General features: G+C 44.4%; 1 pseudogene; it reads left to right on the forward strand.

The window, feature by feature from the left end:
* The first annotated feature begins 31,921 nt into the window (after positions 1-31,921).
* Positions 31,922-57,463, forward strand: LOC132836657 (beta-1,3-galactosyl-O-glycosyl-glycoprotein beta-1,6-N-acetylglucosaminyltransferase-like; annotated as a pseudogene).
* The last annotated feature ends 14,626 nt before the right edge of the window (positions 57,464-72,089 follow it).

Consider the following 72,089-nt stretch of genomic DNA (forward strand, 5'->3'; position numbering starts at 1 on the left):
CTGATGATAACACTTGCACGTTTCAAATTCCCATGAGCCTCTGTCGACCCTTCTCCCTGACCATCAAGAACACCCAAAGCTTCACACCCAGCTCCCCAGCCTGTGATATCCTACCTTGGTTTATTTAGACATTTCAAAGCAATCCTCTGCCTTCTGCAGTGAGTTTCAGTCACAGACTTTGCAACGTTCTCGTTAGTTTCCTGGTAGCTGTTAGCTAAATCTAGGCTTCAACCACCTCTTGGGTAACTAAACTCCTGGTAGCACCATCACATGCACTGAGTCCCCTTTCCCATCTATCATTCTGTTCCTTTGTCCATGTGATTACTATCCAAACCCACACATTACCTTCTGAATACCCAGTGACCGAGTGAATGAGCTAACCTCCAGATCCAGCCCCACAAACCTCCAGACCCTCTGAACCCTGTCAGTTGAAATTATAAACATACATCATGGATCATCCGATTTCAGCCCCAACCCCTACCCTCCCTACAGGGCGGCACGGTGGCACAGTGGTTAGCACTGCTGCCTCACAGCGCCTGTAGACCTGGGTTCAATTCCCGACTCAGGCGACTGACTGTGTGGAGTTTGCACGTTCTCCCCGTGTCTGCGTGGGTTTCCTCCGGGTGCTCCGGTTTCCTCCCACAGTCCAAAGATGTGCGGGTCAGGTGAATTGGCCAAGCTAAATTGCCCGTAGTGTTAGGTAAGGGGTAAATGTAGGGGTATGGGTGGGTTGCGCTTCGGCGGGTCGGTGTGGACTTGTTGGGCCGAAGGGCCTGTTTCCACACTGTAAGTCTAATCTAATCTAATCTAATCTCCCCTCATCTGTCCTTGACTGTTAGAACCATCCTCCAAACCAGAACTGACCAGAAAACACCATCACCCACACATTCTAATTACTCCCACCAGCTGGACTCTGCAATTCAACCCCAACTATCCAGCTTTTGCCCCCAAACAGACACAATTATCCCCATTGAAATGCATTGACACAATAGAGTCAGGCCTGAGTATACAGCCCCTTTTCCCAATGATCTGGATACAGTCAAGGCAGAACGACCGGCTCATCCTTGTACTAGCTCTGCAATCTGCATTATCCAAGCTTTGTTTGTTTAACCATTTCAAAGCCATCCTCTGAAACGTGAAGGAAGGATGTGACTCTGGAAACACATAGATGTGACAAAGATCTGTGAAGATTGCAACTCTGTATAAGCTAAGCGACAGAGTTCCATGATTATGTGCGATGAATCTGTCACAGTCACATTCCATTAAGTTGCTGTGGAGAGTTTCAGAGATCAGAACTCCAGGTCGGGGACAGAATTGTCACATTCAATGGATTTCCAACTAGAATTCTTGAGACCAAAGTTTGGTTTCTGGTCACTGGATTCGAAACACTAACTCTGATTTCTCTTCACAGATGCTGCCAGACCTGCTGAGCTTTTCCAGCAATTTCTGTTTTTGTTTCTGATTTGCAGTATCTGCAGTTCCTTCCCTTTTATTTGATTATCAAGGACCTGAATGTTCAGCATTTGTCCAATATAAAATGTTCAAATAGCCAATCACTACGAGACAGAGACTAACAGTTAATAAGTCTGTTGTCCACCTGTAAACTTGTGAAATATTGACTCTTTGACCCTGTGCTGCGTAACTGACTTACTCAAGGGCTAATGCAACAGGCCAGACAGACAGTAAGTCAGGTGGCATGTGAGACAGTATTGAATGCCCATTGAATGTGCATTGGCATTCGGTGCTAAAAGTTTGGATTATGATGCAGTCTGGATAAATTAGATATTGCAAACAGGAGATAATCAAATGGACAGTCACTACTTTCAATAACATAAAAGAAAAAACTGTGGATGTTGGAAATCTGAAACACAAAGAGAAATTGCTGGATATTTCTCTCTGCATTCTCTGTACCGATGCTGCCAGACCCATGGAGTTAACATTTTGACCCTTTTGCAGAATTGGACTTGAAATGTTAACTCTACTTTCTCTCCACTGGCTTCAATAAGCAGCTCTGCCGCCCCCATTTTGGAGCAGATATTTTAATCTTCATTTGCTGAGTAACATCAACTCAGACAGCTCAGTTTCCAGACATGAAAGTTAGTGTTTTGGAAATGTGCATGCAATTTAAATCCCTCTGACTTGCCCTGTTGAAAAGGCTTTGGCTTCTTTTGATGGGCAACATAAAGACAGACCATTTTCCGAAGATACAAATGTAATGGTTTCTGTTCATATGAGCCTGTCCAATATGTTTTTATTTAAACAAATCAAAATAATAGCTCTGTATCTGAATGTGGGCAGCTTTTATGTCAACTTAAACAAATCCATAGCACACATTGATGTGAATAAATACAGCATGAGGACAGTTAGGGGAAAGCAGCCACTCAAGGGGCTGATCGATAGGCCCCCTGATGTTAGACATGAAGAGATATTGGCTGCTTGTGATAGTGAGATGGCAATCATCATTGCTGACTTGAATCTACACAAAGACTGTGTAAATCAGGTTGGCAGCAGTAACGTGGATGAGAGGTTATTGATGACCTTCGAGAAAGTATCTTAGAGCTGCGTGTTCTGAAGCAACCAGACAAAAGGTTATGTTACTATCATCTTATTGTTACTGTGTAATGTGACAGGATTTATGAAACAATCTCAGTGTAAAGGCTCTCCTACGTAGCAGCCATCACAATATGATTCAATTCTACATCCAATTTGAATAGAAGAAGATTGACTCTGAGGTAAGTATTTCAAACTTAAACAAGATCCACTCTGCGGGCTTGTAAACTAAGCCAGCTGAGGTGAATGGCATAACTGGCTCGGAGAGAGATCAGTAGAGACAGTGATAGCAGAGATTTAAGAGGATACCTCAGAATATTCAGGATAAGTATATTCTGACTGAAACAAGAGACTTTAAAGGGAGGACTCGCTTTCTGTGGTTGATTGGAAAAGTTGAAGAAACTGTCCAACTTGAGGATATTGCAAAGATGGGTGGCAGGTCAGATGATTGATTAGAAAATAAAGAAGTGCAGAGAAAAAGGTTAATTAGAAGGAGGAAATTGAAATCTCAGAACCCAACTCAAAATCTTAAAAACAACAAAGCAAGAGTTTCCATGGGTATTTAAAAACAAAACATGTATGTAATGTGAGTATCACTCCTCTGGGGAGTGAGAGTATGGAGTTATTGGTAGGTGATAGGGGGCAAAAAGTGCAGAGCTGGAAAAGCACATCAGGTCAGACAGTATCCAAGGAGCTGGAGAATCGATGTTTCAGGCATAAACCCTTCATCCATAGATGTTAGGGAAATGGTGAATTAAACGAATAAGTACTTTGCTTCTATCTTCACTATAGAAGATACAAAAAGCATTTCAGTAATAGTGGTAAGACACTGTTTTGCTGACATTGAAACTTCAGGCCAACTGTGTCTGCATGCTGACTCAGAACTGAGCACATGCACAGTTCCAGATTGTCTGCATCATCATCCCAATCTCCCTCACCCTCTCCCCTCCTCTCTGAATCTGAACATCACCACCATTCTCTGCACCACCTCCACCAGCCCCAACCACCATCAGACTGGACATCAATCTCTCTCCTCTCTAGGTCACAATCTCTCTCTCACCCTCAGACTTTCTCTCCCACCCCCACTCTATCCCTCCAAATCTCAACATCCAGTGAAATTGAGCAGACATGGAAAGAAGATGCATGATTGAAACACTTCAACCAATCATATTCACCCATTCTTGAGCAAGCATCTCCCTAGAGAATACTGCATGTGCTCCTAAGTGTCAATCCAACTGTAAGTCAGGAAGTTTGAGGGAGGGATGAACACAATGTAATTACAATCACTAAGGAAGCTGGATTCAGCAAACTGATAATAGGTCTCATCACCTTCTTCTTCATCCCAGAGTCTAAAAAGAGGTTGCTAATTTGGTTGTCGATGCATTAATGCAAATTCTTTGAATTTCCCAAGATTCATTAGACTTCACTCAGTCAGAGATCATTTAGTCTGTCAAGGTTTTGCCCCATCCCTTGTCAGTGACCATCACCTCCCTGCCTCTAAACCTCTTCTGGCCCCAAGGTCTATCTGGAATGACTTGATGGCACTAACTGCTGTTTGTAGACTCCTGCTGACACTAACCTCGAGGATGCATAAGGTTGACTTGGTACAAGATTCATTAATTGAAACCTGCTGTTTTTCTATTACTACGGTATAATAATGTCTATTAACCCTGACCGTAAAATTCATTTCAACAGTTCCTTATTTTGAAAGAGGATGTAAATGCATTGAAGACAGTTCAGAGGAGGTTTACTCGATGAATATTTTGAATGAGTGGCTTGTGCAATCGGGATAGGGGCTCAGACTGGGTTTGTTTCTGCTGGAGTTTAGATGGGTTAAGACTGATCTGATCAAACTGTATAAAGGCTCTTAATGATCTTGACACAGTGAATGTGGAATGGATGTTTCTTCTTGTGAGTGAGTTCAGAAGTAGGGACCATGTTTATAACATTAGTGAGGTGTGAGATTTAGATTTGCTTTATCATACAACAAGAAGCTATTAAGATGTGCATGGTACCCTAGACATTTAATATATAACCAAACTAAATATGTGGTATGTCTTGCTACTTTATTTTATATATACTGGCTGTTTTATTTTAAGGAAATGTTAACGTTTGGGCTAATTTACGTAAAGATTGATCTTCTAACGATCAGTATTGCAATGTAAGCAGTTAGTAAGAAAAACAAGCTAGCTGGGGGCAAGGGGTCAGCTTTGAAAAATAACGAAACCTTGAGCGAGACAATACTTCTGCTAATATGGTGCAAAAACAACCAGCTAAGAGTACAGAGTGCGAGACGGTTGCTAAGTTCAAGGGCTGAAAATATCATTAGACAGGGAAGTGGGTTATGCAGCTGGAGTTCGAGACAATGAGGACATGATCATATGCTTTCTCTGTAAGAAATGAGATCATTGTAAAGCAATGACCCTCGTGACCTCTAGGGGCCATAGGGGAGGCTCTAAATTGCTATATAAGAAAGATCGCTGTAATGCTTGGGTACGCTTTTCTTTGGGAAGGCGTCCAATTCTGCAGAATTTGTTAATAAAATCTTTGTTCTCTTGAATTTGTCCAGAGCGATTATTTAGAAGTGAATTTTCATTTCTAACAACTTGGGGGCTCGTCCGGCTCCACACTCCGGCTGCGGTGGGCTCGAGGAAGGACATCGGAGACGGTGCACCCTACCGAGTTCGGTAGTCCCCGATTCCTTACTCGCCGTCCCACTTCGTGGCTTGAGCGAGTGGTATCCGGGAGGCTCAGGAGAACAAAGAGGGAGGAGACTGGCCAGTCATAAAGGGAAAAACGGGCAGGGGATCGAGTAATTTTGGTGCACTGAAGCCAGGTAGGCACAGATTTCTTCTGTTGCGTTCGGACAGGTTTGGTCTCTGATTGATGCGCGAAACTCAAGGACACCTTGTCTTGTCAGGTGTTGTTTATGTACCGGAGTCTCTGCGCTCAATCGGTTACCAGGGTTTGGTCTCTGCTTGATGCACAGGACTCAAGGACACCTTGTCTTGTCAGGTGTTGTTTACGTACCGGAGTCTCTGCGCTCAATCAGTTACCAGGGTTTGGTCTCTGACTGATGCGAAACTCAAGGACACCTTGCCTTGTTTGGTGTTGTTTACGTACCGGAGACTCTGCGTTCAGTCAGTTACCAAGGGTTGATTACCTGTTGCCGCTACCCGGTCGATCATAAGGAAATCCGGTGAGTGTGGGATATTCTTGTTTCTCGCACAGGCGGTTTATTTGCTTGTACTTATCTTCGGTATGGGAAACGGGGGCACAAGAATGCCTGAACCGTTGCCTGATGAAGAATACAAGGGGGTACCGGATGATAGCCCGTTAGGACGAATGTTACGTAACTGGGGTCATGGAAAAAGAAAGGGGAAGTCTAGACGAAAAATGGTTAAATTTTGCGAACAATGGTCACAACAACCTATTCAAGGGGGTTCTGTTTGGTGGCCCAAATTTGGATCCGATGAGGACTGGGTGCAACAAGCCCTAGTCTTATATGTAAATTCTAAACCACATGTCACAGAGGAAGAGAAGGACTATGCCCTCTGTTGGTTACCTGTCATAAATTCCTGTAAGATGAATTTACAACAACGAGGGGCAGAGACTACGTCTCGTGATAAATGGGAGCCTTTAGATAATTTGCCCCCTCCCTATGTGCCACCTCCCGCCACGGCTCCGCTAACCGGTCCGGACGGCGATGCGGGTCAGTCGTTGGCGGTGGGTGCCACTGGGTCTTTGGGTACGGAGTCGTCGGACGTTGACGACGGCGTCCCCAGTAAGACACCCTCCACACGGAGGCATAAAAAACATATTAAGAAAACATCCAAACGGTCAAGACAACTTGTTTTTGAAGCCCATACAGAAGAGACCGCTTTGGCGGACCCTTCGGTTGGACACCCTTCTAACCCTGTAAATAAACTCAACACGGCTGTTTCTAACCCGTTACGGGAGGTTCCTATGGGCGGACCTAATGGAGGGACGGGGTACGTTGACGTGCCTCTATCAAGTATTGAAGTCCGCAATTTTAAGGACAGGATGAAGCGGTTACTTGAAGACCCACTTGGGGTCGCTGAACAATTAGACCAGTTTCTGGGCCCGAACATTTACACTTGGGAGGAGTTTAACTCAATAATGGGAATTTTATTTTCTAGCCAGGAATGCCAAATGATCAGGCAGGCGGCCTTTTTGGCCTTTCAGGCTGAGGTCGTCCACCCAGGTAATGAAAGTATTGACCAAAAGTTTCCTCTTTCCTGCCCAGACTGGGACAAACAAACAGTAGAAGGTCGGTTTAAATTAAATGACATGAGAAAATATTGGATAAAAGGAATTCGACAGTCAGTCCCAAAGGGAAATAATTTTTCCAAAGCTTTTGGAAATCACCAAAATCCGGAGGAAACTCCTTCGGAGTTTCTAGATAGACTGAGGAGGTGTATCCAGCAGTATGCTGGCGTAGACCCCGATTCAGTTGTGGGCCAACAGTTGTTGCGTACGGAATTTATCTCTAAGGCCTGGCCAGATATTAGGAAGAAACTGGAAAAACTAGAAGATTGGGACAGTAAATCCTTAAGCGACTTGCTACGAGAGGCTCAAAAGGTTTTTGTCCGCAGGGATGATGAAAAACAGAAAAAGTCTGCTAAGACTATGTTACAGACTATTCAGGGATTGCATGCGAACTTTAAGGATAAAAATGATCATCTGTCTAAACCCCATCCCAACCGTTCATGGAATGGTAGGCGAGATAGAGAGCCCCAGCAGATGCCCAGGGGGGACACTAGATACCGTCCTCATTCCAGAGACCACGCCCCCACTCGCAAATGTTATTATTGCGATGCGGCTGGTCATTACAAACGCGAGTGTCCTTTTTATCAGCGGGATGTGCATTCCTTCGCCCTCTTAGAAGAAGACTAGGGGGGTCGGGGGTTCCTACCCTTGGGGCATAAGGGTTATAGACAGGAACCCCTGGTAAATGTGAAAATCGGGCCCCAAGGGACAGAAATCACCTTTATGGTAGACTCTGGAGCTGAACGTTCTAGTTTTATGGAAATGCCCCTGGGTGTACGGATTGGAAACTCGACACTTAACGTTTCCGGAGTGGGGGGGACCGTCATGCAAGCCCCCATAGTCCCGAACATTCTGGTGGAGTATGAAGACACCAGTATAATGCATGATTTCCTTCTACTGCCTTCGGCAGGGTTCAATTTGCTTGGGAGGGACTTGCAGACAAAATTAGGAATGGGAGTAATACCAGTGAACGGGGAAATGGTTGTAAAACTCTTCGTCCTCACTCCCGAGGATGACAAGGAGATAGACCCCGCTGTCTGGTACAAGGAAGGAAATAGGGGTGGTCTAAACATCCCGCCTCTAAAAGTTTCCCTCTTGCCCAAATCAGGGCCCATCCGACGGAAACAATATCCCATTTCCAAGGAAGGTAGAGAAGGATTGCAACCTGTAGTGACGCGTCTGATCTCAGATGGCATTCTGGAAGAATGCATGTCTCCTTTTAATACACCAATACTACCAGTTAGAAAACCAGATGGGACCTATAGATTAGTCCAAGACTTGCGGGGATTGAACGAAGTGGTTCAGACTAGATATCCTGTAGTTCTCAACCCTTATACACTGATGAGTAGAATCCCGCCAGATCATGATTGGTTTAGCGTTATTGATCTGAAAGATGCATTTTGGAGTTGTCCTCTTGATGCACAGAGTAGGGACCTCTTTGCTTTCGAATGGGAGGACCCTTATTCAGGCAGAAAACGACAATACCGGTGGACCGTTTTACCGCAAGGCTTTACAGAGTCCCCAAATTTATTTGGCCAAATTCTTGAACAAGTCTTGGAAAATTTTCATTGTCATTCAGGAAGCAGTCTGCTCCAGTATGTGGATGATCTATTACTATCCAGCCCTAGTAAAGACACTCTAAGACATGACACGATCGCTCTACTAAACTTTCTGGGTAAACAAGGCTTACGGGTCTCGAAGTCTAAATTGCAATTTGCAGAACAAGAAGTCCGTTACTTAGGACACCAAGTCAGCAAAGGCAGCCGACGAATAACTCCTGAAAGAATATCTGGGATAGTGAGTATGCCCCTACCAAAAACAAAGAGACAGATAAGACAATTCCTTGGTCTGGTAGGGTATTGCAGGATTTGGATTGAGGATTATACCACTCTTACAAAATTTCTGCTTGCTAAACTAAGTCAGGATAGCCAGTCTATTCAATGGACAGCCAGTGAGAAACAACAATTTCAACTTCTTAAGGACAAATTGATCCGGGCTCCGGTTTTAGCCCTGCCAAATTTAAATGAGCCTTTCCAGCTCTTTGTTACCAGTGCTGCCGGTACTGCACAAGGGGTTCTAACACAAATTCGAGGGGGGGTTAGGCAACCGATTGCCTTCCTTTCTAAATTACTGGACCCTGTTTCGTCAGGCTGGCTGACATGCGTACAGGCCATTGCCGCGACTGCAATGTTGGTGGAGGAAGCCCGTAAGCTGACCTTTGGTGGTAAGATGACTGTTCACTCCCCCCACTCAGTCAGTACAATCCTAGCGCAAAAAGCGAATAAGTGGCTTACTGATACCCGCATCCTGAAATATGAAACAATCTTGATGAGCGGGGAAGACCTCAAGTTTGTCAGAGATACAAGTAGTAACCCCGCCCACTTTCTCTACGGGAGTCCGTCGTCCAACCCGCTTGAACATGATTGTGTGGAATTAGTGGATCTCCAAACTAAAGTTAGGGAGGATTTACAGGAAACTCCACTAGATTTGGGAAAGAACCTGTACATTGATGGTTCGTCCCGATACCTAGACGGCACCCGATACAGCGGCTACGCAGTGGTAGATGGGGATTTAGAACAGGTTATTGAATCTGGCCGTCTCCCAGGGAGGTGGTCTGCGCAGTCTTGTGAACTGTATGCTCTACTTAGGGGCTTGACCCTACTTGAGAAGCAGATCGGAACTATTTATATTGACTCCAAGTACGCCTATGGGGTTGTACACACTTTTGGAAAAATTTGGAAAGAACGGGGACTGATAACTTCTCGGGGTAAGGAGCTGGCTCATGAACAAATGATCAGCTTAGTTCTGGATGCTTTGCTCCTCCCGGCCGAGATTGCAATAGTTCATGTCCCAGGCCATCAAAAGGGGTCAACCCAGTCTGCCCTAGGCAATAGGCTAGCTGATGAGGAAGCACGCAGAGCTGCCACAGAGGAACCGATTAAGCTACTAACATTGATCCCTTTGCGGGAGGGTCTTGTCATACACCCTGCCTTTACACAGGCTGAGATTGATAAGATGGAACAGTTAGGGGCACGACAGGAGGCTGACGGGCGTTGGCTCCTGCCAGACGGCAGGCAGGTCCTAAACAAACAAGTGACCCGTGGGGTCCTCCATCAGTTACATCATCAAACCCATTGGGGTGCGCAGGCCATGTGTGACACAGTCCTTCGCGACTATGTCTGCCAAGGAATACATACCTTAGCACAGCAGGAAGTTACGGGTTGTCCCACGTGTCAAAAGATCAATAAGAAAGTTATGCGCTCCCCTCCCACGGGAGGCCAGCCACCTGCACTACGTCCCTTCCAAAGAATACAGATAGACTTCACAGACCTACCTCAAGTGCAGCGCTTCAAATACCTGCTGGTCGTAGTAGACCATTTCACCCATTGGGTGGAGGCGTTCCCTACCTTAAAAGCTGATGCACCAACTGTTGCTAAACTGCTTTTGGAGAACATTATTCCTCGTTATGGGATGATGGAATCCATTGACTCAGACTGTGGCACCCATTTCTCCTCAAAATTACATCGACTCATCTGTTCTGCTTTACAAATACAGTGGAAATTCCATTCCCCGTGGCATCCCCAAAGTTCTGGGCGTGTAGAACGCATGAACAGTACTCTTAAGACCCAGCTCACTAAATTGATGATGGAAACTAATCTACCCTGGACAAAGTGCCTACCGATTGCACTACTGAGAGTTCGTACTGCTCCCAGAAAGGACATTGGCATTTCCCCCTACGAAATGTTGTTTGGTCTCCCCTTCTGGAGTAAAATTGATGAGTGCCCGTCCTTGCAGACGGGCGACGTGATGATCAGGGACTATTTACTTGGCCTTTCCCGATCTTTTGCAGAACTCAGGCAGAAGGGGCTCCTTGCCCAAACCCCTCCATTGGACGTCTACCTCCACAAGGTGGAACCTGGCAACTGGGTCCTGGTGAAGACTTGGAAGCCAGGGAACCTCCAGCTGCATTGGGAAGGGCCGTTCCAAGTCTTATTGACTACGGAAGCAGCTGTACGCACAAAAGAAAAAGGGTGGACTCACGCAGCCAGACTAAAGGGCCCGGTGTCGCCGCCCAAAGAGGAGTCGTGGTCGTGTGAGGTTGGAGACAGACCGTTGGTGGTGAAGTTAAAGAAGCATCAAAAATGAACTCTCTGGGGACTCTTTTGTTACATATTGTATTATTTGCCGTCCTTTTAGTGGGGGAATTGACTGGTACCTGTGATAAGTGCCGCTCTAGGGTTCGGGTGGGGGACACTGAGTTAGACTTACGCGGATCTTTTGTATCCTACTCTTCTTATGCTAATCATACTCGCTGTTATGATATAAACTCACACCAAAAGTGCTGGGAAAAAGGGAAACTATATTATCAAGTGAAAAACAGGGGATATATTGGTCTATCTAATACTAGGGTCTATCGTTGCCCCTTTATAAATTACGAATGGTTGTGTATGTCAGCAGACAGTTTACAGGGACATGCTGCATTGCTGGGGAGAGATAACAGGAAAAGGGAATGTGCCAAATGCGGCGCCATAGTTCAACTGGGAGATCCTAACTTCTTCTCCCTTTGCCATGCTGAGGAATCACGGGAGGAATGTTGGGAGGATGGGAAATTGTATTATCAAATGTTAAATAAGGGATATATTGGATGGCCTGAGGGGAGGGTCCATGAATGTATTTGGGAAGAACATGAATGGGTCTGCAGAAAAAAAGACAGCTGGGATATGGCTATCAGGCCGTGCGACAAATGCTGCCAAATTGTGAAATGGGAAGGCCATGTCTTTCCAGGGCCTTTTGCGTTTCACACTAAAATAAGTGATGCCTGTTACAACCGGGAGAAAATGATACCATGTTGGGAGGATGGGGAATGTTACTACCAGGTATTCAGCCTGGGTAATTATACGAGTGGAAATATAAATTGTCCACTTGTGGCACAATGGCTTTGTATCAGTTTTATTAGCTCGGCAACGGACCACTTTGACCGGGTTAAGGAAATATATCCCGGTTTAGAGAAATCTGTTCCAAATTACGATGCCAAAATAGCCGCCTCAGCCAAGGTTTCCTCCCTCTATGAGGACATTAAGAGTCGGCTTACTCTTCCTGATGTTGCTAAAAATCTCTTTATTGACTTCACGTCTCAGATTGCCAAAATTTTAAATGTGACGAGCTGTTGGGTTTGTGGCGGTCCGCATATGACCGAGCAATGGCCGTGGACAGGGGAGAGTTTGGACGTTCAGGAAATCCTTGAATACAATTGGACTTACTCCACGAACAGAATTTATCAAGTCTGGAAATTGCAGAATACCCCGGCAGGCCACTTCTGCGTTGGGAAACAAGGGTCCCGCCCAGTTGGTGACAGCCCCTGTCGGCGGGTCTTGAATCTCACCACGGACACTTGGTGGCCCCGACCCTTGGGTTGGTTTCTCACCAAACAACCCCTTGGGTTGTCTATCACCCAACAAGGGGATCTCACCTGCAGGCGGTTGCATCCCACCTCTGATTCCTGGAATTGCAGTGGTTCTGGCCCTTATGCGGGAATGCCGGGAATTAGGGAGGCCTGGGACGGTGTTGCCAGGGACAGTGGAGGGGGTCCGGCTCCCGATGGTTTATTTTGGATTTGTGGGGATCTGGCGTATTCCAGGTTGCCCGAGAAATGGGGTGGCTTATGCTTCCTCGGTATAGTCAGACCGGAGTTCTTTCTCCTCTCACGTGATCAAGGGGCTGACCTGGGGGTTAAGTTGTTCGACTCCCTGCAACGGAGGTCCGGAAAGCTAGCACGGAAGCGTAGGAGTGCTAGTCAGTGGAATGTCCACCAGTACGGAGACATCCACTTGGCCAAGTGGGGCGCAGATTGGCCACCGTCCCGTATCATTGAGTATTATGGGCCGGCAAGTTGGGCTCAGGATGGCTCTTGGGGTTACAGAACTCCAATTTATATGCTTAATCGCATCATTCGCTTGCAGGCGGTGATGGAAATAATCACCAACAAAACCGCCTTCGCATTGGAATTACTGGCTAGACAGCAGTCTCAAATGAGGGCTGCAATATATCAGAATCGTCTTGCTTTAGACTACCTGCTTGCCTCTGAAGGGGGTGTCTGCGGGAAGTTTAACACGACAAATTGTTGTCTGGAGATAGACGATAACTACGAGGCTGTCCTAAAAATCACCCGGGACATCCGTAAAATAGCCCATGTACCTGTCCAGACGTGGCGACCTATAGGGGACGCTAGTTGGTGGAACACGCTTTTTGGGGGTGGCTGGTGGCGCATGGCATTAATAATGATGGTGGGTGTCGGGGCCCTGTTCCTCGTTATTCCCTGTCTGGTTCCTTGTGTTAGGGTATTGATCCAACGCCATATCGCCCAGATGCAAGCCATTGCCATACCCCAACATGGTACTCATGAACTTAAAGTTTTACTATTGAAAAGACAGAAGGACCTCCCTGAGCCGTAATTCAGCCTATTCTGTTACGCATGCACATCTTAAAAAGAAAAAGGGTGGAGTTGTGAGATTTAGATTTGCTTTATTATACAACAAGAAGCTATTAAGATGTGCATGGTACCCTAGACATTTAATATATAACCAAACTAAATATGTGGTATGTCTTGCTACTTTATTTTATATATACTGGCTGTTTTATTTTAAGGAAATGTTAACGTTTGGGCTAATTTACGTAAAGATTGATCCTCTAACGATCAGTATTGCAATGTAAGCAGTTAGTAAGAAAAACAAGCTAGCTGGGGGCAAGGGGTCAGCTTTGAAAAATAACGAAACCTTGAGCGAGACAATACTTCTGCTAATATGGTGCAAAAACAACCAGCTAAGAGTACAAGGTGCGAGACGGTTGCTAAGTTCAAGGGCTGAAAATATCATTAGACAGGGAAGTGGGTTATGCAGCTGGAGTTCGAGACAATGAGGACATGATCATATGCTTTCTCTGTAAGAAATGAGATCATTGTAAAGCAATGACCCTCGTGACCTCTAGGGGCCATAGGGGAGGCTCTAAATTGCTATATAAGAAAGATCGCTGTAATGCTTGGGTACGCTTTTCTTTGGGAAGGCGTCCAATTCTGCAGAATTTGTTAATAAAATCTTTGTTCTCTTGAATTTGTCCAGAGCGATTATTTAGAAGTGAATTTTCATTTCTAACATGAGGGATCACACTTTTTGGACAGAGATGAAGAGAATTCTTTTTTCAGGTGTGTAACTTTGGAATTGTCTGTCCTAGGAAGTGGGAGAGGTGAGGACAATGGATATTTTTAAGTCACAGTTGCATAACAAGAATCTAAGGTTACACTGGGTAGATGGGAACTCAAAACATAGACTTATCAGCCATAAACTTATGAAAGAGTGGAATAGGTTCAAGCGAGCAAATGAATTTGTTAGATGCATTCATGAAAGTTTCCTCAAGTAGTATATAGAGGATCCTACTCAGGAAGGGACAAAACTTGGTCTACTCATGGGGAATAGGGCAGGACCGGTGATGGAGGTGATAGTGAGGGAGCAGTTTGGGACCAGTCCTATTAATTTTAAAGTAGTTATGGAGAGGAACTGGTCCACAGGTTCAAGTTCTAAATTGGAGAAAGGTGAATTTTGATAGAATTCGACAGGAGCTTGCAGGGGTTGATTGGAATATTTTGTTTGCAGGCAAAGGGACCTCCAGCAAGTAGGAGGCCTTTAAAAGTGAGATCACTGGAGTTCAAGGTCTATATGTTCCTATGAAGGTGAAAGGCAAGGTTGACAGGAATAGGGAACCCTGAATGACGAGAGATATTGAGGCTTTGACCAGAAAACGAATGAAGCATGGCTGAGGTACTGGCAGCTGGAACCAAGGGAATCCCTGGATGTATACAGGGGATGCAGGGTTTTACTGAAGAAGAAATCAGGAAAGCAAAAAAGGGGCATGGGATGGCCTTGGCTGAGAAGGTTAGGATGCATCCAAAGAGGTTCTTTAAGTAAAAAGGAGTAAGAATAATTAGCGAAAGAATAGTTATTTCTTATTTTCTAAAGGCAAGTGTAAGTCATTCTGTTCCAGAGGCAATTCAATTGGACAAATTGATAGGCTTGAAGCAAAGCGTACTTTATTCTTACACTGCAGTCATAATAGTGATTTTAAAATAGCGACAATTCCAAGATGGAGGTGGAGTAGGACATCTGAGATCGGGTTTGTCCACTCCACCCATTTGGAGTCATCGGGTCATAGAGATTTACAGCACAGAAACAGACCCTTCGGTCCAACTCATCCAGATATCCCAACCCAATCTAGCCCCATCTGCCAGCACCTGGCCCATCTTCCTCCAAACCTTTCCTGTTCATATACCCATTCAGATGCTTTTTCAATGTTGCAATTGTATCAGCCTCCACCACACCCGGTGGCAGCTCATTCCATACATGTACCACCCTCTGTGTGAAAAAGTTGTCACTTAGGTCTCTTTTATATCTTTCCCCTCTTAGCCTAAACCTATGCCCTCTAATTCTGGACTCCCCCACCCCATTTGTCTATTTATCCTATCCATGCCCCTCATGACTTTATAAACCTCTATACAGTCACCCCTCAGCCTACGAAGTTCCAGGGAAAACAGCCCCAGCCTGTTCAACCTCTCCCTACAGCTCAAATCCTCCAACCCTGGGAACATTCTTGTGAATCTTTTCTGAACCCTTTCAAGTCTCACAACATCCTTTTAAAAGGAAGGAGACCAGAATTGCACACAATATTCCAAAAGTGGCCTTACCAATGTCCTGTACAGCTGCAACTAACTCCTGTATTCAATACTGTGACAAATAAAGGAAAGCATACCAAACACCTTCTTCACTATCGCGTCCTACCTGCAACTCTATGTTCAAGGTGCAAGAACCTGCACCCCAAGGTCTCTTTGTTCAGCAACACTCCCTAGGACCTTACCTTTAAGGGTATAATTCCTGCTAATATTTGCTTTCCCAAAATGGCTCCTACCATCACTACTTTACAGTTGATAAACTTTTGCACAAACTCCCTGAAAATTTATTTTTATGTAGCTTTGCCATGAGTTCTTGGCCTATAGAATACAGGCCTCATGCACTTTATGGTGTCTTAAGAATATCAATCCCTGTGTGGCAAATTCCTAACTGCAGCATTGCCATGTGCCCTTGCAGATTAGAGGGATATTTAGTGGGATTTGTTCAGCCTTGTTCAAAAGAGGAGAATTACTTGAATATCGAAGTAGTACATACTATTCAAGCTCAATGAAGGAGGAACAGAATATTGGTTTGCTTCAGCATTGTCTCAGATGCTGCAGATGGGAGCTCTGTGAGTATTCCTTCATTTGAAAAAGCGATTTTCAAACTAAATGAGAGAATAATTGTATTAGATGAAATCAATCAAGTCCCATTTGCCAGCATCTGGCCCACACCCCTTCAAACCTCTCCCACTCAAATACCCATCCAGATCCCCCTGAAATGTTGCAATTGTACCAGCCTCCACCACCTCCCCTGGCAGCCCAGTCCACTCACAAGTACCTTTCCTTCTCATTTTTCTCTTTTTCTTCTTCGCTTTTCCGTTTTTGTTCTTTCTCCTCTCTTCTTTCTTCTCCTGGCCATGGGACTCCTGGCCTCAGACTGTGTACAAACCCAGCCTGACAGTCTCTCGGCCCAGCTGAGCAATCTCTCAGTGACCCAAGGTGCCGCTCTCTCAATGGCTGAGCATGTGCAGTCTCTTGACCAGCTATGTTGTTCTCTCTGCCTGACGTGGTGATCTCTCGGCTGGCTGTGGTGATCTCTCGGCCGGGTGTGGGAATCTCGCAGCCCACCATGGTAGTTTCTCAGCCCAGCGTGATGATTTCTCAGCCCAGTTTGGAGATCTCTCAGCCTGGCATGGTCAACTCTCAGCTGGGGGGATGTTGATTTTTCAGCCTGGCATGGTGATCTCTCAGCCTGGCATGGTGATCTCCCTGCCTGGTATGGTGATCTCTCGGTCTGGCATGGTGATCTCTCAGTCTGGCATGTTGATCTCTCAGCCTGGTATGGTGATCTCTTGGTCTGGCATGGTGATCTCTCGGCCTGGTGTGGCGATCTCTTAACCCAGCGTGATAATCTCTCAGCCCGGTGTGGTGATCTCTCAGCCTGGCATGGTGATCTCTCAGCTCAGCGTGATGATCTCTCAGCTCAGCATGGTGATCTCTCGGCTCAGTGTGATGATCTCTCAGCCCGGTGTGGTGATCTCTCAGCCCAGTGTGGTGATCTCTCGGCTCAGCTTGATGATCTCTCAGCCCGGCGTGGGGATCTCTCAGCCCAGTGTGGTGATCTCCCATCCCGGTGTGGTGATCTCTCAGCCTGGTGTGGTGATCTCTTGGCTCAGCGTGATGATTTCTCAGCCCAGTGTGGTGATCTCCCATCCCAGTGTGGTGATCTCTCAGCCTGGTGTGGTGATCTCTCAGCTCGGTGTGGTGATCTCTCGGCTCAGCGTGATGATCTCTCAGCCCGATGTGGTGATCTCCCATCCCGGTGTGGTGATCTCTCAGCCCGGTGTGGTGATCTCTCAGCTCGGTGTGGTGATCTCTCGGCTCAGCATGGTGAATTCTCAGCCAGGTGTGGTGATCTCTTGGCCCAGTGTGGTGATCTCTCAGCCCGGTGTGGTGATCTCCCAGTGTGGTGTGGTGATCTCTTGGCCCAACCTGATGATCTCTCAGCCCAGTCTGATGATCTCTCGGCCAAGCCTGATGATCTCTCGGCCTGGTGTGGTGATCTCTCAGCTCAGCATGTGCAATCACTTGGCCGGCTGTCACCTTAGCACGGACCTCTGATCTCAAGGTGATTCTTCGAAGTGCAGTCCAACTGAGATTAAACACTTAACACTTAGGGGCGGCACGGTGGCACAAGGGGCGGCACGGTGGCACGAGGGGCGGCACGGTGGCACAGTGGTTAGCACTGCTGCCTCACAGCGCCTGAGACCCGGGTTCAGTTCCCGACTCAGGCGACTGACTGTGTGGAGTTTGCACGTTCTCCCCGTGTCTGCGTGGGTTTCCTCCGGGTGCTCCGGTTTCCTCCCACAGTCCAAAGATGTGCGGGTCAGGTGAATTGGCCATGCTAAATTGTCCGTAGTGTTAGGTAAGGGGTAAATGTAGGGGTATGGGTGGGTTGCGCTTCGGCGGGTCGGTGTGGACTTGTTGGGCCGAAGGGCCTGTTTCCACACTGTAAGTAATCTAATCTAAAAGACTGTAATGTTTGAACCTGCATCTTTATTCCTTTATTTTCCACTTAAAAGTAAGAATGTCTGCAACGTGTAACTTTTAACCTTACATCGTGTGTTTTATGTTATACTATATTTACTTTAAAAATAAGAAGTGTTGAATTTTTAATATTGTTCTTTCTTCATTCCTTCTTCTTAAGATTTTGTGCCTAGGTCTTTGTCCCTAAAATGGTGCATTGTGTGGTGTCATTATACACTTCTCACTGTATTCCTGGACCTTTGTACTGAGTACACATGACAATAAAATCAAAATCAAATTACAGACAAAAGAAAGAAGAGTTGGAATAACAATTGGAAAACTTAGCAGGATAATGGGTTATTTATCTCATAAACAGCAACTGCTCCAATAGAGTAACATCCCATAAACACGTCCTTGGCACAGGCAAATTCAGTAAAATAGGTTGTCTCACATGTAATTCTGGACAAGGATTGTAATAGAGTTGTTCAAGATTACATTTACTTTCAGTGTTCTGGAAACAGTACAATATTTATTTATCCCTTTAAATCTTTCCTATTCATGTCCCTGTCCAAATGTCTCCAAAATGTTGTAATTGTACCTGCCTGGACCACTTTCTCTGGCAGCCCATTCCATACACACACCCCCTCTGCATGAAAATGTTACCCCTCAGCTCCCTTTTAAATCTTTCCCCTCTCACCTTAAACCTGTGCCATCTGGTTTTGGACTCCCCTGCTCTGGGGAAAAGGCCTTGGCTGTTCATCTTGTCTGTGCCCCCCTCATGATTTTATAAATTTTGCCAGCGATGATGGAGAAGCAGGGTAGAAGATGAAAGGCTGAATGTCAGGAAACACAGAGTCAGAATAAAGGCTTCAGTTTCAAACTGGTCACTAATGGAGTGTCGCAGGAATCAATGCTGAGACCTCAACTATTATAATCACATTAAACTACTGGGTTCGGTTGAGTAAATGGGAAGGAAAAGGAGCCTGGAGTATAATGTGGCTGTGGCATGAGGTTGTTTGATTGACAGGAATAACAGAGAGCAGAACATTATTTAAAAGGAGAGAGATGACAGAATTCTGGAGGAGGAGGATCTGCCTTTTCTTGTACAGGAATCACAAAAGAGTAACATACAGGTACATCAAAGAAGTAAGTAGATGGGAGGTCTTGTTACAACTGCACGGTCACTGTTTAGACCACACATCGAGTATTGCGTTCAGTTTTGGTTTCCTTTATGAAAATGATATACTTGCATTGGAAGGAGTTCAGAGAAGTCTCAGTTCCTGAGAGGAAGGGATCCTTGTTTCAAAAATACAATTAACCTGGATTAGAAACATTAACTCTCTTATCCCTCCACAGATGCTGCCAGACCTGCTGCGGTTCTCCAGTGATTTCTTTTTAGCGTGTTCCAAGACGTTTATATCGAGAGTAATCAATACCCCGGAGTGAGTTACAGACTGGAATCTAATCAAGGGATTCGAAGAAGTGATCTGACTGGAAAGCCACTGGAATTCTGAAAATGTGATTGCACTGGTATTTTTGTCTCAATAGTACTTTTAAAAAGACGGAGGCGTCTTTTTAAAAGTAAAAACTCAATATTCAAACTTCCATGTTCACTAGTCTGGGCAAGCCACATCTGGGACTGTAACCTCCAAGGTGGGTCTGTATCTCAGTGACCTGGAGTTGTTTCATAGCATCCCTGTTGCAGTGTTTTAAATACAGGAAGACCTCACTGAACAGAGAAGAACAAAGAACAATGCAGCACAGGAACAGGCCCTTCGGCCCTGCAAACCTGTGCTGGCAAATTTTACCCTTCCATACTAAAACCGTCTTCATTTCCAGGATCCGTATCCCTCTATTCCCTTCCTATTTGTGTATTTGTCCAGGTATTCCCTTGAATGCTGCTGATGTGTCTGCTTCTATCACCTCCTCTGGCAGTACATTCCAGGCACTCACCGCCCTTTGTGGGAAAAACGGGCCTTGCACATCTCTTTTAAACTTCCCTCCTTGTGGTTTGAACCTGTGTCCCTCGTAATTGATGCCCTCCACCAATCTGTGAAATAGCCTCATGTTTCCATTTAATCTAATGCCATTCACAATCTTATAAACTTCTACATTCCAATGTAAACAAATCCAGTCTATCCAAACTTTCTTCATAGCTAAAACCACTCATACTAAGGCAACACCCTGGCAAACCTTTTCTGTACCCTGTCTAAAGCATCAATGTACTTCGAGTAGTGTGGTGATCAGAACTAGACACAATATTCCAAGTGCAGTCTAACTAAAGTTCTACAAAGCTGAGGCATAACTTGCCTATCATAGAAATCATAGAATCCCTACAGTGTGGAAACAGGCCATTTAGCCCAACAAGTCCAGACCGACCCTCTGAAGATATCCCACGCCGACCAATTCCCTTTCCCTATTATTCCACATTTCCCTATTATTCCACATTTCACCTAACCCACACATCTTTGGACTACTGTTATCCTCGATGCCCATTCCAATGAAGGCAAGAATGCCATAGGCCTTTTTACTCCCTTATCCACCAGCAAGAAAGGAAGCATCTATGACAGAATAGATGGAGTGCACATGTCAGGTATAGACAGGATAGATGGAGTGCACATGTCAGGTATAGACAGGATAGATCGAGTGCACATGTCAGGTATAGACAGGATAGATGGAGTGCACATGTCAGGTATAGACAGGATAGATGGAGTGCACATGTCAGGTATAGACAGGATAGATGGAGTGCACATGTCAGGTATAGACAGGATAGATGGAGTGCACATGTCAGGTATAGACAGGATAGATGGAGTGCACATGTCAGGTATAGACAGGATAGATGGAGTGCACATGTCAGGTATAGACAGGATAGATCGAGTGCACATGTCAGATATAGACAGGATAGATCGAGTGAATCCTCAGAAGAGTATACATAAGAGAGAAATCAGGAGGGCAGAAAGGGGACATGAGATAGCTTTGGCAAATAGAGTTAAGGAGAATCCAAAGGATTTTTACAAGTACATAAAGGACAAAGGGTAACTGGGGAGAGAAGAGGGCCCCTCAAAGATCAGCAAGGCAGCCTTTGTGTGGAGCTGCAGGAGATGGGGCAGATACTAAACAAGTACTTTGCATCGGTAATTACTATGGAAAAGGACATGGAAGATATAGAATGTAGGGAAATAAATGGTGACATCTTGAAAGATTACAGAGGAGGAAGTGCTGGATGTCTTGAAATGCATAAAAGTGGATAAATCCCTGGGGCCTGATCAGGTGTACCCGAGAACTCTGTGGGAAGCTAGAGAACTGATTGCTGGGCCTCTTACTGAGATATTTGTATCAGCGATAGTCACAGGTGAAGTGCCAGAAGACTGGAGGTTGGCAAACGTGGTACCACTGTTTAAGAAGGGTAGTAAGGACAAGCCAGTGAACTATAGACCAGTAAGCCTGACATCGGTGGTGGGCAAGTTGTTGGAGGGAATCCTGATGGACAGGATGTACGTGTATTTGGAAAGGCAAGGACTGATTAAGGATAGTCAATATGGTTTTGTGCATGGGAAATCATGTCTTACAAACTTGATTGACATTTTTGAAGAAGTAACAGAGGATTGATGAGGGCAGAGCAGTAGATGTGATCTATATGGACTTCAGTAAGGTGTTCGACAAGGTTCCCCATGGGAGATTGGTGAGCAAGGTTATATCTCATGGAAAGCAGGGAGAACGGCACGGTGGCACAGTGGTTAGCACTGCTGTCTCGCAGCACCTGAGACCCGTGTTCAATTCCCGACTCAGGCGACTGACTGTGTGGAGTTTGCACGTTCTCCCCGTGTCCACGTGGGTTTCCTCCGGGTGCTCCGGTTTCCTCCCACAGTCCAAAGATGTGCGGGTCAGGTGGCTTGGCCATGCTAAATTGCCTGTAGTGTTAGGTAAGAGGTAAATGAAGGGGTATGGGTGGGTTGCGCTTCGGCAGGTTGATGTGGACTTGTTGGGCCAAAGGGCCTGTTTCCACACTGTAAGTAATCTAATCTAAACTAGCCATTTGGATATAGAACTGGCTCAAACGTGGAAAACAGAGTATGGTGGTGGAGGTTGTTTTTCAGCCTGGAGGCCTGTGACCAGTGGAATGCCACAAGGATCGGTGCTGGGTCCACTACTTTTCAACATTTATATAAATGATTTGGATGTGAGCATAAGAGGTTAGTTAGTAAATTTGCTGAAGACACCAAAATTGGAGGTGTAGTGGACAGCAAAGATTACAATGGGATCTTGATCAGATAGGCAAATGGCCCGAGGAGTGGCAGATGAAGTTTAATTTAAATAAATACGAGGTGCTGCATTTTGGGAAAACAAATTTTAGCAGGACACACACATTCATGGTAAGGTCCTAGGGAGTGTTGTTGAACAAAGAGACCTTGGAGTGCAGGTTCATATTCTATGAAAGCGTAATCTCAAGTAGTTTTGTTAGTGAAGAAGGCATTTGTTATGCTTTCCTTTATTGGTCAGAGTATTGAGTATAGGAGTTGGGAGGTCATGTTGTGGCAGTACAGGACATTGGTTAAGGCGCTGTTGGAATATTGCATGCAATTCCAGTCTCCTTCCTATTGGAAAGATGTTGTGAAACTTGAAAGGGTTAAGTAAAGATTTGAAGGGATGTTGCCAAGGTTGGAGAATTTGAGCTACAGGGAAAGGTTGGGTAGGCTGGGACTTCTTTCCCTGGAGCATCGGAGGCTGAGGGGTGATCTTATGGAGGCTTATAAAATCATGAGGGGCATGGATAGGATAAATAAAGTCTTTTCCCTGGGGTGTTGGAGTACAGAACTAGAGGGCAGAGGTTTAGGGTGAGAGGGGAAAGATATAAAAGAGACCTGGGGGCACCTTTTTCATTCAGAGGGTTTTACGTAAATGGAATGAGCTGCCAGAGGAAGCGGTGGAGGCTAGTACAATTGCAACATTGAAAAGGCATCTGGATGGGTATGTGAATAGGAAGGGTTTGGAGGTATATGGGCGAGGTGCTGGCAGGTGGGACTAGATTGTGTTGGGATGGCATGGACAAGTTGGATGGAAGGGTCTATTTCCATGCTGCATATCTCTATGACACTGTGACACTGCAACCTTTAGTAATCTGCGAATGTGCACACCAAGATCCCACTATATATTAATGCTCCGAAGGGTTCTGCCATTCACTATATAATTGCCAGCTGTATTTGACCTTTCAAAATGCATCACCTCACATTTTTGAGATTAAACTCCATCTGCCATTTTTCTGCCCATGCCTTCAAACTGATCTATGTTCTGTTGTATCCTCTGACAATCCTCCTCATTATCCGCAACTCCACCAATCTCTGTATTGTCCCAATCTTTGTATCATCCACAAACGTACTAATTAGACTTGTCACGTTTTCCTCCAAATTATTTATAAAGGCCATGAACAGTAGAGGTCCCAGCTCTGATCCCTGCAAACACCACTAGTCACAGCCCTCCATTCTGTAAAGCATCCTCCACTACACCCCTCTGTCTCCTATGATTGAGTCAGTTCTAAATAGGAAACTCCATCTTGCCAGCTCACCCCCGATACCATGTGACTTCACCTTTTGTACCAGTCTGCCATGAGGGACCTTGTCAGAGGTTTTACTGAAGTCCATGTGGACAACAATCAACTGGTTTTCCCTCATTAATCATCATCATCTCCTTAAAAAACTTGGTCAAGTTAGTAAGGCACGACCTCTCCCGCACAAAACCATGCTGTCTGTCACTAATAAATTCATTTTCTTTGAAATGCGGATAGATCTTGTCTGGGTGAATATTTTCCAATCATTTCCCTAACACTGACATAAGGCTCACAGGTCTGTAATTCCCAGGATTATCCCTGCTACCCTTCTTAAACAATGGGACAACATCAGCTATTCTCCTGTCCTCTGGGACCTCACCTGTGGCCAGAGAGAATACAAAGATGCCTGTCAATGCTGCAGCGATTTGTTCTCTTGTCTCCCTCAATATTCTGGGATCGATCCCATCAGGACCCAGGGACTTACTTACCTTCATACTTTTTAAGACACACAGAATGTTTCCGAGTCCGTGTTTAACATGATGTCATGAGGCTTCATGGGATCTGGCATCAGTGCTGAGACTTCCAGAGCACAGCCCTCTTGACTGTATCCCACGGAGCTGTTCCCTCTGCTGGCTCTGTCCTGCCAGTGGGACAGGACCTGCCCTGAGATGGTCATTGTGTTGTCTGGGACATTGTCTGTAAAGTGGGATTCTGTGAGTGTGGCTATGTTCGATTGTTGCTGGATTAGTCTGTGAGGAATATACTGCAGGGCAGTTTTATGTTTTCTATAATAAAGAGTTAACACCTCTTGATTTCTTTCAATTTTAAAATCAAGCACAACTAAATTTAGTTTAGATTACTTACAGTGTGGAAACAGGCCCTTCGGCCCAACAAGTCCACACCGACCCGCCGAAGCGCAACCCACCCACACATATACCCCTTACCTAACACTACGGGCAATTTAGCACGGCCAATTCACCTGACCCACACATCTTTGGACTGTGGGAGGAAACCGGAGGAAACCCACGCAGACACGGGGAGAACGTGCAAACTCCACACAGTCAGTCGCCTGAGGAGGGAATCGAACCCAGGTCCCTGGCGCTGTGAGGTAGCTGTGCTAACCACTGTGCCACCGTGCTGCCCCTAACGTTCTCGTTTGCTTCAATAATCAGAGTACACACCCGATTATTTCCCAATTCAGTAACTGCAGTAACCAGCTGGGTCACCTTCCCAACACACTGCCCGACCAAATACATTGAAAATTGGTTTCGGAAAGGCCTGAATTCAAATAGAGTGCTGCTGCACCTCACTGTCCCTCCAATAAAGAGTGAGTCAATGATGGGATCTGAAATCTGTCCAGAGAGCTTCTAAACTGGGTCCAGGCAGTTATTCAAATATCCCCTCACTACAGACAATTCCGAACTATCTCAGAGAGGGTGCAGAATATTCCCAAAGGGGAGAGGGACCAGCAGGATGTTGCTGTACACATTGGAACCCATGATACAGGATGGGAAAAGGACCAGGTTCTGAGGAGAGAAAATAGGAATTTAGGCAGGAACTTAAAAAGTCGATCCCTGAGGGTAGTTGTAGGAGGGGGATGAGGGTGTGAGACCTTTTAGGGTAGAGAGTACGAGAAAGATTATCAGGCTGATATGATTTAACCAAATCAGAAATTCTAGATGTACTTAATAAAAGCAGAGGGCTCAGTAAACGGATTCCCGCGGCTGGGTTTTGAGATTTCACTCCCTATTACCGGTTTCCTCCCTCATTCATTCCATTTCACGGAAACGCGATTTGACAGTAACTTTCTTAAAGGGGACAGAGACCCCACCCCATTCAATCTGTATCTAACAGGTCCGTGCTGATGGAGACAACTTGTTTGATGTCCTGCAAACTGTTCAAGTCCTGGTAGATGGTTCTGAGGGGGATTAGTATTCTCATCTTTTCATAGTTTCGGGTGAGATAGTGCGCTGGGGAGTGGGGAGACCACAGTTTGATGAATGACTGAATGAAATGCGGAAGGAGTAAGTATCGAGCGATTGTGAGTGGGTTGGCAAATAAAGGACCTTAATATAAAAATAAAGAAACATATAGTACAATATCTCACGAACCCATAGAATAAGATGTTTGAAGGTGATTGTCTCTCTGCATCTGTAAAGACACGCCAGCTCGCCCACAGAGACATTGTTAATGATGAACTGGTATGGGTGAGCAGGGCAGAACCTCAGCAGATCACAGGGTATTCAGGGACAAAGGTTACAAGATAAACAAGTGACCACATCAGCGAACAGGCACCGTGTGTTTGAATCTGACTGGTAGGTATGTAATACACAGTGTCCTGATGTGATCAAAATGCCGGGTTAATTGAATTATTAATTTGATGTAATTAATTTGCTGACCTGATGGAATCATCACCCAGTTGGTTGACTTGTGGACTTGATATGATCAACTGCACAATGACAGTTAGTTTGTAGACTGACATAACTTTGGTGTCAGAAAGTGTAAGAATGGTATTGTGCGGGTGTCTGACAGAGAGAGCTGGATTGTCCTGTGTGACGGTCTTGAGTTCCTCTCCTGGCTGTCATCGATTCCCGCTGGAATAAACTGCTGTTCCTGCTGAATTACCCAGGCCTTCAGAGTCTTCCTGCCTCAGAGACAGCGGTCACTCCTACAGCAGTAATATCTGGATTACTCCCAGTGCCGTGTCCCAGTGGGAATAGGAATAGGAGGGGAGAGCAGATGAATGCGCGGCTGAGGAGCTGGTGGAGGGGAGAAGGATTCACATTTTTGAATCATTGGAATCTCTTCTGGGGTGGAAGAGACCTGTATAAGAAGGGACAGTTGCACCTGAATTGTAAGGGGACTGATATCCTGATAGAGAAATTTGCTCGAGCTGCTTGGGTTGGAGGCGGAGGGGTTTGGAATTGATACCCAGGGAGATAGTGGGGAAAGAGATCAGTCTGAGACTGGTATAGTTGGGAAGACGAGCTTGTCAATTACACCAGGGCAGGCAGGAACACAACAGAGAACAAGGTAGGACTGAGAAATTAAACTGCATTTATTTCAATGCAAGTAGCCTAACAGGTAAGGCATTACAAATCAGGGCATTGTTAGGAACATGGGACTAGGATACCATTGCAATTCCAGAGATGTGGCTCAGGGATAGACAGGACTGGCAGCTTAATGTTCCAGGGTAATATATGCGAGAGGAAGGATTGAAAGGGGACAAGAAAGGAGAGGGAGAAGTGTTTTTTGATTAGGGATAATATTACAGCTGTACTTATGGTGATTATCCCTTTCTTCTTTCTCGGTTCCACCCAAATTGCTTCTTTTTTATTCATTTATGGGACATGGGTGTCTCTGGCTGGCCAGCACTGATAGCCCATCCCTATTTGACCCTGAGAAGGTGGTGGGGAGCTGCCTTCCTGAATCACTGCAGTCCACTTGCTGTGGGTTGACCCACAATGTGGTAGGGAGAGATTAATTTTGTGAAATGGAATGAATGAGTGAGTAAGCCGGCAATAGGGAGTGAAATCTCAAAACCCAGCCGCGGGAATCCGTTTACTAAGCCCTCTGCTTTTATTAAGTACATCTAGAATTTCTGATTTGGTTAAATCATATCAGCCTGATATTCCTTCTCATACTCCCTACCCTAAAAGGTCTCACACCCTCATCCCCCTCCTACAACTACCCTCAGGGATCGACTTTTTAAGTTCCTGCCTAAATTCCTATTCTCTCTCCTCAGAACCTGGTCCTTTTCCCATCCTGTATCATGGGTTCCAATGTGTACAGCAACATCCTGCTGGTCCCTCTCCCCTTTGGGAATATTCTGCACCCTCTCTGAGATAGTTCGGAATTGTCTGTAGTGAGGGGATATTTGAATAACTGCCTGGACCCAGTTTGGAAGCTCTCTGGACAGATTTCAGATCCCATCATTGACTCACTCTTTATTGGAGGGACAGTGAGGTGCAGCAGCACTATATTTGAACTCAGGCCTTTCCGAAGCCATTTTCAATGTATTTGGTCGGGCAGTGTGTTGAGAAGATGACTCAGCTGGTTACTTTAGTCACTGAATTGAGAAATAATCGGGTGTGTACTCTGATTATTGAAGCAAACGAGAACTAAATTTACTCGTGCTTGATTTTAAAATTGAAAGAAATCAAGAGGTGTTAACTCTTTATTGTAGAAAGCATAAAACAACCGAACATAGTCACACTCACAGAATCCCACTTTACAGACAATGTCCCAGACAACACAATGACCATCTCAGGGCAGGTCCTGTCCCACTGGCAGGACAGAGCCAGCAGAGGGAACAGCTCCATGGGATACAGTCAAGAGGGCTGTGCTCTGGAAGTGCTCAGCATTGATGCCAGACCCCATGAAGCCTCATGACATCAGGTTAAACACGGACACAGAAACATTCTGTGTGTCTTAAAAAGTATGAAGGTAAATAAGTCCCTGGGTCCTGATGGGATCAATCCCAGAATATTGAGGGAGACAAGAGAACAAATCGCTGCAGCATTGACAGGCATCTTTGTATTCTCTCTGGCCACAGGTGAGGTCCCAGAGGACAGGAGAATAGCTGATGTTGTCCCATTGTTTAAGAAGGGTAGCAGGGATAATCCTGGGAATTACAGACCTGTGAGCCTTATGTCAGTGTTAGGGAAATGATTGGAAAATATTCACCCAGACAAGATCTATCTGCATTTCAAAGAAAATGAATTTATTAGTGACAGACAGCATGGTTTTGTGCGGGAGAGGTCGTGCCTTACTAACTTGACCACGTTTTTTAAGGAGATGATGAAGATGATTGATGAGGGAAAACCAGTTGATGTTGTCTACATGGACTTCAGTAAAACCTTTGACAAGGTCCCTCATGGCAGAATGGTACAAAAGGTGAAGTCACATGGTATCGGGGGTGAGCTGGCAAGATGGAGTTTCCTATTTAGAACTGTCTCAATCATAGGAGACAGAGGGGAGTGGTGGTGAATGCTTTTCAGAATGGAGGGCTGTGACTAGTGGTGTTCACAGGGATCAGAGCTACTGTTCATGGCCTTTATAAATAATTTGGAGGAAAATGTGATGAGTCTAATTAGTACATTTGTGGATGAGACAAAGATTGGGACGATACAGAGATTGGTGGAGTTGTGGATAATGAGGAGGATTGTCAGAGGATACAACAGAACTTAGATCAGTTGGAGGCATGGGCAGAAAAATGGCAGATGGAGTTTAATCTCAACAAATGTGAGGTGATGCATTTTGAAAGGTCAATTATATAGTGAATGGCAGAACCCTTTGGAGCATTAATATGTAGTGGGATCTTGGTGTGCACATCCACAGATCACTAAAGGTGGCAGTGTCACAGTGTCATAGAGCCATAGAGATATGCAGCATGGAAATAGACCCTTCCATCCAACTCGTCCATGCCATCCCAACACAATCTAGTCTCACCTGCCAGCACCTGGCCCATATACCTCCAAACCCTTCCTATTCACATACCCATCCAGATGCCTTTTCAATGTTGCAAATGTACTAGCCACCACCACTTCCTCTGGCAGCTCATTCCATCTACGTAAAACCCTCTGAATATGAAAAGGTTGCCCCCAGGTCTCTTTTATATCTTTCCCCTCTCACCCTAAACCTATGCCCTCTAGTTCTGTACTCCCATACACCAGGGAAAAGACTTTGTTTATTTATCCTATCCATGTCCCTCATGATTTTACAAACCTCCATAAGATCACTCCTCAGCCTCCGATACTCCAGGGAAAGAAGTCCCAGCCTATTCAACCTTTCCCTGTAGCTCAAATTCTCCAACCCTGGCAACATTCCTTCAAATCTTTACTTAACCCTTTGAAATTTCATAACATCTTTCCAATAGGAAGGAGACTGGAATTGCATGCAATATTCCAGCAGTGCCTTAACCAATGTCCTGTACTGCCACAACATGACCTCCCAACTCCTATACTCAATACTCTGACCAATAAAGGAAAGCATAACAAATGCCTTCTTCACTAACAAAACTACTTGAGATCACGCTTTCATAGAACTATGAATCTACACTCCAAGGTCTCTTTGTTCAGCAACACACCCTAGGACCTTACCATAAATGTGTATGTCCTGCTAAGATTTGTTTTCCCAAAATGCAGCACCTCACATTTATCTAAATTAAACTCCATCTGCCACTCCTCGGGCCATTAGCCTATCTGATCAAGATCCCATTGTAATCTTTGCTGTCAACTACACCTCCAATTTTGGTGTCTTCAGCAATCTTGCTAACTATACCTCTTATGCTCACATCCAAATCATTTGTATAAATGTAGAAAAGTAGTGGACCCAGCACCGATCCTTGTGGCACTCCACTGGTCACAGGCCTCCAGTCTGAAAAACAACCCTCCATCACTATCCTCTGTCTTCTACCTTTGAGCCAGTTCTGTATCCAAATGGCTAGTTCTCCCTGCTTTCCATGAGATCTAACCTTGCTCACCAATCTCCCATGGGGAACCTTGTCGAACACCTTACTGAAGTCCATATAGATCACATCTACTGCTCTGCCCTCATCAATCCTCTGTTACTTCTTCAAAAATATTAATCAAGTTTGTAAGACATGATTTCCCATGCACAAAGCCATATTGACTATCCTTAATCAGTCCTTGCCTTTCCAAATATATGTACATCCTGTCCCTCAGGATTCCCTCCAACAACTTGCCCACCACCGACGTCAGGCTCACTGGTCTATAGTTCACTGGCTTCTCCTTACTACCCTTCTTAAACAGTGGCACCACGTTAGCCAACCTCCAGTCGTCCGGCACCTCACCTGCGACTATTGCTGATATAAATATCTCAGTAAGAGGCCCAGCAATCACTTCCCACAGAGTTCTCGGGTACACCTGATCAGGTCCCGGGGATTTATCCACTTTTATGCATTTCAAGACATCCAGCACTTCCTCCTCTGTAAGAACAACTCTTTTTACAATCCTTGTCTAGAATTGCATGTGAGACAATCTATTTTACTAAATTTGCCTGTGCCAAGGATGTGTTTATGGGATGTTACTCTACTGGAACAGTTGCTGTTTATGAGATAAATAACCCATTATCCTGCTAAGTTTTCCAATAGTTATTCCAACTCTTCTTTTCTTTTGTCTGTAATTTGATTTTGATTTTATTGTCACATGTACAAGATGATTAGGGGTTTAGATAGGGTTGACAGTGAGAACCTTTTTCCGCTAATGGAGTCAGCTGTGACTATGGGACACAGCTTTAAATTAAGGGGTGGTAGGTATAGGACAGATGTTAGGGGTAGATTCTTTACTCAGCGGGTTGTGAGTTCATGGAATGCCCTGCCAGTAGCAGTGGTGGACTCTCCCTCTTTATGGTCATTTAAGCGGGCATTGGATAAGCATATGGAGGTTATTGGGCTAGTGTAGGTTAGCTAGGCTTCGGTCGGCGCAACATCGAGGGCCGAAGGGCCTGTACTGCGCTGTATTTTTCTATGTTCTATGTTCTATGTGTACTCAGTACAAAGGTAAAGGAATCCAGAGAGAAGTGTATAATGTCACCACACAATGCACCACCTTAGGGACAAATACCTCGGCACAGAATCTTAAGAAGAAGGAATGAAGAAAGAACAATATTAAAGATTCAACACTTTTTATTTTTAAAGTAAATATAGTATAACATAAAACACACGATGTAAAGTTAAAAGTTACACGTTGCAGACATTCTTATTTTTAAGTGGAAAATAAAGGAATAAAGATGCAGGTTCAAACATTACAGTTTTTCTTAAGTGCTTAATCTCAGTTGGATCGCACTTCAAAGAATCACTTTGAGATCAGAGGTCCGTGCTAAGGTGACAGCCGGCCAAGTGATTGCACATGGTGGGCTGAGAGATCACCACACCAGGCCGAGAGATCATCAGGCTTGGCCGAGAGATCATCAGACTGGGCTGAGAGATCATCACGCTGGGCTGGGAGATCACCACACCACGCTGGGAGATCACCACACCGGGCTGAGAGATCACCACACCGGGCTGAGAGATCCCCACGCCAGGCTGAGAGATCATCATGCTGGGCTGGGAGATCACCACACCGGGCTGAGAGATCACCACACCGGGCTGAGAGATCACCACACTGGGCCAAGAGATCACCACACCGGGCTGAGAGATCACCACACCGGGCTGAGAGATCCCCACGCCAGGCTGAGAGATCATCACGCTGAGCCAAGAGATCACCACACCAGGCTGAGAGATCACCACACTGGGCTGAGAGATCCCCACACCGGTCCGAGAGATCACCACACCAAGCTGAGAGATCACCACGCCAGGCTGAGAAATCATCACGCTGGGCTGAGAGATTACCATGGTGGGCTGGGAGATTCCCACAGCCAGCCGAGAGATCACCACAGCCAGCCGAGAGATCACCACATCAGGCAGAGAGATCGACACACCTGGCCAAGAGGCTGCACATGCTCAGCCATTGAGAGAGCGGCACCGTGGGCCACTGAGAGATTGCTCAGCTGGGCCGAGAGACTGTCAGGCTGGGTTTGTACACAGTCTGAGGCCAGGAGTCCCATGGCCAGGAGAAGAAAGAAGAGAGGAGAAAGAACAAAAACGGAAAAGCGAAGGAGGAAAAGAGAAAAATGAAAAGGAAAGGTATGTGTGTGTGGACTGGGCTGTCGGGGGAGGTGGTGGAGGCTGGTACAATTGCAACATTTCAGGGGGATCTGGATGGGTATTTGAGTGGGAGAGGTTTGAAGGGGTGTGGGCCAGATGCTGGCAAATGGGACTTGATTGATTTCATCTAATACAATTATTCTCTCATTTAGTCTGAAAATCCCCTTTTCAAATGAAGGAATACTCACAGGGCTCCCATCTGCAGCATCTGAGACAATGCTGAAGCAAACCAATATTCTGTTCCTCCTTTATTGAGAGTGAATAGTATGTACTACTTCGATATTCAAGTAATTCTCCTCTTTTGAAAAACGCTGAACTAATCCCACTAAATATCCCTCTAATCTGCAAGGGCACATGGCAATGCTGCAGTTGGGAATTTGCCACACAGGGGTTGACATTCTTAAGAGACCATCAAGTGCATTAGGCCTGTATTCTATAGGCCAAGAACTCATGGGAAAGCTACGTAAAAATAAATTTTCAGGGAGTTTGTGCAAAAGTTTATCAACGGTAAAGTAGTGATGGTAGGAGCCATTTTGGGAAAGCAAATATTAACAGGAATTATACTCTTAAAGGTAAGGTCCTAGGGAGTGTTGCTGAACAAAGAGACCTTGGGGTGCAGGTTCTTGCACCTTGAACGTAGAGTTGCAGGTAGGATGCGATAGTGAAGAAGGTGTTTGGTATACTTCCTTTATTCGTCACAGTATTGAACACAGGAGTTAGTTGCAGGCCATTGGTTAGGCCACTTTTGGAATATTGTGTGCAGTTCTGGTCTCCTTCCTTTTAAAAGGATGTTCAAAAAAGAATCACAGGAATGTTCCCAGGGTTGGAGGATTTGAGCTGTAGGAAGAGGTTGAACAGGCTGGGGCTGTTTTCCCTGGAGCTTCGGAGGCTGTGGGGTGACTGTATAGAGGTTTATAAAGTCATGAGGGGCTTGGATAGGATAAATAGACAAATGGGGTGGGGGAGTCCAGAATTAGAGGGCATAGGTTTAGGCTAAGAGGGGAAAGATATAAAAGAGACCTAAGTGGCAACTTTTTCACACAGAGGGTGGTACATGTATAGAATGAGCTGCCACAGGGTGTGGTAGAGGCTGATACAATTGCAACATTGAAAAGGCATCTGAATGGGTATATGAACAGGAAAGGTTTGGAGAAAGATGGGCCGGGTGCTGGCAGATGGGGCTAGATTGGGTTGGGATATCTGGATAAGTTGGACCGTAAGGTCTGTTTCTGTGCTGTAAATCTCTATGACCCGATGACTCTAAATGGGCGGAGTGGACAAGCTCGATCTCAAGTGTCCTACTCCACCTCCATCTTGAAGTTGTCACTATTTTAAAATCACTATTTTAACTGCAGTGTAAGCATAAAGTGCGCTTTGCTTCAAGCCTATCAATTTGTCCAATTGAATTGCCTCTGGAACAAAATGACTTACACTTGCCTTTAGAAAACAAGAAATAACTATTCTTTCGCTAGTTATTCTTACTCCTTTTCACTTAAAGAATCTCTTTGGATGCATCCTAACCTTCTCAGCCAAGGCCATCCCATGCCCCCTTTTTGCTTTCCTGATTTCTTCTTCAGTAAAACCCTGCATCCCCTGTATACATCCAGGGATTCCCTTGGTCCCAGCTGCCGGTACCTCAGCCATGCCTCATGCGTTTTCTGGTCAAAGCCTCAAAATCTCTTGTCATTCAGGGTTCCCTATTCCTGTCAACCATGCCTTTCGACTTCATAGGAAAATATAGACCTTGAACTCCAGTGATCTCACTTTTAAATGCCTCCTACCTGCTGGAGGTCCCTTTGCTGCAAACCAACTATTCCAATCAACCCCTGCAAGCTCCTGTCTAATTCCATCAAAATTCACCTTTCTCCAATTTAGAACTTGAACCTGTGGACCAGTTCCTCTCCATAACTACTTTAAAATTAATAGGACTGGTCCCAAAGTGCTCCCTCACTATCACCTCCATCACCTGTCCTGCCCTATTCCCCATGAGTAGACCAAGTTTTGTCCCTTCCTGAGTAGGATCCTCTATATACTGCTTGAGGAAACTTTCATGAATGCATCTAACAAATTCATTTGCTCGCTTGAACCTATTCCACTCTTTCATAAGTTTATGGCTGATAAGTCTATGTTTTGAGTTCCCATCTACCCAGTGTAACCTTAGATTCTTGTTATGCAAGGGAATAAATCTACCTGTGACTTAAAAATATCCATTGTCCTCACCTCTCCCACTTTCTGGGACAGACAATTCCAAAGTTACACACCCAAAAAAAGAATTCTCTTCATCTCTGTCCAAAAAGTGCCCTCACTAATTTTATAAACATGGTCCCTAATTCTGAACTCACCCACAAGAAGAAACATCCATTCCACATTCACTGTGTCAAGATCATTAAGAGCCTTTATACAGTTTGATCAGATCACTCTTAACCCGTCTAAATTCCAGCAGAAACAAACCCAGTCTGAGCACCTATCCCAATTGCACAAGCCATTCATTCAAAGTCTTCATCGAGTAAACCTCCTCTGAACTGTCCTTAATGCATTTACATCCTCTTTCAAAATAAGGGACTGTTAAATTAATTATACGGTCAGGGTTAAATAGACATTATTATACCATAGTAATAGAAAAACAGCAGGTTTCAATGAATGAACCTTGTACCAAGTCAACCTTATGCATCCCCGAGGTTAGTGTCAGCAGGAGTCTACAAACAGCAGTTAATGCCATCAAGTCATTCCAGATAGACCTTGGGGCCAGAAGAGGTTTAGAGGCAGGGAGGTGATAGTCACTGACAAGGGATGGGGCAAAACATTGACAGACTAAATGATCTCTGACTGAGTGAAGTCTAATGAATCTTGGGAAATTCAAATAATTTGCATTAATGCATCGAAAGCCGAATTAGCAACCTCTTTTAAGACTCTGGGATGAAGACAGAAGGTGATGAGACCTATCATCAGTTTGCTGAGTCCAGCCTCCTTAGTGACTGTAATTACATTGTGTTCATCCCTCCCTCCTACTTCCTGACTTACAGTTGGGTTGACACTGAGGAGCACATACAGTATTCTCTAGGGAGATTCTTGCTCATGCATGGGTGAATGCAATTGGTTGAAGTGTTTCAATCATGCATCTTCTTTCCATGTCTGCTCAATTTCACTGGATGTTGAGATTTGGAGGGATAGAGTGGGGGTGGGAGAGAAAGTCTGAGGGTGAGAGAGAGATTGTGACCTGGAGAGGAGAGAGATTGATGTCCAATCTGATGGTGGTTGGGGCTGGTGGAGGTGGTGCGGAGAATGGTGGTGATGTTCAGATTCAGAGAGGAGGGGAGAGGGTGAGGGAGATTGGGATGATGATGCAGACAGTCTGGAACTGTGCATGTGCTCAGTTCTGAGTCAGCATGCAGACACAGTTGGCCTGAAGTTTCAATATCAGCAAAACAATGTCCTACAACTATTACTGAAATGCTTTTTGTATCTTCTACAGTGAAGATAGAAGCAAAGTACTTATTCATTTAATTCACCATTTCCCTCACATCTATGGATGAAGGGTTTATGCCTGAAACACCGATTCTCCTGCTCCTTGGATGCTGTCTGACCTGATGTGCTTTTCCAGCTCTGCACTTTTTGCCTCCTATCACCTACCAATAACTCCATACTCTCACTCCCCAGAGGAGTGACACTCACATTACATCCATGTTTTGTTTTTAAATACCCATGGAAACTCTTGCTTTGTTGTTTTTAAGATTTTGAGTTGGGTTCTGAGATTCCAATTTCCTCCTTCTAATTAACCTTTTTCTCTGCACTTCTTTATTTTCTAATCAATCATCTGACCTGCCACCCATCTTTGCAATATCCTCAAGTTGGACGGTTTCTTCAACTTTTCCAATCAACCACAGAAAGCGAGTCCTCCCTTTAAAGTCTCTTGTTTCAGTCAGAAGATACTTATTCTGAATATTCTGAGGTATCCTCTTAAATCTCTGCCATCACTGTCTCCACTGATCTCTCTCCGAGCCAGTTATGCCATTCACTTCAGCTGGCTTAGTTTACAAACCCGCAGAGTGGATCTTGTTTAAGTTTGAAATACTTACCTCAGGGTCAATCTTCTTCCATTCAAATTCGATGTAAAATTGAATCATATTGTGATGGCTGCTACGTAGGAGAGCCTTTACACTGAGATTGTTTCATAAATCCTGTCACATTACACAGTATCAATCAGATGATAGTAACATAACCTTCTGTCTGGTTGTTTCAGAACACGCAGCTCGAAGATACCGTGTCGAAGGTCATCAATAACCTCTCATCCACATTACTGCTGCCAACCTGATTTACGCAGTCTTTGTGTAGATTCAAGTCAGCAATGATGATTGCCATCTCACTATCACAAGCAGCCAATATCTCTTCATGTCTAACATCAGGGGGCCTATCGATCAGCCCCTTGAGTGGCTGCTTTCTCCGAACATTCCCCTCATGCTGTATTTATTTACATAAATGTGTGCTATGGGTTTGTTTAAGTTGACACAAAAGCTGCCCACGTTCAGATACAGAGCTATTATTTTGATTTATTTAAATACAAATATATTGGACAGGCTCATATGAACAGAAACCATTTATCTTTGTATCTTGGGAAAACGGTCTGTCTTTATGTTGCCCATCAAAAGAAGCCAAAGCCTTTTCAACAGGGCAAGTCAGAGGGATTTAAATTGCATGCACATTTCCAAAACAAAAACTTTCATGTCTGGAAACTGAGCTGTCTGAGTTGATGTTACTCAGCAAATGAAGATTAAAATATCTGCTCCAAAATGGGGCGGCAGAGCTGCTTATTGAAGCCAGTGGAGAGAAAGTAGAGTTAACATTTCAAGTCCAATTCTGCAAAAGGGTCAAAATGTTAACTCCACGGGTCTGGCAGCTTCGGTACAGAGAATGCAGAGAGAAATATCCAGCAATTTTTATTTGTGTTTCAGATTTCCAACAACCACAGTTCTTTCTTTTATATGATTGAAAATAGTGACTGTCCATTTGATTATCTCCTGTTTGCAATATCTAACTTATCCAGACTGTGTTATAATCCAATCTTTTAGCACCAAATGCCAATGAGCATTCAATGGGCATTCAATACTGTCTCACATGCCAACTGACTTACTGTCTGTCTGGCCCGTTGCATTAGCCCTTGAGTAAGTCAGTTACGCAGCACAGGGTCAAAGAGAGTCAGTATTTCACAAGTTTACAGGTGGACAACAGACTTATTAACTGTTAGTCTCTGTCTCGTAGTGATTGGCTATTTGAACATTTTATATTGGACAAATGCTGAGCATTCAGGTCCTTGATAATCAAATAAAATGGAAGGAACTGCAGATAGTGTAAATCAGAAACAAAAACAGAAACTACTGAAAAAGCTCAGCAGGTCTGGCAGCATCTGTGAAGAGAAATCAGAGTTAACTTATCGAATCCAGTGACCAGAAACCAAACTTTGATCTCAAGAATTCTACTTGGAAATCCATCGAATGTGACAATTCTGTCCCCGACCTGGAGTTCTGATCTCTGAAACTCTCCACAGCAACTTAATGGAATGTGACTGTGATAGCTTCATTGCACATAATCATGGAATTCTGTCGCTTAGCTGATACAGAGCTGCAATCTTCACAGAAGATCTTTGTCAAATCTATGTGTTTCCTGAGTCACATCCTTCCTTCACATTTCAGAGGATGGCTTTGAAATGGTTAAATAAACAAAGATTGGATAATGCAGATTACAGAGCTAGTACAAGGATGAGCTGGTCGTTCTGCCTTGACTGTATCCGGATCATTGGGAAAAGGGGCTGTATACTCAGGCCTGACTCTATTGTGTCAATGCATTTCAATGGGGATAATTGTGTCTGTTTGGGGGCAAAAGCTGGATGGTTGGGGTTGAATTGCAGAGTCCAGTTGATGGGAGTAATTAGAATGTGTGGGTGACGGTGTTTTCTGGTCAGTTCTGGTTTGGAGGATGGTTCTAACAGGCAAGGTGTTTGACAGGACAGATGAGGGGAGGGTAGGGGTTGGGGCTGAAATCGGATGATCCATGATGTATGTTTATAATTTCAACTGACAGGGTTCAGAGGGTCTGGAGGTTTGTGGGGCTGGATCTGGAGGTTAGCTCATTCACTCGGTCACTGGGTATTCAGAAGGTAATGAGTGGGTTTGGATAGGAATCACATGGACAAAGGAACAGAATGATAGATGGGAAAGGGGAGTCAGTGTGTGTGATGGTGCTATCAGGAGGTTAGTTACCCAAGAGGTGGTTGAAGCCTAGATTTAGCCAACAGCTACCAGGAAACTAATGAGGACTTTGCAATGTCTGTGACTGAAACTCACTGCAGAAAGCAGAGCATTGCTTTGAAATGTCTAAATAAACCAAGGTAGGATATCACAGGCTGGGGAGCTGGGTGTGAAGCTTTGGGTGTTCTTGATGGTCAGGGAGAAGGGTCGACAGAGGCTCATGGGAATTTGAAACGTGCAAGTGTTATCATCAGAATTTCCGTATGTATCTTACTTATACATCTAATCTTTAGTGATCCAGGGACCATGATAGCTCCAAAATATCCCAAATCACTTCCATCTGCGTTTCAAATGTCAGCACAGAGAAAATATTCACTGTCCTGTGTCCTCAGCAAGATTTTATTGCTCACTGTACAAAGTATTTATTGTTGAAATAAAACAAATTCTAGAAACAGGTGCATTGTTCATTGCAGTTTTATTATGTTCAGAGGGAAGGGTAGACTAAACTTAATGATGAAACGTTCTTGCAATCAATTTATTTTGTTTGTTTGCTTTGTTCTATCCCATGCAAATGCATTATTTTCAACTGCAGCTTGATTTGGCTTGGTAGCTGGGCTTTAATTGCAAAACCCTCCTATTAATTCCCAAAATTTACACAGGCTTGAACTGCTTAAACTGTAGCCATTTGAGTAGGATCTGGCCCTTGTACAAAACTTGAACATGAACATCAGTCCTGAGCCACCAGAACAGAGCTAGTGGGAGGTTCTGTCATTCAGAGGAGGCCTTAAATTGTCATGAAAACTGAACATTGATCTCAAAATGTTAACTCTGTCTGTCTGTCTGTCTATTTCTCTTTCTATAGACGCTGCAAACTTGCTGCATTCCCTCAGCACTTACTCTTTTTCCTTGTTTTAAATTGTCTCCCACCTGCACTCTCAAATGTCTTTATTGATTAATGAATCAGCCATGGATTACTTGCAAACAGTGTCCCCTAAGACACAGATATGAACGGCTTTACCTTCAGATCTGACTAAAGGCAAAAACTGTGGATGTTGGAAATCAAAACCAATATCAAAAATGCTGGAGAAACGCAGCAGGTCTGACAGCATTCGTGGAAAGAGAAACAAAGTTCTGAGGAACAGTCACACTAGACTCAGTGTTAACTCTGTTTCTCTTCCCACAGATGTTACCAGAGCCTCTGAATTACTCAGGCATGTTTTGAATTTGGTTCTTTCAGATCTCCAGTTCCATCTGCAGTTCTTTGTTTTCCTTTCTATTTGCAATATATTACAAAATATTTCAAAACACAAAATAAAGTCCCATTTCCTATTCAAAAACTGCAGTCATTCCAAAAACAAAAAAACTCAGCAGGTCTGGCAGCATTTGTGGAGAGAAATCAGGAGTTAATGTTTTGAGTCCAGTGATCCTTGCTCAGAACAAAACCTGTCAATGATTTTTCTTACAACGAGCACAATATAACAAATAACCATTAATATTCCAGGAGGCACATTCCACCTTTAATTCATGGTTCCAGAAAGACATACCTAGATAATTATTAAGTGCTTTCAAATAATTAGGACAAAACATATTTGTCATTAGTTTGAAATCCCATACACTTGACACACACATATATTTTACTTCGGGTCTTTTGTAGCATCTCCCAGTTGAGGCGACCTGCAAATGCATCCAAGCTTCACTGATGTCTCTTTCTCCAGATTACACTTGTTTTACATCATTCACCCATAACAAGGAGAGCCAAGCAACCTGGGCAGTGGGATTCTCTGCCATCACTTCCTTCCCCCAGCTGTAGGATGCCATAAACTGTACCCATATTGCTTTCAGACTGCCCTATCACAAACCTGCAGAGCTGGAAATGGAAAGGTTTTGTCACTTCCACAGTGTGTAACTTATTGATGTTTAACCATTGATGCCAGAGTTTGGAGGATTGTTTCAGACCGTCTTGGAGCTGCCATGATGTTGATGTAGTAGACAAGTCCCGAGATCCTGCCTCCTTCCAAAGACCTTGGGCCACAGAAGAAGAGCTGCAGGGAATTAAATGAAAAATTCTCTAAATTTGGTTCATAACATACTTTTCTTTTCTTTTGTTATTCTTTCCTGGGATGTGGCTTTTTTGGTAAGGCTGCCATTTGTTTTCCATCCATTATTACCTTCGAACTGAGTGTCTTACTCGACTATTTCAGATGTCAGTTAAGAGCCAACGTAATTGCCATGGATCTGGAGTTTCACTAATAAACCTGTAATCTGAGAATCAACAATGGTTATATGGTCATCATAGACTAGTTTTTAATTCCAGATTTTATTGAATTCATATTTCACCATCAGCTGTGGTAGTATTCGACACCATGATTTCCAGAACAGTAGGTTAGTGCTCAGGATGACCACATGACAATAATGCCATAAGAAACAGGAACAGGAGTAGGCCCTTAAGCTCTTGATCCTGTTCCACAATTCAATAGGATCGTGACTGATCCAGTATTCCTCACTTTCACCTTCCTGTGCTTTCCCTGGAAGCCTTGATTCCCAGACTGATCAAGAATCTATCCATCTCAGCCTGAAATATACACAAGGACTCTGCCCCCACAGGGGGCACTGTGACAAGGACTTCCAAAGACTCAAAGAGAAGAAATTCTTCCTCGTTTCAGTCTGAAACTGGCACCCCTTGATTCTGAGTCAATGCTTTCTGGTCCTAGATTCCCCTATGACAAGAAACCTCCTCTCAGCATTTTCCTGTAAAATCCCTTAAGAATCCCATATTTTTCAGTGAGATCATTCTTCTAAGTTCCAGTGAGTAGAGTCCCAACCTGTTTTGCATTTGCTATTTAGACAATCCCTGCTCTCTAGGGATTAGCCTAGTAGACCTTCTCTCAACGTCCTCCAATGAAATTTCCCCAAACAAGGGGACCAAAACTGATCACATTCCTCGAGACTGATAGAAGTTTATAAAAGAATGATGGGTATGGATAGAGTTAATGCTAGTTGTCTTTACCCAAGGATGGGCATTTCAAGGCTAGGGGGCACATTTTTAAAGTGAGAGGAAAGAGATTTTAAAAAGATGAGAAACTTTCTTTATGCATAGGGTGGTTCGCATGTGGAATGAACTTCCTGAGAAAAGGGAGGATGTGGGTACAATTATCAGGTTTAAAAGACATTTGGATCAGTACATGAGTGGGAAAGGCTTGGAGGGCTATGGGCCAGGAGCAGGCAGGTGGAACTCGTTTAGTTTGGGATAATGTTCAGCTACGTTTTGTTGGACCCGGGGGGGGTCTGTTTCCGTGTTGTATGACTCTATGTCGTCTCACCAGTAAGTCTTCCCTACTCTTACACTCCAATCTCCTTGAAATAAGGGTCTATGAATGTTATCAAGATGCTAATGCGTCCCTGAGGCAAAATGAAGATATAACACTGCCCGTGCTTCCACCAGGGCCATAGTTGAACAATCATAACTCAACCACTTCAAGATGAGTTGGAAGCTCCAGTGGGACATTACAGTATAGATCAGAAATGGTGCACTATGCCTTTCTCAATTGCAGTTGACAAACAGGGTGTGGACTGTCGGCAGAGGAAATAGGAGATCAGCAGTAATCTTCTGAGAGTGAAGATGAAGATAAAGACAAGGAGAACATACATAAGAGCAGACATACCTACATTAGAGGGTAATGCACTGTCAAAGACAAGAAAGCAAAGAACTGAATTGCAACACATGTCTAGGATGAATAAACTGGGTTTAGACTTCCTCATGTATAATTGCTTTTGTTTATATGGTAGCAACCATGGTTCGGGCAAAATATATGTGGATCAAGTTATTTTTGTAATCATCCAGCATTCCTGTTGTTGAGTAAATGTTTTTTTAATCATATTAAGTATGCTTGGTGAAGGTAAAGGTAAAGTCCACATAGTCTGAGTAGACCATGGGTTGTTTTCATTACAGAGAGATGTGTATGCTCAGTTTGTACTGTCTAGTATCTACACATCATAGACCCTTCAAACTGTTGAGGAGATAGCAGCAGTCAGTGAGAAAGGGTCACTAACATAGCTTGCTGCTAAAGTTGGGTGATTTTATAGCCTGCAGTCAAAATATGTAATTCAGTGTAATGTCATCTCTTACAATAGTAAGTTAAGAACATTCCTGAGGCATTTTATAAAAATGATCCCAGAAATGAAAGGCTTGTCACATGAGGAGCGGTTGAGGACTCTGGGTCTGGACTCAATGGAGTTCAGAAGAGTGAGGGAGATCTGATTGAAACTTACAGAATACTGAGACCCCGTTGTAGACTGGATATGGAAAGGTGTTTCCATGAGTAGGAGAGACGAGAACCAGAGGACATAGCCTCAAAATGAAAAGGTGATGCTTTAAAGCTGAGAGAAGCTATAGACCGGTGAGCCTGACATTGGTGGCAGGCAAGTTGTTAGAGGGAATCCTGACGGATAGGATTTACATGTATTTGGAAAGGTGAGGACTGATTAGTAATAGTCAACATGTCTTTGTGTATGGGAAATCATGTCTCACTAACTCGACTGAGTTTGTTCAGAGAAGTAACAAAGAGGATTGATGAAGGCAGAGCGATGGACGCAATATATGTGGACTTCAGTGAGGTGTTCGACAAGGATCCTTATGGTAGACTGGTTAGCAAGGTTAGATCTCATGGAGCACAATCAGAACTAGCCATTTAGATACAGAACTGACTTTTCAGACTCGAGGCCTGTGACAGTGGTGTGCCACAAGGATCAGTGCTGGGTCCACTGCTTTTCATCATTTATATAATGATTTGGATGTGAACATAGGGGATACAGTTAGTAAGTTTGCAGATGACACCAAAACTAGAGGTGCAGTGGATGGTAAAGAAGTTTATCTCAGAGTACAGATGAGATGGGCCAATGGGCTGAGAAGTGGTGCTTGTATGGAATGAGCTGCCAGAGGAAGTGGTGGAGGCTGGTACAATTACAGCATTTAAAGGGCATCTGGATTGGTATATGTCGAGGAAAGGTGCAGAGGGATTTGGGCCAAGTGTGGTCAATTGAGTCAAGATTAGGTTAGGAGAACTGGTCGGCATGGATGAGTTGGATTGATGGGACTGTTTCTGCGTTGTACATCTCGATAATCTCCTCCACCCAGTACACTCCTCCCTATCTCTGTAACTTCATCCAGCCCTGACACCTTCCCGATTTCCAGAACCTCCTCCACCCCCTCCACCTCACCCTATCTCTGAGACCACCTCCCAGCTCAATAACCCTCTCTTAGCTGTAACATCAATGCTCATTATCACTCCATGATGTCAGCCCTCCTGCGATCCCAGCCTCTTGACCATCCCCTAATTCCATCACTCCACCGGCCTTCAGCTGCTCGGGCCCTCCATGTTATCATCTCATAAGACTTTGAGCAATTTGCATTTCCCTTCTCTGATGAATCCTGTCCATTTTTTCCTGGAAACAATGTTATACCTGTTGTGGATTTACTAGAGTAATTCAGGAAGGGTCCCTCAACAGCACCTTGTAAACCCAACATCAATATCACCTTGAAGACAAGGCCAGCAATATGACGCAACACTGCTCCTTCTGCAGTTACTCTCCACTTCACCCTTAATCCCAACTTTGAAAGTAATCATCCTTCCTTCAGTTTTTCTGGGACAGAATTCTGGAACTCTCTCCCATATGACTTTGCATTTGTGGTCAGGGTTCTTAAAACACAAGGACAGTGGAATTAAAGAGGAGAGTTCCTTATCATTTATGCCGGAGAGATTAGGGAGATGGATAACAAGGCTGTCCCAGTCAGTGATGCCCACTTCATGTGAATCCACAAACAAGTCTGTCATCGTGATGCTGCCATGGGAATGCACATTACATTCCTGTTCTGAGGGATACACAGGAACAGTAGGAAATGAGACTTGGTCAAATCAGTCAAAGAGCCAAGATGTTTCCCATCAGTGTCCCAGCGAGATGTGGACAGTTACAAGGGGAGTCAGGGTGAAACAATACCTGCTGGAGTGTGATAACCTTCATTGTTCAGCTCTCTGAATATTGGAGTTGGGAGGGTGTGCTGAGGAAGTTGGTAAGGGCAGTTCTGGAAGACTGTGTCCTGTTCTGCTCATGCTGCTATAGGAAGGATATTATTAAACTGGAGACGGTTCAGAAAAGATTTACCAGGATGTTACCAAGACTGCAGGGTTTGAGATATAAAAATAGACTGGAGAGGCTGGGGACATTTTACAAAGAACATTACAGCACAGGAACAGGCCCTTCAACACTCCAAGCCTGCACCGACACATTTTGCCTTCCATATTAAAACTGTCTTCACTTACAGGATCCGTATTCCTCTGTTCCCTTCCTATTCATGCTTGCTGCTGGATGCTTCTTGAAAACTAACAATTGTGTCTGCTTCCATTGTCTGTTCTGGCAGTGTGTTCCATGAACTCACCATCCTTTCCATGATAAACATGCCTCACATATCTCTTTTAAACACCCCCCTGACCCCTGCACCTTGAACCTGTGTCCCTGAGTAACTGACTCTTCCACCCTGAGAAAAGGCCTCATACTTTCCACCCTATCCATGCCATTCACAATCTTATAAACTTCTATAAGGTCGCCCCTCAACCTCCTGCATTCTAGTGAAAACAAACCCAGTCTATCCAATTTTTCTTCACAGGTAAAATCTCTCATTCCAGGCAACATCCTGGTAAACATTTTCTGTCCCCTCTCTAAAGGATCCACATCAGAACTGTATGTGTTTTTCACTGCAGCATAGGAAATTGAGGGGTGACCTTGTTGAGGTTTATAAAATCATGACAGTGATTGATAAGGTGAATGACAAGGGTCTTTTCCATAGTGTGGGGGAGTTCAGACTCAGGGCCATGTTTGTAAGGTCAGAGCAAAAAGATTTAAAGATTGAGGAGCAACTCTTTTTTCCCCAGAGTGGTTTGTGATGGAATGAACTTCCAGATGAAGTAATGTATGTGAGCACAGTTACAATGTTTAAAAGATGCCAGCTCTTGATGCCAGTCATTTTTTTTCTCCATGCTGTGCTACTGAATGTCCAAATTTCTGTGACATGCATTTCTGGAGGACTAACACGGCAAGGGAGTACATGTTAAATAGGAGGGCCCTGGCAAGCACAGAAGATTAGACGGATCCTGGTTTGTGTGTCCAGCCATCTGTGAAGGCAGTAGGATAGGCAGGTAAGGGAATTAAGAAGGGTCAAAGCCACTGAATACATAAGCAGGGAGGTGTCATGTTGAAGCTTTACAGGATTTTGGTGAGACCACAGCTGGAGCACTGTGTGCAGTTCTGGTCAATGCATTATAGCAAGGATGTGAATGTACTGGGGAGGAGGGGTGCGCAAAGGAGATCCACCAGGATGTTGCATTAGATTGAGCATTGCCTAAACCTGCAGGAGTGTTCTGCTGTGTGTGTGTGTGTGTGTGTGTGTGTGTGTATGGTAACCCACCCAGCCTGCACATCCCTGGACATTATGGGCAATTCAGCATGGCCAATCCACCTAACTTGAACATCTTTGAAATCAGAGCACCCGAAGGGTACCCAAGCAGACAACATGCAAAATTCCACACAGCCACCCAAGGCTGGAATCAAACTCTCGTCCCTGGCACTGTGCTCCAGCAATGCTAACCTCTGAGCCACACTTGGCCAGGGGAATTTTTTTTCTGGATTCACAACCACTTGCTGTGCTCAGATTCACAGCTTTATTATGAACGGTCAAATCACCATAATTCCAATTTCGCATCAGAGAGAGAAGACAGGTGGTGAAGTTTGACTTAATTTGATTTACTATTGTCACATTTTTTCAAATAAATTCATGGGATGGGGGCACGGTTGGCCAGGCCAGTGTGTATTGGCCATCCCTAATAGCCCAGACGGCAGTTAAGAGTCACAGTACAAACAGGTAACCACCTTCCAGTCTCCTGGCCCTCTCTTCACCCAAGGGTTACCCCTCCCACATTGTTGTGGGCTCGATGGCAGGTTCCTTCCTGAAAGAGCAGCCCAGGCTGGGGCAGGTTTATTGGGCTTAGCTGGCTCTGTGTTCTCTCTGGTTGTAGGTTCTCCGATCCAGACTGCACACCATCGCGATCCTCTCGTTTACTTCACCCGGGCAACACCGGTCCAGGAACGGCCGGAGAGAAGCAGAGACCGGGCAAGGAAACGCCTGGAGCCAGGCAGGCAGACAGGAGCGAGAGGAGCCTGGACTCCGAGAGAGAAACAACGGAACATTGGCTGGGTTTCATGCAGAGGAGGGCGGGAGGAGTTACTGAGAGAGAGAGGAGAGGAGTTACCCAGAGAGAGAGTTACCCAGAGAGAGAGTTACCGAGAGAAGGAGGAGAGGAGTTACTGAGGGAGAGGAATGAGTTAGTGGAGGAGAGGGATTACAAAGGGAGAGGGGTTGTAGAGGGAGCGGGGTTACAAAGGGGTAACGGAGAGAGGGAGAGGTGTTAAAGTGGGAGAGGAATTCCAGAGGGAGAGCAGTTCCGGGGGGAGAGGGAGTGAAGGTCGGAGTCATTCGTTGAATATTGGGGAAAAAGGGAAGACAAGAGTCGAACAAAGAAAGGGGACTGGCTGCTGCGATCTCTCCAGTAAATTGCAATCACTCCTTCCCCAAGGCTTGGTGGAGGCAGTGCTGCCCAGCACAGAGAGCATCCAATCTGCATTTGCCTATTGCCTATAGACTGGGGACACTGCCCTCTGGAAAGTGCCATGCCCAAGCTGAGCAACCGTTGTGCCCACTGGTCGTGCCTCAGATCAGCGCTGTGTGTACTCAGGGTGGTCTTGTTGTGCCAATGGCTGCTGGTCCAGAGAGGAGGGGGCCGGCTGACCTCAGGTTGGTGAAATCAGGCGCCAGTCCAATGCAGGAACACCTCCTGCTGGTCGAGGAGAACTCCACCTGCTGGCAGATCACCCAGGGGGACAGGCAGGAGGTGGAAAGGGCCCTCCTCAACTCTATTACTGTCTCCCTCAAGCGCCAAGCCATCACTGAGGGAGATTATCTGAACATGACCCGAAATTGCAGATCGTTTGTGAGAGCCCTCAAGTATATCACTGTCCCCCTGAGCCCTGAGGAGGAACACTTCCCCTTGGCTTACTCCATGGTCATCCACCAGAGCATTGAGATGTTCGAGAGGCTTCTACGGAGCATTTACGCCCCACAGAATGTCTACTGTATCCACGTGGACCGCAAATCCCCGAGTCAATTTCATGCGGCCGTTCGGGCCATCGCTTTGTGTTTCCACAATGTCTTTGTCGCAGCCAAGCTGGAGTGGGTTACCTATGCTGGCTGGAGCAGAGTTCAGGCGGATCTCAACTGCATGAAGGAGCTGCTGGAGAGCCCTGTCCCCTGGAGGTACTTCATCAATGTGTGTGGCCAAGACTTCCCCCTGAAAACCAACCGGGAGATAGTCCGCAGCCTCAGAGCTCTGAACGGCTCCACCGTGATTGAGTCGGATCCTGCACCAGGGTTCAAAAAGGTTACCGCCTTCCTGTCTGCTGGGCCTCTCTTCATCCAAGTGTTTTCCATCTTCCTTCCCTCCATCATCTCTCTCTCTCTCCACCCTCCAGTCCTTCACTCCTGCCTGTACATAGAGAGACAGGGTTGTTAAAACTGTTCAGTTGCAAGGAGGGAGGTTCAGAATGTACAAAGGAATACAGAGGAGTTGGAGAGTTGAGCTGCAAACAGAGTAGAAGGGCAATTGACGTTTCAGTCGGAAACTTTCATCAGAACCCGGGGAGAGGAAGGGGCTGCAGAATAAATGGGGGTGTGGGGCTGGGGAAAAGTGGGTGGGATGGCGATTGGTGGATGCAGGGAGGAGGTGGCTGTGATTGGGCAGTGGGTGGGGTGGAGCAGATGGGTGGAAAGGAAGATGGTCAGTTGGAAGGGATGGGGTGGAAAGAGAGGGCTGGGCCTGGGATAAGGAGGGATATAGACTGATTACGAGAGTATACAGGAATGTAAGTAGGTTAAGAGTGTAGGAGAAAGTGAGGACTGCAGGTGCTCGAGATCAGAGTCAAGAGTGTGGCACTGGAAAAGCACAGCGGGTCAGGCAGCATCTGAAGAATCAATGCTTCGGACATGAGCCCTTCATCAGGAATGAGGCTTGTGGACCAGGGGGCCAAGAGATAAGTGGGATGGGTGTGGGGCTGGGGGTGGAAGGTAGCTGGGAATGTGATAGATAGATGAAGGTATGGCTGGTGGGGGGAGGGGTTGTGTGGAAGGTTGAGTGGACAGGTGGGAGGGAAGATGTTCAGCCACGGGGCGGTGGGGTTGGTTGGTGTGGGTGGCCCAAAGATGTTCTCTGAAACAATCTGCAAGTAAGAGTTCTGTCTCCCCGATGAAGAGGAGACCACATCGGGTGCAATGGATGCAGTAGATGACATTGGTGGAGGTACAAGTATATTTCTATCAGATGTGGAAGGATCCTTTGGAGCCTTGGACAGAGGTGACTGGGGAGGTGTGGGTCCAGGTTTTGCACTTTTCAGAGGTCAGGAAAGGTGCCAGGAGGGGAGGGTGGGTTGGTGGGGGGTGTGGATCTGACAAGGGAGTTGCAGAGGGAATGGTCTCATCGAATGCAGATGGAGTGCAGAGGGAAGTATGTCCCTAATGGTGCAGTCTGTTTGTAAGTGGCAGAAGTGGTGGAGGATAATGCAATGTATCCGGATGTTGGTGGGGGAGAAGGTGAGGACCGAGGGGTTCTGTCCCTGTTGCGTTGGGAGGGGTGTGGTTCAAGGGTGAAGGTACAGGAAATGGAGCAGATGCACTGGAGGGCATTGTCAACCACGTGGGAGAGGAAATTGTAGTTTTTGAGGTAGGACGTCATCTGGGATGTTCTGTGGTGGAATTGGTCCTCCAGGGAACAGATGCAGAAGAGGCAGAGACATTGGGAATAAGGGATAGTGGTTTTACAGGGGCAGGGTGGGAGGAGGTGTATTCCAAGTAGCTGTGGGAGTTGGTGGGTTTGTAGTAGATGTCTGCAGTTAGTTGGTTGCCAGAGATGGAGATGGAGAGGTCCAGGAAGGGGAAGGTGGTGTCCGAGATTGTCCGGTGAATTTGAGGTCAGGTTGGAAGGTGTTGGTAGAATTAATGAACTTTTCAACCATCTCATGCAAATACGAGGTAGTGCCAATCCAGTCATCAATGTAGTGAAGGAAAAGGTGGGGAATGGTGCCGATGGATGAAGAGGCAGGCATAGTTGGGGTCCATGTGGGTGCTCATAGCTACCCCTTAAGAGTTAAGAGTGAACAAAAAAATGTAAGTTTGGTTCAAAGCATGTAAAGGATTGTTCTTCGGTTGATAGTGAAATAGTCTCACAAACATGATTGAGTTTTTTGAAGAAGTAACAAAGAGGATTGATGAGGGCAGAGCGGTAGATGTGATCTATATGGACTTCAGTAAGGTATTCAACAAGCTTCCCCATGGGAGACTGATTAGCAAGGTTAGATCTCATGGAATACAGGGAGAACTAGCCATTTGGAAACAGAACTGGCTCAAAAGTTAGAATGCAGAGAGTGGTGGTGGAGGGTTGTTTTTCAGACTGGAGGCCTGTGACCAGTGGAGTGCCACAAGGATCGGTGCTGGGTCCTCTACTTTTTGTCATTTACGTAAATGATTTGGATGCGAGCATAAGAGGTACAGTTAGTAAGTTTGCAGGTGATACCAAAATTGGACAGCGAAGATTACAAGAGGATCTGGACCAGATGGGGCAACGGACTGAGAAGTGGCAGATGGAGTTTAATTCAGGTAAATGCGAGGTGCTGCATTTTGGGAAAGCACATCTTAGCAGGACTTATATACTTAATGGTAAGGTCCTCGGGTGTGTTGCTGAACAAAGACACCTTGGAGTGCAGGTTCATAGCTCCCTGAAAGCGGAGTCGCAGGTAGATAGGACAGTGAAGGCAACATTTGGTATACGCTCCTTTGTTGATCAGACTATGGAGTACAGGAGTTGGGAGGTCATGTTGTGGCTGTACAGGACACTGGTTAGGCCACTGTTGTAATATTGCATGCAATTCTGGTCTCCTTCCTATTGGAAAGATGTTGTGAAACTTGAAAGGATTCTAAAATGATTTACAAGGATGTTGCCAGGGTTGGAGGATTTGAGCTATAGCAAGAGGCTGAACAGGCTGAGGCTGTTTTCCCTGGAGCGTCGGAGTCTGAGAGGTGACCTTATAGACGTTTACAAAATTATGAGGGGCATGGATAGGATAAATAGACAAAGTCTTTTCCCTGGGGACGGAGAGTCCAGAAAGAGAGGGCATAGGTTTCGGGTGAGAGGGAAAAGATATAAAAGAGACCTGAGGGGCAACATTTTCATGGAGAGTGTGGTACATGTATGGAATGAGCTGCCAGAGGATGTGGTGGAGGCTGGTACAATTGCAACATTTAAGAGGCATTTGGATGGGTATATGAATAGGAAAGGGTTTGGAGGGATATGGGCTGGGTGCTGGCAGGTGTAACTAGATTGGGTCGGGATATCTGGTCGGCATGGACAGGTTGGACCGAAGGATTTGTTTCCATGCTGTACATCTCTATGACTGTAAGTGGGTACTGCAGATGCTGGAGATTACAGTCAAGATTAGAGTACTGTTGGAAAAGCACAGCAGGTCAGGCAGCATCCGAGGAGCAGGGAACCCCGACATCAGGAATAACTTCACAGAGGCCATTATCCAGTCACTGTATGAAGTTATGAAGGCTGAGTTGATGAAGTTATGAAAGAGTGAGCAAAGTGACCTTTTTTTAAAAAAAGATAAAGACGACGGGGCAACCGATAGAAATGTGGAATTGAAATTGCAACCAGAAGAGCAGTGACCTTCTTGAATGGTGGAGCAGACTTGAAGGGACGAATGGCTGACTTTTGCGATGATACTGGTGGAGACAGGTTATGCCTTAGTTCAAGTAAAGAGTAGGGAATTTTCTGACCACTCAGGTAAGGAAAGGGCTTTGGTGTTCCTCCTGATAATATGAACCTTGAAGTTATCTCCCTCTGTGTTAGTCGCAGAATTAAAGAATTCTTGCGGAAGGATGCCATTCAGACCATCGTGTCTGTAATTATTCCACATCCATTACCAATCTCCTGCATTTCCACACTCAACTCTGGCAACATCCTTGTAAATCTTTTCTGAACCTTTTCAAGTTTCACAACATCCTTCCTAAAGCAGGGAGACCAGAATTGCATGCTGTATTCCAGAAATTGCCAGACCAATGTCCTGTTCAGCCACAGCATGACCTCCCAATTTCTCCACACAATGCACTGAACAATAATGGCAAGTGTAGCAAACACCTTCTTCACTACCCTGTCTATCTGCGAACTCCATATTCAAGAAGCTATGAATCTGCAATCCAAGATCTATTGTTTCATCATCACTCCCCAGACTTTACCATGAAGTGTATTATTCCTGCCCTGATTTGCCTTTCCAAAATGGAACACCTCACATTTATCGACATTAAACTCCATCTGGCAATCCTCGGCCTATTAGCCCATCTGATCAAGACCCCGTTGTACTCTGAAGTTGACTTGAAATATTACTCTGGTAATATTGTCTGATGTTTTGTCACCATAAGAGGCAACATCTTCAATGAACCTTCCAACTCAGCGAACAAACCTACATTGAGAACCTCAACCTGAACTACAAACCTTCTCAAACCTTGCTGATATATGTATATCAAGTTACAGTAAAATATGTTGTCTTATGTGCTTTACAGACAGATATTGACAGGTGAAGTTGGCAAACATGTTGGCAAATGGAGTGCAATGTGGGAAAATGTGAAGTTGTTCATTTGGAAGGGAAATCAGAAGAATAGAATATTATTTAAATGGAGAAAGCTTCAGAAAGCTGCAACACAAAGGGACTTGGGGGAACTAGTGAATGAAATATGGAAAGCTTGCACATGGGGCAGCAGGTAATTGAGAAGACTAATGGAATATTGGATGAAAACAGAAATTTCTGGAGAGACTCAGCAGGTCGGGTAGCATTCGTGGAGAGAAAACAGAGTCAATGTTTTGAGTCTGGTGACCTTTCTTCAGAACTGAAGTGGAATGTTTGCCCTTATTTGAAGGGGGTTGGAGTATAAAAGTTAGGAAGTCTTAGTGCAACTGTGCAAGGTGCTTGTGAGAGCACATCCGGAGTACTGTGAGCATTTCTGGTCACCTTATTTAAGAAAACATGTTGTTTCATTGGAGGAAGGTAAGAGAATGTTCAGTGGGATGGCCCCCATTATGGAGGGATTGTCTTACAAAACAAAAGGCTAAACAGGATTCTACTTACTGGAGTTTAGAAGAATGAGAGGTGACCTCATTGAAATGGACAGGTTTAAGGGGCTTGACAGGGTAAATGCTGAAAGGATGTTTCTCCTCATGGGAGAGTCCAGGACCAGGGGGGTATTATCTCAGTATAAAGGGGCACCAGTTTAAGACTGAGATGAGGTGGAATTTCCTCTCTCAGAAGGTTGTGAATCTTTGGAATTCCTTGCCACAGAGAGCTGTCCTTGTATATATTTAAGGCTCAGATTCTTGGTCAGTGGGGAATTAAGGGTTACGGGGATAAAGTAAGAACATGGACTTGAGGAATGTTGAATCAGCCATGATCCTAGTGAAGCTGGCTTGAGGGACCAAATGGCCGACTCCTGTCCTGACTTGTTAATGGTCTTACATTTACTGATGAAACTGTTCAAAGATGTTATCGCACAACTCTGGAGCAGAAGTGACTTGAACCTGGGTCTCCGAGGCTCACACCGCATGGATCCCAGTTTACTTTATATCATGCACTTGACATTGATGCTGGTAGTAATGGCTGCAATTTGCACCAACCTGCCTTAGATCAAATTAATGAAGTGAAGCCAGTGCAGGTTTTCAAAAGGTAAGTCTCCAACCTCGCATCATGCATTGATGAAGTAGCTGATAATTTGAATGCAGAGAATGTTGTCTGAACTGGATTCAATGAAGTGTTTCACTAGGCACGAGATAAAAACGGCTGAACAACAAAATTGACAACACAAGGCCTGATTCATGGATATTGTTTTGGACGAGAGGTTGGTCGGTTGGTAGGTGGGAATGATCCACACAGCTGGGACATATAAACATCAAGACCCGGAGCAGGAGAAGATGATTTGGCCCTTCCTGAGGCCCACCATACTATATGATCATGGCTAATCCTTTATCTCACAGCCATACTCCCACTTTCTCCCCATGCCTTTGATGCTTTTGAAACCTAAATATTTGTTAGTCACATTCTTGGATATATTCAATGACTCAAACTCCACAGCTTTCTGTGGTACAGGATTCCATAACTTCACTATCCTGTAAGTTAAGAAATGTTTCCGCATCTCAGCCCTAAATAGACGACTGCTTTTATTCAATATGTCAGTGATATCAATCTTGGAGTATGTGGCAAAATGCCCATATTCGGGGCAATGATAAACCTGGAGGATTGGCAAATGGTGAGGATGATGTGAATTGTCCAGAGTCACCACAATGAACAGACAGCATCCAGTCAGAGGTGAATACAGAAGAGTGTAAGGTGATATGTTTTGGGAGAAGGATGTGGAGAGGTAATAGAAATATAATGGCACAATCGTAAAGAGTGCGCAGGGTTAGAGGGATCTGGCGATAAACATTCATCAACATTAGAAGGTGGAGGAGGCTGTAAAAGGGTAGAAAAACAGAAGGCTTCATAAATAGAGACATTGATGCAATAAATGGTTGAGTTATGCTGCATGTCAAATTGGTTTAGCCCCAATTGGATTTTTGTGATCATTTCTGGTGACTACAAAATGATGTGAGGGCCCTCAGGACAGGGGGAAGAGGAGATTTCGCAGAATGGTGCCAGGGTTTAAGTTGGATGGCTCAGTTGGAAAGGTCAACGATGCTCCCATTGGAACAAAGGAGATTGGGGTGAGGTTTATTCAATGGGTACAGGGTGAGCACTAGGTAATGAAGTCCAGGAAATATACTTCACTGTTCACCGATTGTACAAGTGCAATGGAATGCAGATGTAAGATTTTGGGTTAGAGGCATGGTGGGGAGATCTGAGGAATTGAAACGCAAATGAAGCCTAAACTCCATTTGTATGAGATGATGGCAAGTTCCGATGTAAGTTGGATAAAAAAAAGAGATCTGCTCCCATACATACAAGGAACAAGAGTAGGCCATTGGCCCTTTTGATCCTGTTCCACCATCCACATTCCTGCATACCATCAATAATCTATCCTCCCCTTGGTAACCAAGGATCCATATCTCCCAAGCATGATGGCACAAGGACCGAGAATAAAAGATATCTTTTGACACAATGTGAATAAAGTGTCTTGTGTCTTGTGGAAGGGGTGGTACGGTGGCTCAGTGGTTAGCACTGTTGCCTCACAGCGCCAAAGACCTGGGTTCGATTCCAGCCTTGGGTGACTGTCTGTGTGGAGTTTGCACATTCTCCCAGTGTCTGCGTGGGTTTCCTCCGGGTGCTCTGGTTTCCTGCCACAATCCACAAAGATGTGCAGGCCAGGTAGATTTGTCATGCTAAATTGCCCATAGTGTTCGGGTGCATTAGTCAGGGGTAAATATCGGGTAGGGTAATGGGTGTGGATGGGGTGCTCTTCAGAGGATTGGTGTGGACTTGGGCCAAATGGCCTGTTTCCATACTGTAAAGAATCTAATGTGTGTGTCCTTCACTCTGAGGGAGGAGATTTAGATTCAAGTCCTACTCCAGGAGCTGATGGCCATAGGAAGGTGTCTTCATTGCTATTGTGAGACACTCAAGGGTATGGGCCAAGTGCTGCAAAATGGAATGAGAATAGTTTGGAGCTTGTCTTTTTGACCAGTGCAGACATGATGGGCTGAAGGGCAACTTATTATTTTGGTGTTCTAAACCTCAATAACCAGAGAGCACCAAGTCATAGCATCATACAGTATGGAACAGACCCTTCAGTTCAACCTGTCTGCGCTGACCAGTCATCCTAATCTGACCTAGTCCCATTTGCCAGCCTTTGGCACATATCTCTCTAGCCTATTCCTATTCATGTCCACATCTAGATGCCTTTTAAATATTGTCATTGTACCAGCCGCCTCCACCACCTCTTGGGAGCTCATTCCAGGCACACATCATCCACTGCGTGAAAAAGAAACCCCTCATGTCTTTCCCCTCTCAACTTAAACCTATGCTTCTAGTTTTGGACGCCCCCACCCTTGGGAAAAGACCTTTGGCTATACAGCTGACGTGGAAGGAATCAAAATGGGACAAGAACAGAAAAGGAGGTCAGCTAAACAATTCTGAGCAGCAACAGAAAAGTGCAGCCAAGCACATGTGCAAGCTAGTTAGCTTACTGAAACTGGCTCCAGTTAAGTGAGAAGGCAGGAAGACCTAAACAACACTCAACAGGTGTTGTAGAAGTTTAAGGTCAATGATCTAATGCTAAACGTCATGTACCTAGATCAGGATCTGATTGATCAGTTGTGTTGTTAAGGCTTGAAATCAAAATGTAATTCATGAAAAGGGAACACTGATTTGTGTGTAAAAGTGTGATTGCAACTGCCTGTTTCAGACTCTCCAGGCAAGGGTGGGCTTTGACTCGGCTGGTTGAGTCTTCTTGCATGTATGTGATAAAGGAAGCTGTGTGAAGTGTACTATCATCCGGCTGATCATTTCAACATCTATCCATGCCCCTCCTGATTTTATGAACTTCTGTAAGGATACCCCTTAGCATCCGACACTCCAGGGAAAATAGCCCCAGCCTATTCAACCTCTTAATGTCTATAAGTAGGAATATCTACAATAGGTGCAGGAGTAGGCTATTCGGCCCTTCGAGCCAGCACCACCATTCATTATGATCATGGCTGATCATCTATAATCAGTATCCTGTTCCTGCCTTCTCCCAATAACCCTTGATTCCACTATCTTTCAGAGCTCTATCCATCTCTGTTACAGCTGCAACATTACATTCCAACTCCTATACTCAATGCACTGACCAATGAAGGTAAAGGTATCAAACACCTCCTTCACCACCCTGTCCATCTGCAATGCAACTTCCAAAGAACTATATCCCTGCACACCATGTCCTTCTCTCTGACACAAAAGCTCTGTGTTCAAGTCCCACTCCAGGAGTTGATGACCACAGGAAAGTGTCTCCATTGCACTGGTGAGGCATGAAAGGCGATGTTCCCAGTGCTGGAAAACGAGACTGGAGTAGCAAGGAGCCTGTTTTGCCAGCGCAGACATGATGGGCTGAAGGATCTATTTTTCTGGTGCTCTCAACCTTTATGACCAGAGGGCACAGCTTGAAGTGTATTTTTGGAGCAAGATCCACTGGGAGAGTTTGAGGATGAGTTTTATGTTTGCTCAGAGAATGAGCATTGGGAGATGGTTTGGGAGGCAGGGATATGGGGAAATAGGCAAGTGACTGGCACTAGGCAATAGGAGTGAGAAAGGCCTGAGGGGCTGAATGGCCTTGTTCTCCACTGTAAGGTGAGTAATTGAGAGAAGGAGTGTGCATGGATCTTTCTGGATCTGGGGGCGAGGAGAGTGCAGAGGAGTTGGGGAGGGAAAAGCCACAGGCGAAGTTGAAAAGCTATCATTTCTACTTTCTCGTCTCTCTCACTCTCTCTTGCGCTTGCCTTTTAGAAACGTTGGCAATACCATCACGATACCCTCGACCAAGTCGACTTGATGGCGCAACTGAAAGACCAGCGAACATCAGCACCTCCATCTTCGTGGGCAGCGCCTACTTCATGGCCTCCAGAGAGTTTGTCGGCCATGTGTTTGACAGTGCCGAGATCCAGGCCTTCCTCAAGTGGTCGGAGGACACCTACAGCCCGGATGAGCATGTGTGGGCTACCCTGCACAGAATGCCCAATGTACCCGGCTCCATCCCGTACACCCAAGGGGCCACCAGGACACATGGCCGGGCAGTAAAGTGGTCCTTTGAGGCTGATGAAGTTGCGAGGGGTGGCCTATACCCTCCCTGCACGGGAATGCGTTTATTTATGTGGTGACCCAGAAAAACTTCAGAGACAAGTTAATGTGTGTCGTGAAATATCCAGTTATAAATATAATTCAATTGATGAATAAATCCAACTAACTGACAGCCAATGTGAGATGCACAGATAATGGATGAGGAACCCACACAGAGGATGGAATGAAAGAAGAAGGAGAAAGAGCATCATGATAACATTCCTCTTGTAATGGACAAGGGATGACTTGATCTGAGGAGCAAAATGAAAGAGAATGGAGGAACAAAGCAGTGTAAAAGCGCTGACAGCAATGAGCAACAGTTAGTAGAAAGCTGAACAATAAAAGCAAAACCGAAACAGGAATTAGATATGCACAAAAGATACATTCATCGCAAGCAATTGTATTGTCAGTGAGTGAAGCAAATGACAAAAAGGACTTGAGGCAAGGATTACGGTTTACTGCAGGCCAGAGGGGGAAATGCAAATACAGGCTTATCTCCATTCTTCTTTACTGATTTCTTTGATCCATTTATCTGGACAAAAGGGGGAAAAATGTTTTGATTATAAAGAATGAATAATATCCTGTAAAAATTGTCTTCTGATTATTTTCAGCAATAATTTACATTATTTCCATTCAAATCACTAATCTCATTTATTTCTTTCCTCAAACCAGCCGATGCATTGGTTGGGGAATCCAACACAACCAGAGCGACTTCTGGACTCCCTCTCTGCACCTTTCTGATCACACCTCACCTTCTCCTATTTAAGATGCTCCTTAAAATCCATGTCTTCGTATACGATAAAAAAATCACTTTGGTCGATCACTCCATCTAAGTTATCAGGATAAAGATGTTTTTCAGTGTATCTAGGCAATGTGTTGTGTGTTGAAGTCTACAGTAATATTAGTATTATGATTTGGAGGTGCCGGTGTTGGACTGGGGTGTACAAAGTTAAAAATCACACAACACCAGGTTATAGTCCAACAGGTTTAATTGGAAGCACACTAGCTTTCGGAGCAACGCTCCTTCATCAGATGATAGTCACCTGGATCATCAGGTGATCAGGACTATCACCTGATGAAGGAGCGTTGCTCCCAAAGCTAGTGTGCTTCCAATTAGTATTGTGGTGAGTGTAGCTGTAGGTGAGAAGTAGGTGACCTGGGTTGACTCCTGGCAATCGCAAATTGAGGATTTTACATTGAGTTTTACTATTGATCAAAGGCAAAAGGAATTTGATCAGTTTTAAAATGTTTTCATTCCAAAACTGTAAAATGCAAAATAGCAGTAGACAAAGGCAGTCTGGACTAAACTATTTATCTACTGTTTGTCTCACAACTCTTCCCTCCCCCCTCTAATCCCACAGAGATGACTGCTGCTGTGCTTCATCCCTGAGGGCGGTGTGGCTCAGGTACAGAGAGCTGGGACTGGTTGAACTGGGACTTGGGCAGAGAGGCACTTTGAGTGACAGACCTGGGGCTATTTCAGCTAGGTTCTGGCAGCCATTATCCCTTTCGCCATGTACACTGACCAAGGGTGAGTGTCTGTGTGTGTGTTTGTGTGTGTGTTTAGTGTTTCCACTGGAGCAGGGACTGTCCCAAATGGGAGAGAGGGAGTGTGAGAAACCACCGAGATCTGGGATCAAGTGGAATGGTGACTATCACCTCTTTAATCTCGCCATGTCTCTCCCTGCCTCCTAGTTGTACCTTTCTGATTTTTCCTTTCTGTCAAATTATCTTTCTTTCTCTCTCTCTCTCTCTGTTTTCTCTCTTGCCTCTTAGAGTCATAAAGATGTACAGCACAGAAACAGACTCTTTGGTCAAACACATCCATGCCCACCAGATATCTTAAATAAATCTGGTCCCATTTGCCAATATTTGGCCCATATCCCTCAAAACCCTTCCTATCCAGATGCCTTTTAAATACTGGCATTGTGCCAGCCACCACCATTTCATCTTGCAGCTCATTCCATACATGCACCAGCCTTTGCATTAAAAAATTGTCCCTTAGGTCCCTATTACCTTAAACCTATGCCCTCTAGTTTTGGATTCCCCCAACCCAGTGAAAAGACCATGTCTATTTACCCTATCCAAGTCCCTCATGATTTTATAAACCTCCATATGGTCATCCCTCAGCTTCTGATGCTCCAGGAAAAATAGCTCCAGTGTATTCAGCCACTCCCTATAGTTCAAACCCTACAACACTAACACCATCCTTGTAAATCTTTTCTGAACCCTTTCAAGTTTCACAACATCTTTCCTTCTGCAGGGAGATCAGAATTACACAAGTAATTCAAAAGTGGTCTAACCAGTGTCCTGTAAAGCCCACAATATGACCTCCCAATTCTGATACTCAATGTTCTTACCAATAAAAACGAACAAATGCCTTCACTATCCTATCTACCTGTGACTCCAAGGAACTGTGAACCTACATTCCAAGGTCTCTTTGTTCAGCAAAACTTCTCAGGACCTTACCATCCAGTGTATATGTCCTGCTCTGATGTGCCTTTCCAAAATGCAGCATTTCACATTTATTTAAATTAAAAGCCATCTGCTAATCCTCAGTCCATTGGCCCACCTAATTAAGATCCAATTGTACTTTGACATAACCTTTTCCGCTGTCTATGAAGGATCCAATTTTGGTATCATCTGCAAACTTACTATCCACACCTCTTATGTTTACACCCAAATCATTTATATAAATGACAAAAAACAGTGGACCCAGCACTGATCCATGTGGCACACTGCTGGTCATAGGTCTAGTCTGAAAAGAACCCTCTACTACTACCGTCAATCTTCTTTGAGCCAGTTCTGTATCTAAATAGCTGATTTTCCCTTTCTTCTTTCTACATTTGTCTATGTTCTTTTCCACTCTCTTCCTTTCTTCTTTCACTTTCTCGCCTTTTTTTTATTCCATGTTTCTGTCTTTCAGTCATGAAACTGCCCCTCCTTCTAATTTTGCACCCCCTTCCAAAGTTTGGAGTCTTCCAAATTTAGCACCTCCTTCTCCATGGTCCCTGCCTAATTGCCCTCTCCTGTGTAGCTTCAACTTCCCTGAACGGTCCCCTCTGTAGTTCCTCCATTACACAGCCACTGCATGTAAAAACCCTTCTGCATCTCCGTCTGTTCACAATATCCTTCCCCCATGCTGTGTCCCAGCCCCTGGGCTGGAGGACAAAGTCAGCTTGTGCACGGACTAGATGGATTTTCTTTCTCTGTGGCAACTGTAAAGTCCATCTCTCAGGAATGTTTCTAACAACAGAAATTCTTAAATGTTACAACATGAGTTTACAGGGAAATAGAGTCTTTTGACTTGATTCCCTCTTAAACTGGGTCTATATTTCAGTTGGCCTGATATTTTAGGAGGCCCTCCTAGAGCAAAGACTCACACACAACATGTGGATTATTGGAAATTCTTACGTTCATTGCTGTAGGTTTACTCAGGAGACCTAGCTGGTGTATTTCTGCACAACATTGAGAATACCAAATAGTCTATTAAACCATAATCTTTATCCCAGATGATTTTAGCTTCCAAGTTAATTAAAGTATTGATGGTGATCACAACAAAGGCACCCACTGCCAACACTTTTTTTTACACAGCAGCAGGTATTCCAAGTGAGAGGTCTCTGAGTTTGCTGTCACTGATGCAGTGAGCTAACCTAATTCCACACTGTGGGGCAAGCTAAGGTCCCTCATTTACAGATCATCGTCCAATGGCTGCTCTTTGCTTCCTCTTACTGAATATTTAGTGTCCAATTGACACATCAGCAAGAGGTTAGGATGCTCTGACAAAAGGACTGCAGTGATTGCTGCTCATCTAGTGAATGTAACAGCGAAAGGCAAGAAGCTTTTTCCTAGAGTGTGGGACTCAACTGCAAGGGGTAACGAGTTCAAAGTGAGAGGAGTAAAGTTTAGGGAGGATATGCATGGAAATTGTTTTTAAGCAGAGGGTGGTGTGTGCCTGGAACGCATTGCTAGTTGAGGTGGTAGACACGAACAGGATAGCGTTTTTTAAGATGTATCTAGACAGATAACAGTGACAAAATGTAAAAGTACCTCAAATCAAACATCTAACTCACTGAGGTAGCTCCTGAGGACACACTGCAGTCAGGAATTGTGTGAGTGCAGCTATAAACTCTTGGCTGGTGACTTGTGGGAATGTGTAAAGATGATTATGTGCGGACAGATTCATCTCTCTACATAGTTCCATCATGAATCCAGACAGGAACTGGGGGTGGGGGTTTGCAGAATATACTGGATCAAATCTCCATTGCTAAACACAATCTTCTTCACAGAGTCCTGTGAAGGTCGTCTCACCAAGCTTCAGTAACACATCACAGGGGTTTTCAATTTCTCAGCAATGGTTTTGCAGAGTGTCGTAAATATAGTAGGAATCGAGTTGGGTTATGGTCTTGGAAACTTGCTGCTGTTCCCTGGCTCTGCGTGAGGGACCCAGTGACTGACCAAAGATCCAGCAGTATGAAGGGTTGGAGCACATAAGTGTAAAGGATCTCCTCCGCCATGTATTTAAAAACAGCTGCTGCCACCATCTGATATTCAAAACACTTGCTGAAATATTCCTTCTGTGCATCACCAATAGATCCCAGAAATTCAACCCAGCCAATGGTCTCAGCCTTTTCAAATAAATGGACTGTTGGGGAATAGCTGGTCATCTGCACTGAACATCCTGGGAGCAGCTGGTGCTGGATTAAACTGGACACAATGTCAGACACTTCACTCCAGCATTCAGGATCAGTGCACACAAACTGAAGTTCTGCATTTCTCCAGTTGTCAGAAAAATCTAATCTCTCCTTCAATTCATCCAAACCATTGCAAATAAACAGCAAATCCTCTAGGTTTTTCCAGACCTCGCTGAGAACATTCCTAAAGTGAGGATACTGATCTAGCATTAGGTTCTTCAGGTTTATTCTACAGCTAATATTCAATCTGTGAGTATATTTTCCCAGTTGCCAAATCAGAAACAGTTTCTTTTGTATCATTAGTTGAAATTAGTGGAGTTGAAATGCCCATCAGCCATGATTGAATGGCAGAGTGGACTCGATGGGCCGAATGGCCTTACTTCCACTCCTATGTCTTATGGTCTTATTATTTTCCCAGTCCCTGGGTCTCCAATCATTGCTACCATGCTTCCAGATGTGGAATTTGTTCGGGAAAAGAAACTGCTCTGGAACAACTGATCAGTTTGTATTTTTTACTAATTCTCTCTGGAGAAGTTTCTCTCTCCACTCGTCATGCTTTTGATGTCTTGCCAGCAATTCATCTTCTACAGCTTTTCAATTTCATACATTAGAGATGAATGTTAACTCAATGCATCAATCAACAATCGAGAAACTTTGCAACTTCTCCTTTATTGGGATAGTGTTCACCCATGGTTTTTCACTTTGTACCTGGAATATCTCCTGGTCTTTCTGAACACCTTTAACTGGAACAGAAAGAAAGATTAGCTGTATTGTCATTGCGACATATTCATTTGAACAAACTGAAGCTGTAAAATCTGCAGCAATTAAATTGTGTGCAGCATTTGAATTTGTTATCAGGAAATACTTGAAAGTATATAGAATAGAGCAGCCCAGGGGTGCAGGTATATAATTCTTTGAAATTTGTATCACATATGGACAAGGTGGATAAAAAGACACTTGGCACGCTTGCCTTCATTGCTCAGTCCATTGAGTATAGGAATTGGGAAGTCTGTTGAGGCTGTACAGGACATTGGTGAATCCTCTTCTGGAGTGTTGTGTTGAGTTCTGGTCACTCAGTTATTGGAAGGAGAGGGCTCAAGCTGGAGGGGGCTCAGAAGAGACTCACCACGTTATTGGAGGGGATAGAAGGTTTGAGTTATGAAGAAAGGTTGGTTAGGCTGACACTATTTTTCACTGAAGTGTAGAAGGTTGAAAGGTGATCTGATAGAACTTTATAAGATAGTGAGGGATTTAGATAGAGGTAATGGTAGTTGTTTTTTCCCGAGGATGGGGAATTTCAAAACTTGGAGGCACATTTTTAAGGTGAGAGGAGAGAGATTTAAAAAAAAATACATGAGAGGCAGATGTACAATTACAACATTTAAAAGATGTTTGAATAGATACATGAATAGGAAAAAATTAAAAACCACACAACACAGCTTTCGGAGCTAGTGCTTCCAAACAAACCTGTTGGACTATAACCTGTGTGATGTTTAACTTTGTCCACCCCAGTCCAACAATGGCACCTCCAAGCCATGAATAGGAAAGATTTGGAGAGAAAAGAGCCACAATCAGGCAGGTTGGACTCGTTTAGTTTGGGATTATGTTCAGAATGGACTGATGGATTGAAGGGTCTTTTTCTATGCTGTATGACTCTGTTTCAATAATGAACTGATTTTAATCTGTACTCAATGTGAAGATTTCAATGTTGGTGATATTTTCCCTCAGATTATTAATACTAACCACTCACCCCATATTCCAGACATTTCATTGTAAATCTACACATGGTCTGGCAACTGATTGTAGATATGAACAAGAAGAAGGAGCAGGCATTCAGTGTCTCAAGCAGAGCCATCCATAGTTTATTTAGATCAGGCATTGTCAAGTGGGAGTCCTGAAGAGGGCTCTGCCCAAAACATTGACTGTCTTGCTCCTTGGATGCTGCCTGACCTGCTGTGCCTTTTCCAATGCCACGCTTTATCTTAAGTGTGAGCAGAGTACTTGGACCCCTACTGTTTACAATGATTTGGATGTGGGGACCGATTGTAATATTTCCAAGTTTGCAGATGACACAAAATTTAGTGGTATTGCAAGTATTGAAGACAGTACAAACAGGGTTCAGATGCTCATAGATAAGCTGAGTGATTAGACAAGAGCATGGTCGATGGAATACAATGTGGGTAAGAATGAGGTTATCCCTTTGATTGGAGGCCTGATGGTGCAAAACATTTTATAAACAGTATGTGTTGAGGTCCAAAAGGACCTAGGTATTCCTGTTCACTAGTCAACGAATGTTAGCATGCAGGTGCAAAAAGCAATTCGGACGACAAATCCTATGTTAGCTGTCCATCACGTCAGCCATGCTTTCTTTATATAGGCGAGATGTCAACTGAGGTATTGTGTGCATTTCTGGTTCTCTGGCCTAAGGAAGGGCAATTTTTCAAAGATAGAGTGTAGCAAGTTTCACTAAACTGATTGCTGGCTTGGCGGGACTGTGCTATAAATGAATTATTGAGGAGACTGGGCCTGCTTTCCCTGGAGATTAGAAAAATGAGCAACATTCTCAGAAAGTTACAACATTCTGAAAGGGATAGACAGAGTAGATATGGAAAGTATCCACCATCTACAAGGCACAAGTCAGAAATGCGATGGAATAATCTCAAACTTACTTGGATGAGCAACACTTAAAAAGCCTGACATCTGATAGTTCAAATCAGCATCTATTTTGTACCCATCCACCACCTTCAAAATTCACTTCCTTCACCACCAACCAGTGTGTGCCATCGACAAGAATCATTCCAATAACTCATCAAGGCTCCTTAGATCGCGCCTTCCAAACCAGCATCCTCTATCATTGCGAAGGATAAGAGCTTAAGATACATGGAAGTACCTGCAAGATCCCATCCAAGTCACACAGATGGAAGATTTGGAACAAGATTGCTCTGCCTTCATTGTGGCTCAGTCAAATTAGTGGTTAGTGATCAGGAGTCCTCATTAAGCAGCTGCTTTCTTTACAGGCCAAGAAGTTAAGAAGATGGAGAAATACCAAGACTAAGAGCTACCCAACACCTGAACAGAAGATTGTTGCCCCAAACTACACAGATCAATACATTCTACACCATATGGCTGTTTGGTCTTAGAGATCAGTAAACCACTCTGAACTATCGTACATTTTTCCTCTCTATGCATCCTTACTGAACAGTAGATTTGTAAAAAAATAAAAAGCTAACTTAAAATGACTCAACTTCTCAATCGTTAACTTGTCACTCCTAAACTTTCCTTTCACCCATCACACTCACTCCTATTCCTATACTGCCATATGCCTCCAATTTCTCCCCTAATCAAGGTGCCCTCCTTCTCCAGTGACACAGGAAGTCCACTCTACCATATCAACAATTGTCCTTCAGAGGGCTAGCACCTGTACGTGGAGAATCACACTCGACCACTCACTGCCTCACAGCCTCCCTTGTCCCTGCTCGCCAAATCCCAGCTTCTTCCCTTCATCCACCTAGATGGCATCTTGGCCCTTAAAATCTTTCACCACACTCACCTCTCACACCCTGCAGCCTCAACAACTGCAGCTCCTAGTATCCAGGCCTCAGGCTGAATAAAGCAAGGGAAGTTCATATAGGCTTGATGCTTTTACAATCAGAGTTCTTCATCATATTTGCTGCAATTGCTCGTCTCACGGGTGAGAAATTGCTCTGAGAGAAGAAGCATCTCCTGACAGAATGTTTCACCTGTGTTTGGAATGATTGTCATAGACTGTTTAGGACATCTTGGAAATGGGCTGGACAAGTTAGTCCTGGGGTTTAGTGGCAGAGGACAGTTTCTCTACTTATGGGCCAGAAAGCCAACATTGCTGTCTCACTTCAGAATTTGATCACTCCAGCACTTTGCAATATCATTTTCAACCAGGTTCTTAACAATTAAATAAGACAACTTGTGAAGCCTCAATCTGTCCATTGGGCCACATGATGAACAAGCCTTTTCTAAATGGTCACTTTCCTCTCACATTCTGCTCAGCGCCGAGCCTGTTGCCTCTTCCAATGAGTTCTGAAGCCTTTTTATAAGCAATAGACAATAGGTGCAGGAGTAGGCCATTGAGCCCTTCGAGCCAGCACCACCATTCATTATGACCATGGCTGATCATCCACAGTCAGTATCCTGTTCCTGCCTTATCCCCATAACCCTTGATTCCACTGTCTTTAAGAACTCTATCCGTCTCTTTCTTGAAGAAAGTCTTGGCCTCCATTGCCTTCTGGGACAGAGCGTTCCATATATCCACCACTCTCTGGGTGAAGAAGTTTTTCCTCAACTCTGTTCTAAATGGCCTACCCGTTATTTTTAAACTGTGTCCTCTGGTTCTGGACTCACCCATCAGTGTAAACATGCTTCCTGCCTCCATAGTGCCCAATCCTTTAATAATCTTATACATCTCAATCAGATCCTCTCTCATCCTTCTAAACTCAAGTGTATACAAGTCCAGTCGCTCCAATCTTTCAACATATGATAGTCCCGCCATTCCGGGAATTGACCTTGTGAACCTACACTGCACTCCCTCAATACCCAGAATGTCCTCCCTCAAATTTGGAGACCAAAACTGCACACAATACTCGAGGTGTAGGACCTCCTGGAAAAGAGTATTTCTTTCCCAGGACAGAAATGATAGGTCAAAGGATTCTGTGAAAATATCTCTGCCATTATCATTATTGTTCAAGATATCAAATTGTCTATCCTGTTCAAACCTACAGCCATGGCAGTGTTACACCTTCGCAAATGATGATGTTCTGTAATAAAAAATATTGGAGGGTTTTTAAAAACATTAAGTAACTTATTAAACCTTCCTCCAGGTCAATGCAACTAAAACATTAAGTAACTTATTAAACCATCCTCCAGGTCAATGCAACTATTGTTAGCTTTAAAACCTAACATTTCCCACATGTTACGATAAGACATCAGATGTCAGTGTTGGAGTATTTGAGCTGAAATGAATGGTTGCATAGGCTGGGACTGATTTCCCTGGAGTGTCAGAGGCTGAGGGTTTTTATAGAGGTTTATAAAGTCATAAAGGGCATGACTGAGGTAAACAGACAAGGCCTTTTTCCTGGGTGAGGGAGTCCAGAACTAGAAACCAAAGGTTTAGGATGATAGATTAAAAATTTAAGAAGGAACCTAAGGGTCAACTTTTTCACACAGAGGGTGGAATGAGCTGCCAGAGGAAGTGATGGAACTGGTATAATCACAACATTTAAAAGGCATCTGAATGGGTAGCAGAATAGGAAGGGTTTAGAATGATATGGGCCAAGTGCTGGCAAATGGGACTAAATTGGGTTTCGGATGTCTGCTTGGCACGGACAAGTTGGACCAAAGAGTCTGTTTCCATGCTGTACATCTCGATGACTCTATGACAAAGACATTGAAACCCAGTATGTTGTGTTCTCCCACTCAGGTCACACACTGTCTGATCTCACCATCATATAGCACAGAAACAGACCCACTTTATCTATTCTGACCAGGTACCCTTGTTGACTCAAACATTCTCGGACCACACGGACGTTACAAATTCAACAACTTTATTTTTGATTAAGCTGGCAAGAGATCAATAGTCTGTAAACCAGAGTGTCAATCAAGGTATCCCTGAATGTACTAATGATGGATCTCTGATTTCTAGCAAAAAGGCAGCATATTTTATAGCTCTTGAGCATGTTAACAATTTGATATGTTTCAGATCACACACAATGTAATGTTTCTAACTTTTCTAGTTGCAACCAACAGGGTTGTGAAATACTTCCCAGGAGCTGAAAAACTACGCCATGCTCTTCGCAACCTGCCAAGACCTTCCCCACGCCTCCACTTCTTGCCTTTAAACAACCACCAAACCTCAAACAGATCATTGTTCGCAGCAAACTGCTTGGCTTTCAGGACAACACCATACAACCTTATCATGGTAGATGCTACAAGACATATCAGAGTGTCAACACAATGCCTCCATTACGCGTGGGGACACCTCCCATCATGTACGTTGCAGGTACTCATGTGACTCAGGCAACATTGTCTATCTCATATGCTGTAGGCAAGGATGCCCTGAGGCATGGCACATTGGTGAGACACAGCAGAGGCCATGGCAATGGATGAATGGACACCGCGCAACAATCAACAAACAGGAGTGTTCCCTCCCAGTCGGAGAACACTTCAGTGGTCCGAGACATTCGACCTCGGACCTTCGGGTGACCATCATCCAAGGCGGATTTCAGAACAGGCAACAACGCAAAGTGCCTGAGCAGAGGCTAATAGCCAATTTCAGTCCCCATGGGATGGCCTCAACCTCCACTAATCTTCGTGTCATCTGGGTTCATGTCACAATGCAGGTGACCCCATGCACCACACACACGCATGCAAATACACAGACACACAGATAGTCACATACTCACATGCCTACAGACCTTGTCTCATACGTTCATACGTACACTCCATTCTCACACGCAACCTCTCACAGACTTATAGCCCTTTACACTCACACATACATATTCTTTCTCACACCCTCCCCTCACTACCCACACACACGCAAAAGGTTGTGGGGTGAATTTATATTTGCAGAATTACATTTTATTTTGCTCAAAAACTACGTGAATCCACTTAAGATTCTGTAAGGCTCTTTTTAGATTAGAATCAGTCTGAACATTGGGGCACAAACAGCATCACACAGGGCACCTCACACCTTCAATGTATTACCTGGGCCAACATGGCACCTATTGTTAAAGCTCACTTGAGAATGTAACTTTAAACAAGTTCTGGAATTTACATATGAAAGAACTGAAACAACATGCCCATTCTAAAAGATGAGAGACTTGAACAATCCAGGTCTTTTTCATAATATAATTTCAGTTACATCACACTGTAAACTTTTGCTATAAATTCTGTGACCTACAATCTTATACTCCACAACCACTTGATGAAGAAGCAGCACTCCGAAAGCTATGCTTGCAAATAAACCTGTTGGACTATAGCCTGGTGTTGTGTGATTTTTACCTTTGCACACTCCAGTCCAACACCAGCAGCTACAGATCATGACTCTGGGAAAAAGCTTCTTGCTATCCAGCCTGTCTATACCTCAATTTGTAGATCTCAATCAGATTCCCCCACCCCAACCTCCATCTCGTGAAAATAATCCTAACCTACTCAATCTCTCTTCATAGCTACTGCCCTCCATACCAGGCAACATCCTGATGAACCTGCTCTGCATCCTCGCCAAAGCATCCACATCATTTAGTACTGTGGCAATCAAACTGTATGCAGTATTCCAAATGCGGCCGCACCAAAGTCTTATACAACTGGAACATGACCATCCAATGAAAGAAAGCAAGCTGTATGCCTTCTTGACCACTCTATTGACCTGTGTTGCCACCTTCAGGGAAGAATGGACCTGAACACCCAGATCTCTCTGTACATCAATTTTCCCCAGGACTTTTTCATATATTCTATAGTTCACTCTTGAATTGGATCTTCTAAGATGCATCACTCGCATTTGTCCAGATTGAATTCCACCTGCCATTTTTCTGCCCAACTCTCCAATCTATCTGTATTCTGCTATATTCTCTGACAGTCCCCTTCATTATCTGCTCCTCCACTAATCTTCGTGTCATCTGCAAGCTTGCTAATCAGACCACCTATACCTTCCTCAAAATCATTTATGCATATCACATACAACAGTGGTCCCAGCACTGATCCCTGTGGAACATCACTGGTCACAGTTCTCCATTTTGAGAAACTTTCTTCCACTACTACTCTCTGTCTCCTGTTGCCCAGCCAGTTCTTTATCCATCTGGGTAGAACACCCTGGACCCCATGCAGCTTTACTTTCTTCATCATTCTACCATAGGCAACCTTTGAAAAATGTTCCCTATGTTGGGAAGAGAGTCATGGCACCAAAAGTGTTGACTCAAACATTCTCGGACCATAAAAGTTACAAGTTCAACAAACTTTATTTTTGATTAGGCCAATGAGAGATCAATAGTCTATAATCCAGAGTATTAATCAAGATATCCTTGAACATACTAATGATAGATCTGAGTTCTTGCAAAAAGGCAGTATATCTTATAGCCCTTATGGGCGTAACAATTTCATACATTTCAGTTTCCCACACAAATGTTTCTAGCTTTAATTAAGTTCTCACAATTCAAACTAAATAATTAATACATTTAGTTTTGTTCACATAGATCAGAACAAAGTTATTGATTTAAATGTTTCTATATCTGGTGCCATTTTTTGTGTCAATGCAGTTAAAGCTAAGCTACTATCGGTGTTCTATTCATTAGAGGTGACAAAAAATCTCTGTCTGGGGAAGCACAGCTAGAAGGATATGCCAAGAATCATACGTTCCTTAATTCATTCTCATGGTCACTGTGACTAGCCATCTTATGAGGCAAGTTACTATTGCAAAATGGGCACTTAGAAAACAGAAGCTTTTAATTATTGATTCCCCAATACTTTATGATTCTAAAGTAAAGTAGTCCCATTTGCCAGCATTTGGCCGACTGATCGATGTCCCTTTCCAAATGACTTTTAAATGTTATAATTGTACCCACTTCCACCACTTCCTCTGGCAGTAAGAAAAATATCCCCTTCAGGTCCCTTTTAAAATCTTTCCCCTCTCAACTTAAACCTACGTATCTTGTTTTGGTCTCCCCTTCCCTGGGGAAAAGACTTTGGCTATCACTTTATCGATGCCCCTTCATATTTTATAAACATCAATAAAGATCATCCCTCAGCCTCTAATGTTCTAAGTATAAAGACCCAGCTTCTCCTTATAGCTTAAACCTTCTATTTTCGGTGCCATTCTAGTAAATGTATTTGCAACCTTCCAATTTAATAGCATCTTTCCTAGAGTAGAACCACCTGATTTGTATGCAGTACTCCACATGTGACCTTACCATTGTCTTGTACAAGTGTACCAAGATGTCCCAACTTCTGTACTCAATGTGCTGAACAATGAAGGCAAGCATGCAAAATGTTTTCTTCACTAGCCAGTCTACCACTTCCAAGAAAATATATACCTGCAGCCCAATGTTCTCTCCAATTGAAAGCAATCCACAGGGCCCTACTATTAACAATGTTGTTCTTTTCTGTGTTAAGTGAGAGAGGCAGTACCACTGTGCTGCAACAGTGCTACATTAGCAGCTGCAATTAAATCGCATACATTAAACTGCACGAGACTTCTCATGCAAATTGGCTTCCCAAGTCTCACACGGTCTGATCATAGAAATTGGAACAGTACAGCCCAGGAACAGGCCCTTTGGCCCACAACATTGTACCAAACATGACAAATTAAAGTAATCCCTTTTGCCTTCCCTTAGTCCATATCCATCCATTCCTTGCATATTCATGTGCTTATCTTAAAGCTCCTATCATATCTGCCTTCACCACTACCACCGGCAGCACATTCCAGACTCCTACCACTTTTTAAAAAAAGACTTGCACCTCACATCTCCTTAGAACTTAACTCCTCTCACATTAAATGAATGCCCCCTAGTATTAGACATTTGACCCCTGGGAAAAAGATTCTCACTGCCAACTCACACATCTCAGTTCTGGATGTCTAATAAGTTTCCTATTGTACTCTGCTGCTCCAGAGAAAACAATCCAAGTTTTTCAAGCCTCTGATCACGCACACCTTCTAATCTAGGCAGCATCCTGGTAAACCTCTTCTGCACCCTCTCCAAAACCTCCACATTCTTCCGATCACATAGTGACCAGAATTGAACCCAATACTCTAAGTGTGTCCTAACTAACATCTTATAAAGGTTCGGCATGCAATCCTGACTCTTGTACTCAATTCCCTGACCAATAAAGGTAAGGATACCATACACCTTCTTAACACCCTGTCTACTTTCATGGCCACTTTCAAGGAGCTATGGACTTGAACTGCAAGATCCCTCTATACATCGATGTGTTCAGCGTCCTGCCATTAACT

This window comes from Hemiscyllium ocellatum, chromosome 47 (genome assembly GCF_020745735.1).
Source record: "Hemiscyllium ocellatum isolate sHemOce1 chromosome 47, sHemOce1.pat.X.cur, whole genome shotgun sequence".
Lineage (NCBI taxonomy): Eukaryota > Metazoa > Chordata > Chondrichthyes > Orectolobiformes > Hemiscylliidae > Hemiscyllium > Hemiscyllium ocellatum.